The sequence below is a fragment of the Xenopus laevis genome, chromosome 2S, assembly GCF_017654675.1.
Source record: "Xenopus laevis strain J_2021 chromosome 2S, Xenopus_laevis_v10.1, whole genome shotgun sequence".
Taxonomy (NCBI): domain Eukaryota; kingdom Metazoa; phylum Chordata; class Amphibia; order Anura; family Pipidae; genus Xenopus; species Xenopus laevis.
In genome coordinates, this window is record NC_054374.1 from 68,252,032 (window position 1) to 68,324,120 (window position 72,089).

The 72,089-nt window shown below is 38.7% G+C and overlaps 4 protein-coding genes and 1 long non-coding RNA gene across 6 annotated transcripts in view; 3 read left to right on the forward strand and 2 right to left on the reverse strand.

The window, feature by feature from the left end:
• sesn2.S (sestrin 2 S homeolog) overlaps positions 1 to 6,956 on the forward strand; it is a 13,381-nt gene extending 6,425 nt beyond the window's left edge. The window contains exons 5-10 of one of the 2 annotated variants that reach the window (XM_041583925.1): positions 1 to 54; positions 643 to 784; positions 889 to 1,007; positions 2,916 to 3,106; positions 3,191 to 3,335; positions 5,343 to 6,046. The exon at positions 1 to 54 is cut by the window's left edge and continues 123 nt beyond it. In XM_041583925.1, coding sequence (XP_041439859.1) covers positions 1 to 54; positions 643 to 784; positions 889 to 1,007; positions 2,916 to 3,106; positions 3,191 to 3,335; positions 5,343 to 5,429 — 738 coding nt within the window. In that variant the 3' untranslated portion in view covers positions 5,430 to 6,046. Of the gene's footprint in view, positions 55 to 642; positions 785 to 888; positions 1,008 to 2,915; positions 3,107 to 3,190; positions 3,336 to 5,342 lie in introns of both variants that reach the window. The other variant, XM_041583924.1, reaches the window with a different exon arrangement.
• Positions 6,957 to 11,511: 4,555 nt separating this feature from the next.
• med18.S (mediator complex subunit 18 S homeolog) lies at positions 11,512 to 14,385 on the forward strand. The gene is made up of 3 exons (NM_001093464.1): positions 11,512 to 11,660; positions 12,565 to 12,652; positions 13,618 to 14,385. Exons 2-3 carry the CDS (start codon positions 12,580 to 12,582, stop codon positions 14,169 to 14,171), a joined length of 627 nt encoding a protein of 208 aa, NP_001086933.1. The 5' UTR covers positions 11,512 to 11,660; positions 12,565 to 12,579; the 3' UTR covers positions 14,172 to 14,385.
• An 8,712-nt stretch (positions 14,386 to 23,097) lies between these two features.
• Positions 23,098 to 25,486, reverse strand: LOC121400577. Its single transcript, XR_005965827.1, has 3 exons — positions 25,427 to 25,486; positions 24,952 to 25,316; positions 23,098 to 23,870 (listed from the first exon to the last, which is right to left on the reverse strand). It is a non-coding gene; the product is annotated as an uncharacterized LOC121400577 (long non-coding RNA).
• A 1,541-nt stretch (positions 25,487 to 27,027) lies between these two features.
• phactr4.S (phosphatase and actin regulator 4 S homeolog) lies at positions 27,028 to 58,966 on the forward strand (the record flags this gene model as incomplete). The annotated part of the gene is given in 13 exon segments (NM_001096508.1): positions 27,028 to 27,089; positions 32,291 to 32,353; positions 42,755 to 42,904; positions 43,057 to 43,137; positions 43,227 to 43,334; positions 44,199 to 44,741; positions 44,966 to 45,425; positions 45,591 to 45,820; positions 47,939 to 48,142; positions 49,289 to 49,350; positions 52,552 to 52,689; positions 57,717 to 57,793; positions 57,883 to 58,966. Coding segments are annotated over 12 exon segments (2,085 nt in total). The 3' UTR covers positions 57,899 to 58,966.
• A 10,645-nt stretch (positions 58,967 to 69,611) lies between these two features.
• On the reverse strand, positions 69,612 to 71,561 carry id3.S (inhibitor of DNA binding 3, HLH protein S homeolog). Its single transcript, NM_001086288.1, is given in 3 exon segments — positions 69,612 to 70,367; positions 70,813 to 70,884; positions 71,142 to 71,561. Coding segments are annotated over 2 exon segments (357 nt in total). The 5' UTR covers positions 71,445 to 71,561; the 3' UTR covers positions 69,612 to 70,367; positions 70,813 to 70,830.
• Positions 71,562 to 72,089: the final 528 nt, after the last annotated feature.

A 72,089-nucleotide genomic window follows, 5' to 3' on the forward strand; every position in this document is an offset into this window, starting at 1 on the left:
GAGGATAATAATGCTGTTCCACGCCCTCCCTCTCCAGACATCCCTCTTAATGAGGTGAGTAGAAAAAAGTAAAACCAAGTGTCAGATGTTCTCAGAAATGAATTTCCTAATAGATGGAAGTGGGCATGCAGCATTGGGGTGAATGCTAATGTGCTATCCATTACAACATTGGAAGCCATGGCAGGAGGTAATTTTCAGTCTGTGAGTTCCCTTCCCTTACCATTACTTTATACCATAAATGGAAACGCCCTATAATTTTTTAAAAGGGCCCCATCCTAATCATATAATGTACTCATCCATCAGCTCATCTGGTTTGGGGGTTCCTTGAACCATATCAGAACTTTAGTTTTCTACTGCATTCATATTTATAGGCTAAAGCCAATAACCTGTGTTTTACTAGTTACTATCACAGGGTTTATAAACCATTTTCATTGTTTGCAGTTTCTATTTATTTCCACTCAAGAATAGGTTAAGAATGTATATCATTTAATTACTATAATCAATTTTAGAATACCATTTCTCTGTATTACTGTCAATATTTCTAGCATGTATAAAGGGAAGGTTAGTTGATGCTGGGGCATTCTTGTATGTACCCTTAAATATGCAAGATATGTGTGAATGTGTGTATATTTTTGAATTTAGGGCTGCAGCAAATTGCAAGAGGCAGAGAGAGTCCTTGCTGAGATAAAGAAACTGGATGAGGAAGGAGAAGAGACCAGCCAAGAAGAAATGGAAACCAGGTTCGAGAGGGAGAAGAGAGAATGTGCAATGGTTCCAACCAATGGTTAGAAGTTACTGTAACTGTATTTTTGAGTATGCAGTTTATAGATGTTACTTTGATTACATGTATTTTAACTTTAATGCATGTTTCTATTTTCTGTATGGCAGGTGATAACAGTAAGGCAGTCTGCTTTCCTGGCATCCTGCACTTTCTGGAAGATCCAGGTTTTGGCTACATTGATTTTACTCGTCGGGGTGAGCAGGCTCCACCTACATTCCGTGCTCATGTAAGTATTATTGGAATAATAGGCTTCACTTGTTATGCTCAAAAACAGATCTTTAGCCTTCTGGGCACTAGCAGATTCACAGCCTAACAATATATGTTCACGCTGTTGCACGAAGGCTTGTTACCTTTGAATTTTCTCCTTCAGTTTGTGAGTATAAGGGCCATGGCACAAGGAGATGACAGAATGGACTTGTACTGATTCCTGTGCTGATGTTTGCTACACATGCTATTAGGGTCATCAAATTGTCAGTCTTGACAGTAGTCTGAAATATGGCAAACCTTATCCCTGCAGTATGAAGTACGTAAGAAAATAGATCAGAGCTGAGCAAATTGCCTAACCAAATAACAAGTATGGCCATTTGGCCATGTCTTCAGGCTTCTTAAAAAAAAAAAAAATTTATACCCACAATGTCCAATTGTCTGCCCAGACAACAATTGCAGATGTGCAAGTCCACATCTGGTCTGCACCATTTTTCCTGCCCACTGTATAGGTGTACAGGGTGCGGTTTACTTTCACTTTGCATATGGTGCACATTTTAGTAGATAATGCATTTTTACCCTGGAGTATGCAGGAACAATTATTCTTATACAGAAACCTGTTATCCAGAGAACTCTGGATTATGGGAAGGTCATCTCGCATAGTCCATTTTAAGCAGATAATTCTAATTTTTTAAACATTATTCTCCTTTTTTCTCCCTAATAAAATGTGTGCTTGATCATAACTAAGCTAACTAAAAGAGAATCCTATTTGGTTTATTTAATATTTAAATCATTTTTAGCACATTTAAAGTAAGAATATCCAAATTACAGAAAGATCCTGTCTAGGTTCTGTTATACAGAAAGCTCCAGATTACGGAAAGGCAATATCCCACTCCGTTTTTTTTAAATTATTTATTTTTTCTCTGTTATAATAAAACAGCACCTTGTACTTGATCTCCAACTAAGATATAATTAATCCTTATTAAAACTTATTGGAGGCAAAACAATCCTATTGGATTTAATTAATGTATAAATAATTTTTTTAGTAGACCTACGGTATGAAGATCCAAATTGCAGAAAGATTTGTTATCCAGAAACCCCAGGTCCTGAACATTATGGATAACAGGTCCCATACCTGTATCTGGAAAACAATATATCTCATGCATTCCAGAAAATGGATCCTATACCTGCAACTTTTTGTATGCATATCATATAGTCAGCAGCATTCCTAACATCATTGAGCCATGTGTAATTTCTTGTGCTTCTAGCCTGTGGTGGGTTTAAATTAAGTTGCTGCCCTAGACCTCCTGCCAGCCCTGCCCCCTCTCCTCCTGTGCATTTAGCACATACTCAGTTGTATTTACTTATGTACTAACTGGCTCAGAGAAGTGTAATGTTGCCGGATTGAAGGTTCAATAAAAGTGTTTGACCTGTTACTAGGGTAACCCTACCCGTTACTGACAGCATTGGCTACTGCAGACAATTCTGTACAGAGTATACAGCTTGTTTATATATGACCAGCCAATGCTTTTCTAACCTGTTGGTTGAAGTTCAGAAAAGAAAACCTTTAAAAAAAAATGAAAAACTTAAAAGTGAGTGGGTATCATAGAGAGTATCAGCCCAGGGTGAAATCCGCATATGTTTTGTGCTCTACAGTGGGTATTTTGGGATGCATATAATTTGAATCTGGTACTGGTACAGAAGCCCAAATATAAAGTGCAGCATTTGATGGACTTTAGTTATTTTAAAAAGAACCTTAAAAATGTTGGCAGCAAAACAATGAAATCTGACAATGGGTGTGAATGATGCACACTAGTCATTTAAAAACCCCATGTGCCATTAGCCTAAGTATATACTCCAGTCAGTGGTGCAGATGCAGCCCAGAAAGTAAATTTTTACTTTGCTTTATTCCCTTTTATTCTTTTATTAGGATTACACATGGGAAGATCATGGTTACTCGCTTCTACAGAGATTAAATCCAGAAGTTGGACAGCTGCTGGATGATAAATTCCAAGTGGCCTTCAATCTAACTTACCACACTTGTGCCACTCATAGTGGTGTGGACACATCCAAATTAAGACGTGCAATATGGAACTATATACAGTGCATTTATGGAATAAGGTAACTTGTGGTTTCAAAATAACCTGTATATATCCTTGAAAGGCTGGAATATTATTAAATCATGTCTCATGCCTTTCTTTTTAGGTACGATGACTATGATTATGGAGAGGTGAACCAACTGCTTGAGAGGAGTCTGAAAGTTTATATGAAGACGGTCACATGTCACCCAGAGCGGGTGACCCGACTGCTATATAATGACTTTTGGAGGCAGTTTAAACATTCAGAAAAGGTAAATCTAGTTAAACTTAGGCTTCTGCAAGTCTTAATTATTATTAATGTTTAGTCAGCCCAGTCTGAATATTTCAACAAAATGTTCTCCTTTCTTGTTATAGAACCTGTAAAGTTAATAATATAAGCCCTTCTTATTTGGTTGGCATAATTAATCACAGTTTCTCAGACATTCGTCTGGGGGGTCTCGGGAATGCTGTTATATAGCTACTACCATTGGGAGATCAGAGATTAGCAAAACCGGTTTCTTCACCACAGCTATAAACCACCACAGCCCAAAGTTTTAGTAGTGACCTCAGGAGGCAAGATCAGACATATGGTAGGCCTGCGCCTGAATTGATGATTGTCAGTGCATTGTAAATTATCCTAATTCTGATTGGTCCAATGTTGGATGCTTCAACCAGACTGCTAGAGATTAAGGATAAATTCATATGTTTTGTACATTGCTTTAGGAATTAGTTCACTACACAAAAAGGATAAGTGGTCCTAGACTTATTGTAAAATGTCATCTGGTCTTCTTGAGATTTTTAGACCCACAATTCTTCCTTTCTCTAATGAAAACATGAATTGCAAATTAATTAAGAGACAATAATTTCGTTCTGCTTTTAGAATCCACCAGTATTTCTATAAAACTAAACCCAATAAATGATGTAACTTTTACTATCTAGTACATGTTTACTAATCTAGTAAATGTTGCATTTGAGGCCATTTTAATAAAAAAAATTCTTGGTGATATTGTTTTTTATTCCTTTCACACTTTAGTATGGTTGAGTGTAAATTTTTTCAGTGTGAATAGGAGGGTGATGGTCTCACCAGCATCATAGAAATAGTAACACCAAAATAATGAAAGTATTATAAAAAGTTATAAAACAAATTATTTTCATTCCTTTGAAACACTTAAATTTTTTAGTGTTACTATTCTATCTAGGGTGTGCTGACAAGTCTTGTTTGGGTTCATGAATACGTTTACCTCCCAAAAAGAACAGTGGCAGCACCCACTCATGTAAATAAAATTGCTTTGCAGAAAAACACATTTCTATTAATAATAGGAAACATGACCATGTTACTAATGTTTATAATGGCAGTCTTTTTAACGCATCCCACACTAGTTTTTGCCAGTTCTGTATGTCATAAGCACGAATACCAATGGGGTATTTTCTCTTTTAATATCTATCATCACATTATCTTTGAATGCTAATTATAATTTTGCCATAAAAGTATCTGCCTGATGCTTTCATGTTACCTTTCTTACTCCTTTTTTCTCTATGAGGGGGCTGCCATTTTTGTGCAGCAGTAGTCCGTTAGCATTAGAAACCCTGACAAGTTGAGAAGGGACAGTCAGGTTGAAAAAACAGTCAGGTTTAGGAACTTCAAGTAACGATTACATACAAAGGCAGAACTATCAGCGAAAAACAATCAACATGACCTTTAGGTAACTTTTCATGTAGATTCATATTTTGAAAAGAAAATATTTAGTATCACTTTAAGTGAAATCCTATGATCTATACATTTGGGAGAAAACAAATTATATTTTTGCACTTCATTACAGTTGCAAAACATTTTACACATCTACCTGTATATATCAGTGCTTAAATGGTAGATGGGTGCAATATTTTTATTCTGGTTTCCCATGTAGGATTGGTGGAAACGTTATGTATATTCTCAGACTGGGAATTCAGGGCTTAGAAAGAAGAGAGTTTCCAGTGCAGCTCTGACATTACCGCCATTACCTAGTGGTAAATGTTATTTTTTTCCTCCTTAAACAATAACAGGTTAATAAATCACACCCATTGTCTTTAACTTTTTGGATGTTGGTTGTATTATTTGACACACAAATATTACCATAAAGCACCCCTGTACATAAGAATCTGTTTCAGTTGATTTTTTAGGAAAATAAAAGAGAATTCTAACCCCTGTTCTTACAAATTGGGTATATTATCCTTTTTTTAAAAACTGAGATTGTGGGTGCAAAATTGGATTTCATAATGTTTCTTTTCTCCTCCCTCAGGTTCACTTGAACTTTCTTCTGTTAGAAGCTCGACTGCAGGCTGCTTTGTTGTACTGTCTCAGAGCCATCACACGCTTTATGACGTGAGCTTCTAAGTGATATTGCGGACATATTAAGCAAGCAATTGGTAAATGGCCTTAGGACCAGAACTATCCAATAATTGCGGTCTCCAAAGCTTATTTGCACTAACTTGGCAAAGCAGTCTTCACTTATGAGAAGAGAGCTTCTTAGTCTGCTTTAAGTGGAGGGATTCCCTCATTTTCTCCATGTCTAAATGTAGCAAGCTTTGACATTTTGCAGGAAAGTCCTCACACTCCCTTGTGTTCACTAAGGAACTGTGGCCACTAAATGCACTGTTCACTAAATTGCTATACCTTTTGGAATGTTGTGCATTGTTTACATTTGGAATGATATGTTAAACATACATGGTATGATATGTTAAACATACATTGGCACTCAGCAATGCATACTTCTACACTACTTTATGCAGCATTGAAGATGCAATAATTACTTTAAACTGCTACACTGAAGCATTATCAGCACTAACTCCCTCAGTGTGGTCCAGTGCCTTTAATTTAGTCTCTTAAAGGAACAGTAACACAAAAAAATAAGTAATGAAAATATAATGTCCTGTTGCTCTGCTTCAGCAACAGTACTTTAGTTTATATAAACTTATATAAACAAGCTGCTGCGTAGCCATGTGGGCAGCCATTCAAAGCTGAAAAAAGACAAAAGGCACAGGATACTCCACAGATGATACCAAAATGCTCTATAGTATACAATGGGATTCTTCAGAACTTATGTTATCTACTGTATATCCTGTGCTTGAATGGTTGAATGGCTGCCCCCATGGTTGCACAGCAGCTTGTTTATATAAACTATAGTTGTGTTTCTGAAGCAAACACACCTGTTTTACCAGTTCAGGACAAAAGTACATAACATTATCATTCCTTTAAAACACTTCATTTTTTGGTGTTACTGTTCTTTTAAAAAGAAATTGTGTCTACACAGGGTGCTGCTTTAAATAATAGCACCATTTTATTCCAAAATCGTAAACCCTTTCACTTCTTAAAAAGTGTATATCTATATCTATATATATATCTATATATATATATATATATATATATATATATATATATATATATATATATTATTTCTACTTGAGGCTATTCGGGCTCCTGGAAGATTTGGGAATGAGCACATCAAAAGCTAGAAGGCCACACGTTGGACTGCAGTATTTCAACAGCAAATCTTTGTACACTCCCCTCCCCAGTAGTCTACCTCTTTCAAGGCACCTTTTTAACCACAGTGAGTTTTAGACTGTGAAGAACATTTTCTCAGGTTACTGCTCTTGTTGAATGTTTGTCTTGCAGGATTAGCAGATGGGTTTATCCAACCCCTATAAGTTATTTTTTGCATGTTTGTTTTCTTTCACAAATGTTGTTGAAACAATATATTTTGCCGTTTGTTAAACCTTGTGAAATAAAGATTTTGGTTATACATATGGTGAACTGGTTTGAGCTTAAAACACTTCAACTTAAAGGGGACCTGTCACCCTAATTCTTTACTGTCATGTTAGTCGAGCAAAATAAACTTTATTTATATTTATTTCAATTTTGTTTCCTTCAGTCTTGGAATTGCACAATCACAGCAAGCAGACAGGAGTCATTTTGTGGACATAGTTATCAATTTGTGTATCACGCCAAAATTTTGTGTATGCACCAGAATGGGGGACCTAATGCCCATGCACAGTGACCTACACAATTAAAGAGTATGTGGGGGAGGGGGAATGTGAGGAGTGCATTGACATCTAGGAATTTCTCAATGGAAAGTGAAAGTAATTGACTGCCCCATCTCAGACATAGAGATGTGCAGGTTATATTTGATTGACAGCTCGGAAATTGAACCCCCTTCTAAACGGTATGGATGTTTTAATGAAAAAAAGAATTTGGGTTCCATGTTTAATTTGCAAAGGACTTTGATTATACAGCTTTTTACGTGTAGGTGACAGGTCCACTTTAATGAAATTGTACAGGTATGGGATCTGTTGCTTTAAAACTTGTAGACACTTGTACCTTCAGTAGCTGTTTATAGCATCTTGTCTGGTCAGAGGATCCATAAATTTCATTATATGATGTCATTTTAATATTATCAGGCCCATAAACATGCGGTATGAGATAATAGCACACTTTATTTATAAAGGTTTAAAAGCGCTGGCATAAGAAAAATTCAGTCACCTGCTGTTCAAAATATAACCTTACAGGACATTAGAGTGACTAAATAATTTACAACAAAAATGCTGTACAAGATATTTTAATATAATAAAGATGGTTGGTTTGCAATGATTTACTAAACTCCATGAGATCATTTGTGGGGCCTATATATGAAGCTCTGAAGCAAAACAGCTTTGTAATACACCACACATCACTCATTGAATGCCAAATCCATCATAATTATAATGTTGTGTATTGGTTTTAAGCAATTGTGTAGTAAAATTCTGGGGCTAACTTGTAAAATTTGAATAAAACTGGAAATTGTCCATTGCCGCTTCTTAAAGGAGTATTTAACCCTGTAATGAAAAAACCCGTACCCCCCCACCCCACGTAGACCCCCCCCCCTAACTCCTCCTCCCAGCCTAAACATCTTTGTAAGACCAAGACTGTTCACATGCTCAGTGTGGACTGGGCTGCTTAAGGATCATCATAAATTAACAAAACAACACAAGTCAAATATCTGCCAGAAATCGATACAGCAAGACTGATTGATTAATTATCAGAGTATACAGACTGCACTGGGTCCTGTAATCTAATGTGGATTTTACAGTTTTTGTATTGTTTAAAGGGATGCTGTCATGGGAAAACAAGTTTTTTTCAAAACGCATCAGTTAATAGTGCTGCAAGCAGGGAAGGAATGTCCGCAGCGTAATTTACTGGGTCCTGTGTATTAGATTTATGGCTGGTCTGCGTGCTACCTTTACCGTTCGCAGCACTGAACGAGCTAAAGCAAGCTTAGGAATAACCACTGCAGACATTCCTTCTCCACTCGCAGCACTCACAGAAGTAAATTACGCTGCGGACATTCCTTCCCTGCTTGCAGCACAGAAGTAAGTCCTGCAGAGGTCTCTAAAATCCTCAGTACAGCAGCAAGAACTAGCTTCCGGTTCAGCAGTCTAGGCAGAGATGTGGAGCGCCGCACCTCAGATTTTGCAAAATCGCCCTTTCGGCATTCTACAGTGTACATCCAGAAGCAGAGATTTAATATGTTTTTTGGACAAAGCATTGAATATAATAAACTTTATGCACACCAGAGCTGTTATTGAAGCAGTTTAGAGTGGATTTGTCACAAACATTTTTAGTGTTACTGTTCCTTTAAATCTGGCTCCATGATCTTTGTCCCTGCAGCTGGAAACATTAAAGGGGATGTAAAGGCAAAAATAAAATCCAATACAAATCTCTACACAGTCGCCAACTGCTCTACAGGGAAACAAAGCTGCTGGGAGTATGGCTGGGGGCTCCCCCTGCTGTTCAAGTATGATTGTTTCCCTGCAGAGCAGTTAGGGACTGTCTGACAATTCCTACCCACAGCTGTAAATGAAGGGAGAATTTCACTGCATACAGTCAGGTTTCTTATAAAAACGGTACACATTTTTTTTATCTAAGTATATTGGAGATAGGTTTCTTTTTCATTACAGAAAGTAAAGGTGGGATTTTATTTTTTTGCCTTTACATGTCCTTTAAGCTAGTTCCTGTAACACTAATTCACACCACAATTTACTTGCAGTTTTTCCCAGCGACTTGAATAAGTTAAACCATGTGTGAGGTGATAGCATAAATGCAATACATAACTTAAATACTGTAATTTTCTTTTTAATGGATGATTGCAGTGTACATTGACAAATTTACAGAGTATGAATTTACTTTACTCCAATATTTATCCCATTTTTTTAGCTTTCCCTTTAAAGTGGCACTTGCCAGCCACAATTACACATCAATATGATATAAATATGATTCCCTGTGCAGAATAAACTAATGTTCCAAAATATTTTGCTTAGCTTTTCTTTTTTGTTTAAACAAAAAATAATATGAAAGTATAAATCGGGGTATAATCCTTCAAATCTACCTTGCTGACTATCTGAGATAAAGAACATTGTTACCAGTGGTGTAGCTATAAGAGAAGGCCATGGAGGAGAGGTGGCTTTTCAGGTCCTTTGTTTATCGTGTCATCCAATACCCTGACAGGACAGAAGGCATAAGATCTTAAGCAAAAAGTATGCACGGATAATATGACCATATAATCATTGCAGTCAATAGAAACTGGCTGTGGGAAGGGGTAATTGGAAAGGGGAGGAGAAAGACAGTCACCAAAGATTGCTACCAGAGGCTTACATACTTGGTAAATATAGTCCAAAAAAAAAAAAAAAGGTTCCAAGGTTTGGAAAGTTCACATTACTTTTACGGCTTACACTTCAAGTCCAAATCACAGTATCTAAAAACAAAGGCACAGTGACAAACAGAGAAATATATAGAGTAATATTGTTTAATAAATAACACCCCGTATGGTGTTTTATGAAGATTACTCAATACACCGCATGTGTATTAGACCCCTTCCAGTTACAACGCCACCATCAGAAAAAAGAAATGGGATTGGCTTCCCTTCATATAATCCTGGTTTTTTGCAGGTGGGTACTCACAAACATTTTCTGTTATAGCTTGCACATAGAAATATTATCCCAAGGTACAGCTTCCCCTCTGGTACTAGCTGTAAAGCGATAAATAACAGAACATGCTTTTATGTATAAGTCGAGCTTTCTTCAAAGTGCTGCAGCTCTTCTACTTTTAGTAACTATGCATGGGTTAAAGTTGGCACTTGTAATTTCCTATAGTTGGGAATCCATAGCTTTGCTGCATTAAAGGGGTTGTTCACCCTCCAAATACTGTTTTCAGTTGAGTTGATTTCAGATTGTTCACCAGAAATAAAGACTTTTTTCAGTTGCTTTCCATTTTTTATTGTTTTTCCAAAATTGAAGTTTAAAGTTAAATGTTTCTGTCTCTGGTGTTTCAGTCTGGCAGCTCAGTGATCCAGGAGCATCTGAACTGTTCTAATTTGCTGCCTTTAGTTGATACATTTTTCAGCAGTATCTGTGGAATATTAGCAACTATTGTATCAATTCTAACAGCTGCTTTTAATGAAACTGCTTTAATGAAATTCTGCTCAGCAGCAACAAAGATAAGAAATGTATCAACTAAATGTATCAATTTAAGGTCCCCCCATAGACGCATAGATTTCTCCTGCTGAACGACCGATTTTAGCGAAGTCCGACCAGTCCTTCGTAATTATCGTGTGGTTAGTGGGTTTTGAACGATCGCATGATTTTTCGGCCGACATCTGTCAGAAAATTGATCGGTCAGGTTAAAAAAATCTTTATCGGTCCCAGTGCAATCTATCTATGTCTGCAGGGACAAGAAGGCAGCTGCCCTTTGTTTTCCTGGCAATATCGCCTGAAATGGTCTTTTTAGTTTATGGACAATTAATACGATCGCTTCGAGATAATCGTGATCTCACGATGACGATCGGATCATTTAAAAATCTTTACATCTATGGCCAGCCTTAGAACAGTTACAGAGTTGGCGACCCCCACCCACCCTCCAGGAGCTGCTTTAGAAGGTGAAAAATGAAAGTTTACACTTCAATATTAGAAAAACGATCACAAAGCGAAAATAACTAATTGCAAACACTATTTGTTTCCAACTTACGCTGGGACACTGCTAGATCTGGTAGTTTTGCAAGGTTGCCAAATAAGTGGATCTTGGCCTGATTTGACCACCCATACTTGTCTAACATAAACCTGCTTGGTTGATATCGGGTCAATTTTCAGCCAGAAGTTGGATTATCAGGCCTTTCGGTGGCCTCCATATAAGGGTCCATAATCTTCTTACTTGGCCTGGACCAAGTAATACAGACACTGTGCCACTCTTATTGCGAGCCTCTCTTCTTGACACCACGCCCCCATGGCGCGTACGAGCGTGTTGCGTCACTGTCCCGTCTTCCTGCTTCTCCCAGCGCCAGGATCCCGCCTCCACCCAAAGCTCCGTCAGACGCACGCAGCTACGTAAATAGTACAATTGGACTCTACGTATTCAGGCAGCATCTTGCAGGACTGCGAGGGAAAGCCAGTGCGTGGAAGATCCCCTGTGCAGCAGAACTTTTTCTTTTTTTACTTTAATAGCCATCCCTTGATCCTGCGGGCCATGCTCTAATCTGATCCGATCGCATTCCGGTTCCGTTTATTTATTTGCCAATTTTTGTCAGGCAGTTTTTGTAAGTGTGTATATATTTCTTATTTATACCTTGTGTCTGTACTGAAAATGAATTATCAAATTGGACTGCTCTGCATATACAGTTAGCATTTTAGTATGGCCACACATAACATACCAGTCTTTATTGTATACCCTATTAATAACACTGGAATAAAGTAAGCTTTTGAGTAGCCTGGTGGCAACCCTGGACAGATCTGAAAGTAGGGAGACATCACTAGTCTATAAGACGTATTGGTAGCGGAGAAGTGACAGGTGTGAGCTAGACTTCATTTAATTAAGAGGCTTCTTCCAGGTAAACAATGACCGACTGCACCCCAAAAGAACTGTCCAGGGTTAAAGTACACTATACCTGGGAATTGCAGCGGCAGTGTGAAAGGATTGTTCTCTTTTTATTCATGTTAAACCTCCATATAAACCTGCATATTTTCCAGACTATATATATATATATATATATATATATATATATATATATATATATATATATATATATATATATATATATATATATATATATATAAAGGATGCACTGAATCCACTTTTTTGAATTCGGCCGAACCCCCGAACTCTATGAAAGATTTGGCCGAATACTGAACCAAACCCTAATTTACATATGCAAATTAGGGGTGGAAAGGGGTTGCATCCCTAATTCATGGGCAATAAATTAGGACATTACAGATAGATAGAGATCAAATGTAGAGATAATACAATGAATTAGGGTGGGTTGTAAATAGTCCAGGAGTCTGGATTCAGTCAGGTCACATAGCGTGACATGAAACCTGACCCTAAATTAAGGCCCTGTCTTACAATGTCTTACAATATAAGTGGAGATTCAACCTTGGCTTGATTACAGTTATAAATGTAGTATAAAGTGTATTTTTGGTTAATTTTTTGACTTTCTATTTTAGAAACAGAATTTTGCCATGGAGGCTCCTCCAGTCACCACAATGCCTGTATCTGGAGGCACTATTAACATGATGGAGTACTTGTTACAAGGTAACCACGGTCTAATAAACTGTGCTTTTACTATATTAATGGTAATACTGTGTCCCTTCTAACCGAAAAGCCTTCTGAGTGTAATCGTTTAATGTTCGTTCAGGCATCCATTTGCCTGTAACGAAACAAAAAATATAACAAGATTTTTAGACTTCCCTTTTACTCTTCTATTAAATATCAAAAGAATGATTCCTTTCAGCCCCCTAGTAAAGGCAGTCCTGGTGTGGCCCTAGCCATAAACCGTAACTAGAGGGGGTCAGGTCCTGGTGCGGGACGTGCAGCTGGGCTGGGCCCCCCCACCCCCCTCTGTACGTGATTTTGCAGCCGGAATCAGTGGTGTGCAAGCTGCCGTGGCGTCCTGAGGGGGTGTGGGCCCTGGTCCAATCACTCCACCGGTAGTTACGCCACTGGCCATAAAATCCGCCACTGGCCATAAAATCCCTTGATATTCAATTGTAAGCTCTTTGGCACAGCCTGCTGTGCCATAGTTATTGGTTGATTTATCAATTGGGCGTGTTTGATAATTTAATTATACCCCATTGATCAGTACTTTGTGCATCAGCAAATGAGAAAGTGAAGAAGAGTTGCAGCGCCTGTTCACTTCCTGCTTTTCTGATCATTTGGGTTGTTGGCCCAAACAATTAAGAAGGGGTGTCGAGACACATTTGGTTTTATTATAGGGGGAATTAATTTTGTTTACAATTATATTTATTGAAACAAAATTCTTTTTAAAAGTATTTACTTGTTTTTCTGTTTTTATACCTGTGTTGCATTTGTCCAGATCCCCAAATTTCATATAAATATAAGGTCAGTAACCCTGCCGAAGTCACATCAAACAACCACATTTTAATTGTTTGTGGCAAACATTGACATTAAATTATCACTTCTACTCTTGATTAACGTATTACAAAGATTTACCAGTAACTCTAGTCAAATGTTTCAAGTCTTTCATTTTAATTTTTCAGGTAGTATCCTTGACCAGGGTCTAGAAAGCCTCCTCCATCGTTTACGTGGTTTATGTGACAACATGGAACCTGAGACCTTTGCAGATCACGAGAGTGTCTACCTTCTCAAGGGTCAGCAGGCCAGCCCATTTGTGCTACGTGCACGTCGTCCTTTAGATCGGCCAGGCGCTCCTTGGCACCTTAGGTATTTGGGTCAGCCTGAAGCTGGAGACCGAAGCCGCCACACATTAGTGCGTAATTGTGTTGACATTGCCACCTCGGATGTTCTTCCTGAATTTCTGCAGGAGATGGGCTTCCGTATGGACCATGAGTTTGTGGCACGAGGCCACTTGTTCCGGAAAGGGGTTATGAAGGTGGCAGTGTACAAGGTGTTTCGTGTACTGGTGTCCGGAGCAGCAGAGGGAGCTGAACCCTTGTCACTTTCATATCTTGTAGAGCTCAGTGCAGTGGCACCAGCTGGTCAGGACAATATAGCTGATGAAGTCCGAGGGTTTGCTGAACAGCTCAGGCCACTCGTGCAGCTGGAGAAAATAGACCCTAAACGTGTCATGTGAAGGGGACATGTTAAAACCATTCACATATGTTTCTGGCAAAAACAGTTTACACTGCCATAATTGGTTTGGCTCATAAACAGGGATGGTATGACAGCTCTCTTAAAGAGACAAATGCCAAGTTCTGCTGTTTTCACTGTGACATATGACAGTATATTTTGCTATATTGTGCAGAACCAGAATAGAAAGCTCTTTTATTAAATGTTTTACATTTTTTCTCAAGTCTCGATTGTCTTCCTTCTGATATTATCATTTACAATGTATACATTTCAAACTAGTTGACTTCTATACAGTGCCTTGCAAAGGTATTTAGATCTTGAATGATTCTTCTAGTTTTTTTCTGAAAAATCCTACACTGAAATTGTGTTCTGCAATAGTTTAACACACAGAAACTCACTTATTGTTTAATATGACTTTGTTTTATGCTGGGGACAAAGAATGTTTTTGTATACATATTTAATCCTCTGGCTTTGTTATGTAGAGTTGCCTATTGCAACAAAAATGGTTTTGGGTATTGACTGTGAAATATATACAGGAGTGTTTTTTGCCTGTGTGTTTGTAAGTCCACATTTCTAGTTTTTTCTACAACATATCATTTTATTGTGTGTGTGTGTACAGCCGCTCCAGTACTATTTTGGCCTTATGTTTAGTATCATTGTCCAACTGAAAAGAAATATATAGGGTATGTTTTATGGAAGCAGGCATTGTCTATGGCTTCCATGATCTTTATATGTCATTCCTCATTGTGTGACTACTTGGGATCTTCATGGCTGCAGTCTTTGCAGCAACTTCCAGTCTGCTTAACTGAACTTAAGCGAGGACAAACACAGGCCAAATTATATGCAGAATGTGCTACAATGGGAAGGTCCTTTATTTCAATCAAATTGAGAATCTGCAGTATTTGAGAAACACAAGCATTGAGCAACAAACCTGAACAATTGGAAGCAAATCTGCGTGGCAGAATGGACCACAATATCTCCTGACTGGTTTGTCCTTTCAATCAAAAACACAGATCGACTGCTGCCTGGTTTTTAGGATATTTAAGCTCTATAGACCAGAAATCAATTAGAATACAATGACTAGGCAGTTCCAGGGCTGTCTCATTAATTGTTATTAATGTATATACTGTATGTTCTCAAATGCTGCATTTTTGCCGGAAGGTGAACATCCCCTCTCCATCAGAGTGCAACTGTGAAGCTGGCCAAAAGAACACTTTAGAAAAGCCACAGATTGAAAAAATCCCATGTATCTGTTCCTAGTGCCCTCAGCATTATCAAGTTGCCAGGAACACCTAAAGTATAGTATAAACGCTTCCATATATACTGTATATAATGAATTCATATATATTGATGCTTATAGATAACTTATGCATTCCCCATTTTTAGTAAGCATGGTTATGTTAGGCAAAGCTAAAGAAATTAAATATCCTCTGACTCCTCAATTTATGGTACCTTCAACTGAAATCTATAACTAAGCCATAGCTTTTTATTTTATCTATCTAAACTACAAACACTGAAAATGAGATTCTATCCACTCAGCTGTACAGCCGACGCCTCAGCTGTGGTTGCGGCTGTCAGTCCAGGGATGCCAGATTTGTGTATGCTTAAAGCGATACTGACACGTTCCTATAAAAATCATAGGGACGTGTCAGTATCAAGTAAATGCTGCATCCAGAATATTTCCCCTCAAAGCCCCCCGCAAACCCACGCTCACCTGACCCTCTAACACTGCTAAATGATCTTCTCTACCGTCTCAATGAAGCTGGGCTGGGGGTGGTGCGATCCTTTCATAGGCTGATTACGAATCAAAACAGGACTTCAGCTTATGGAAGGTTCACTCAACCCTGCCGGTCTGCTGCACACAGGTGTGCGGGGCTGGGGGCAGCTTTGCGGGGGAACTATTCCGTGCCGCATTTACTTCTTACTGACACGTTCCTATGATTTTTATAGGAACGTGTCAGTATGGCTTTAAGCAGCTGTCTTTTTTTTTTTTTATCAAGTATCGTTCTTTCCAGCAATACCATGACGTCCATGGCTTTTTGCAACTCCTAAAATGTTTGATCCTTTCAGTGTAAGGCATAAGTAGCCTTTTAGCTTGGAACAAAGCTTTGGTAATAGAGTTGTTCAGGTCTATTGCTAATTGGTTTTTGCCATCACAGTTTCCCCACCCCAGGAAGGCTTCTTTTTTTTTTTTTTTTTTAAACCCTCAGTAATTCCCCTCCAATATTGCTGCAGGCATGGACAGCTCCAAAGGGTATGCTCAAGTGTCTACTGCTGTGTCACACACCTTTGACACAGTTCAAGAATTTCATAGCATGTATCATCTGGACAGGGAAGTCCAGATGATACATGCTGTGTGGGGTATAGTTAGAGTAGGCTATGCCTATATTAGTGAGAGACATCTTGGAGTACTCAAGCCTCACTACCATTGTCAATTTCACAGCTATTTGGGAGTCTGTGGAGTGCACTCTGAAAGCTGCATATTTGCCGGTGCAGTTCTCTGCGTGCTGCAGGTTTGGTCCATTGCACCCCAGCCACAGAAACAGAGGGGGTGAGTGACCTGCCTGCCTATTAAAGTAAGGAAGTTGCCTTAAGTGAGAGGCTCAGCGCACGGGCACCCAAACCTGATAGAAAGCTCAGTTGGAGCATTTATTGTAAAGTGATTCTGATTGAAAAGAGAGTTCACAGAGGCAAAAATTCCCTGGTATGGGGCCTGGGGAGTGCCAGTGGTATAAAGCAGTTTAGGTGATATAAACATTTAAATCAGTTAAATCTTCCCTGCTAGGCCTACAGGTAGAGTCTCCCGTACCTCCATACCTTTAAATTTGTTCTGGGTCCATTTAATTAGTATGGTAATTTGGATTCCCAAGTAAATACATTCTGTTTGTAGAGGTTGTGACAGCAGTGTTGTCATGGCAATTCTTGTCCACAAGGAATAACACTGATTTGGCAATAACAGTTTTAAGGTCGGAGACCAAACCAAACAGCTGTGTAAATTCAACTAGTGCCTCAATGGGCCCCTGTCCCCCAGGTAAACCAGGGTGTCATCCCTGGTAAACACAACAGTTATTTAAAATAAGGGAAAATACTAAAAGTTTAAGATGCAGCTATTATCAAGCCCTGGGGGAAATGCTTTAGCTACTCAGCTTTGTGTCTTTGGAGTAATTTTGTGACAGCTTTCAAGGACTGCTTATTTCAGTTAGGTTGTTTTAAGCAGAAAAAAAACATATATAATACAAGCTAAACAATATATAAAAACATAATTACAGTGTTAACCACACTAACATTAAAAAAGTATTTATCTCACAATTTGCCCTATACTGTGAGACCCTAACACCTTGCCTTGAGTCCAAAAATATACCAGCACTAACGCTGAGAAACATGCCTTCGATTAAAATTTTAGTAATGATAATATACATATTGATAAAGGGACCTATTTGTGATTACTTACAAAAGTTTATTTTGTTATTGCCAAAATCCAGTGTGAGTATGGAAACTCATGGGGGATTCCTTAAATTCCATAAATAGGCCCCACAGTATTGTCTACCATTTGCAAATAACAGTAATATCCATTTCACTGAAGCTATTGTATAAGCTATACAAACAGTTTTGATAAATAGAGAAATTTGTATCTGTCATATGAATAAATGAATTAAATGGGGAAATCACGACATTATTGCTGCTATAAATCATTTTCTCTTGGGCCCATTTTACAAATCTGGTGCAAACTGGCCACGCTGCAGAAAGCCACAAGACACCAAACATTAACTATAGCCATCCTAACTTCTCTGTTATTAAAGTTAATAGGTGGTTGGTTGCTTTGGGTTACTGCACTGGGGAACATTTTTGTTTTGTATTGGAATCTGATGGGCCAAATGCACATCTTATATTCAGGGTAGTTCCTTTCTCTGTGGGTCAGCTCTCAAAATCCTTATATGTTTGCTATTTTTCTACATCTTAACTAACTGTTTTTAACGTATTTACAAAAGACTTTGTTGAATATAGTGTTGCAGCCACAGTAGAAAAGGCTGATCTGTTAAAATGTAGTGTGTGGGTTCACATGCCCCAGACCTATATCTTAAGGAGGGAATTTGTACAAAAAAAAAGAATAACAACACAATAGGCACAATCAGAACCCATGAAACTGGCGTGTGTGTATATGTAACACGTATTGTGTGATCTGTGAGTGCCTGGTGTGTTTTCAGGGTTACACTAAAACCCTGTATAAATGATCTTCAGCAACCTCCCATTGTTCATCAGCTTCCAAAGCACCTGTGTAGAAATATTTACTTTTTATCCCATTTGACAATTATCCTTATTACCCATCTTATAATATTATTTGTTCTTCATTTAAGCTTGTTTATATATTTTACCTATATAGTAACTTGCCTAAACAATCAGCTGACTGTTGTCCTGACCATAGCTCTCCTCAATAATGTTAAAATGTGTATTAAATTGTTAGTTGCAAAATCCTTAATTTTTTTCACGATTATGTTAAAGGCTTAACAACTTATAGACATTTAGAGCACTCTCATTTGTATGGATAGGTATAAATTACCTAACAAACAGGTAGCCATCCGTGTAGTCGAGAAGACTTCAAGAAAACTCCTAGTCCTGCCCCCTATTGGAAATCTTGTAAGTCAGTACAATATGGAGATCTAGACAGCTATGGGAATTGATATTCACAGTGGCTAATATACTTACTTCTTAAAGGAAAACTATACCCCCAAAATGAATACTTAAGCAACAGATAGTTTATATCAAATTGAATGACATATTAAAGAATCTTACCAAACTGGAATATATATTTACATAAATATTGCCATTTTACATCTCTTGCCTTGAACCACCATTTTGTGACTCTATTTGTGCTGCCTCAGAGATCACCTGACCAGAAATACTACAACACTAACTGTAACAGGAAGAAGTGAGGAAGCAAAAGGCAGAACTCTGTCTGTTAATTGGCTCATGTGACCTTACATGTGGTTTGTATGTGTGCACAGTGAATCTTACGATCTCAGGGGGCGGCCCTTATTTTTTAAAATGGCAATTTTCTATTTATGATTACCCAATGGCACATACTACTAAAAAAGTATATTATTATGATAATGGTTCATTTACATGAAGCAGGATTTTAAATATGAGCTGTTTTACTCAGTATCTTTTAATAGAGACCTACATTGTTTGGGGGGTATAGTTTTCCTTTAAGCAAAGGTATGTTTATGCCTATAGTTCCAGAACACCTGTTTTTTATAAATTATTTTTTTCCCCAAGAAATTACCAGTTCCTGTTTTAATGGCTCGTCTTCAGGTTCAGGGCATTCTCCAAAGTAATAATTTGAATAACTGTCAGTTTAAGACATTTTTGCAGTGCCATTTTTACCTAGTATTTCTATAGTCATCAGATACCAAAGGTCAGTAGCTGAATTCTCAATGGCACTGTCACAAAGTTTCCTTTTCTAAACTATACAACGAATTGAAACTATATTTGGAGAGAAGTGGTTGAACTACAGAGGTGTAGTATTTGATACAGTTACAAAACAAGGTTCTTTTCTTTCTTTCTCTCTTTTTCATCACAATTAACTGATACCGTGTGTGACTGTAGAGTACCCATTTATTATCGTAAGAGTTAACTTTTCTTTCTAATAAGGTTCTCCATTTATAGCAGACATCCTTCAAACTGAATTTTAAGAACCAGTGACAATATTGTATTACAAACTGGAATTAAAATGAATTTAAAGTGGCAGTATACCCCGTTATTTAACGAGTACAACAAATTGGGCTTGTTTTAAACATGTTTTAATCACAAAAAGCTTTATTTCCTGAGCTAAACAGGGAAGATGGAAGCTAGGCCATGTTTGGTCCTTGCAAGGTAGATAATTAAATTTCCAGTATACAACACAGACGCTTCCCCCTTTCATTTCATGATTAAAAGAATAAGGAAGGAGTATTCAGAACTAGCCTTATCCATTGCACTTATCTTGAACAAGGGGTCATATTACCTCTTGAATTTAAATTTGAAGTGATACACTAAAAAACTACTATACAAAATATAGATCATCCATTACTACGTGGCCTGCTTTTGTGTTTCTGGAATTTCCTGACTGATAGAATTTTTACCACTGAGATAATTATGGGTAATATCTTTTATGATTAAGTATTTTGAGAACATGAAAAGTGGTAGGCTGTTTCTGCTACTTGTACTTCAATAACCATCATTGAATTTTTACAAGTTTGCCTGGAGGACTGCTCTGTGAGTGCCTGTTCTACTATCCATACAGTAACTTCTAACACGAGTATAATACTACAGCATAAATATGGTGGCCTCTTAATAGAGGAACATATGAAGATAAAGGAGCTATCAACACGTTTTGAACATGTCATATCCATTATTAAAAAAAAGAGATTTTGGCTCAACTGTGACTCTGCCTAAAGAAGACTGTCTTCCAAAAGGCAGATTTAAAAATTCCATCGGATTGAGGGCCGCATCAATTCGTTGACACAGTCCTGGACTGCCTGTATTCTCGGTGCTGTGAATAGAGGGGAGAGATTCATTCAATTGGCGTGATCTCCAAATGTACAGGTCTCTGCACGTATAGCCAACTTTAGTCAGAGTGAAACCAAAAGATCAGTTGTAACACTGAAGGAGCAGAGGAGATATACAACTGCTATAGAAGAAACTATCAATAAAATAATCCAAACCCAAATACTTGAGTGGTGAGAAAAGAGCCAAGGCTGACAAAAATTAAGCATGTTTACAAATGTGTAATTATCTGGTCCGATAAGATCAAAATGTTACTTTTTGTAATTAAGTTAACTTGTGCGATAAGACTAAAATATACATGTTTGGAAAACATAAATTAGACCATAGTTATCTTTGAGGGGGATGCAAGGCATGGCACCCTGTGGGGCCCTACAGGATAGCAGACAAATGCTGATGTAAAGACACTCCATTCTGCCCCTATGATTTAATTTTTTATGCATGGGACTTAAACTGAGGGGTAGTTAGGCAAGTTGGTCAGGATACTGTCAAAGAGATGGTGGACAGGAGGAAAGAAAACCTGTGCTGATCTATATTACATATAATCCAACATGCATACTTACTGCATTCCATTACTGAGCCACCTATATCCCAAGAAAAAGAAATATGATTTTTTATCTAATCCCTTTTCACATTGTCCAATATGAAATATATTTGGGATATTGATAGAACTAAGCCTAGATTCCTATGACCTTTTACTAATAGGTCACTAGTCCCTCATATTTGCTTATATTAGGCAATGGCCTATTCTCATATACTTAAAAGACAATTGTTCCTCCACCATTAAACTCTTTGTCATTACTCACTACTACTTAAATAATTTACAAAATCCTTCTTTTAGGCCAGTGACACACAGGGTGATTTTTAAAAACCTGATTGCGGTAACTAATTGCCTTATATTGATAGTGTTGCCGATTTGTACATTCCTGTAGTAAATATTTTACGGCTAGTCGCGGCTACACACTTAAAAGCAAGATCCAGTTGTGACTTGGAGTAACAGCGGCTCAGGAATCGCAGTGTTTTGTACATGTGACGACTTGTATTTCTTTGGATGGGAGGGAACCTTTGGTGATTAGTCACCGCAATCAGGATCTTTAAAACTCACAGCAACTAATCACCCTTTGTGTCATTGCCCTTAACTTACAAAGTCCCTCATTTGGCACACTTATTTCTGAATTCTGCCTTTACCTTTTGAAGTAATAATTTCTAATGTTGTTTTCTCCCTCACAGCTACATAATGTCCATGTTTCATGTACTGCTGTCATTTTGAAGGGTATTCATGGCATGCATTTCCCTTTCCAGGAAGCCAATGCTACATAGTTTCACCCTAAATCATTTCTAAAATCTCTAGAATCAAACTTGTTGGGAGCCAAACTTTGAGTTCCATGATGAATTCAACCTTCCCAGCAAATTGCTGATTTAGAAAAAAATTTTCACAGTCATGAATTAACATGCTGACCACAAATTGTGCTTAGTACTGTGCCTGTGGGACATGAAAGAAGTATGTAATCTTCTGTATTCTCCAAGTGCTTGTGAGGGTTTCCCCTGTATAATATACTTTTTTCTCACACTCCAAAAACTTACAGCCAGTTTAACCTGATAAATGATAGGGACCTTAGCCTATAAGCTCCACTGGGACAGGGATTTATGTCATTGACATATAATAATCCCTTTAAAGCACTGCAGAATGTACCTATGACTGTATGTGATATATTCTAAGTTTTCCCAATCACTACACCCCAGAGATTTGACTGCTGGGAATAGTAGAAGACATTTCTAAGACATAACTAGTAGTGATTAGTGATGAGCATAATTTTTCACAGTGTTTCACTGCAAAAATGACGCCCATAGACACCAATGGGTGAAAAAAATATTTTTGCTGAAGCGAAACAGGTCAGATTCGCCCATCACTAGTAGTGATGTGCAGGTCAACAAAACATTAACTCGCACATGACCCTAATTCATCCTTTTGCTACCTGCAGACTGCACCCGACCCTAACCCGGCTAGTGTCCCTATACAGAATATAGGCCCACACCTACACAGCTGTGATGTTACAGAGGGGGTAGAATGCTCATATTTAAAAGGCAAAGGCTTGATTCGGAATTGGGGCAGCGTGGGGTCACGGGTGGGATGGGCATTAGCTCTACCCCTCTATTAACTCACATACCAAATTTGAGAAGATACGCCCCCCCCTAGATACAAATCGTATCGATTTAATTGATCAATTCAGTGGGCCCAAAGCCCCCTCCCCAACTCTTTGTTTTCCTCTGCATGCTTACTGTCATGTTAGTAGGTAAGACTACCAGTTCATTCTGTAGAGCTTTACTCATTTGTCGCTATACTCTATACTGTATGACATACCTAAACTGAATAAATAAGCCTTTAAAAAAAGAATCTTAAATATTTATTCTCTACCCCTATAGTCAGGAAGCCATCCCTAAGCAACAGACTGGGAGGAAACTCCACCTTTTACTAGTTGTGGAAGGCAAATAATATAACAGAGGCAGCAAGTATGTAAGAAAAAACACGAGCAATCAGTACATTGACCAGATTTGCCTGACACTAGAAATTTTAGTTGTAGGGTAATAGCTCTGCAGCTGTGTGGAGTCAGTAGGTTCTTAAGAGAAAGAAATTGGTTACTTAATCACAGGCCTGGACTGGCAATCTGTGAGTTCTGGGGCTGCTGCAAGATGTCATTATTTCATGGGCTGGTGGGGGTCTGTTTGGGCCTCTGACTTTTTAAATGCCAGGGCTTATTATGAATCCTAGTCCAGACCTGCTTAATCATGGGAAATATATGCAGGGGTGATTCTGTTATGAGGCAAAGTTAGAAGCTTGTTTTTGAGTGTAAGGAGTCAAGAATATGTAAGTTTTAGATGGTTGTATAGATGTAGGTTTACTATATGTTCAATAAATGTGCTATTGTCAGATTTTTTGTAAAACTTGAGTGGTCAGGCTTTCAGCAAGCAAACACTGTTCCTCTTCCATCCTCCTCAGTTTAGAGGCAATATTAAAAGCAAATGCATGATGTAAATCAGTAGTTCTTGCCTGGTTGTAATATTTTCCTTTTTTTGCCTTTGCGCCAAGGTGGGGTGTGTTTGAAACATCGGCATTAGTGCTTATCTGTTGTGGGGAATCCAAAGCACATGTGGTGAGGATTGTCTGAAACAAAAAATATAACAATGTTTGAATGTAGGTCAGTTACAGCAATATTTGGGGTAAACATTTACAAGGGGTGGGTAGCAGTCCAGTGCATCTCTAGAACAAAATATGTCCCTGCATATAAGAAGGAGATTTCCTGATCCACTCATTGGTACTGTGACCAGGTCATGTGTAAGTGGAGGTAGCACATGACTCACCCTCTCTGATCTTCACCAAGTACCAGGGGTAGCTTACAGGGCAACCTGGAGCAGAAGGCCCACGTTCTATGCTGTGAGCCCTAAGGTGACCAAGGACTCTAGAAAAGTAGGGGAGCAGGGACCCCATAAAAACGTAAAGGTAGTGAGATGCAGCTCTGTCATAGTACACTCCTGACTGGAGATTTTTCTAGACTGCTAGCCTAGAAAAATCACTATAGCGAAACCTCAATTTTACATCCCTTGATTTTTTGTGCTCCCACCTATATATCATGCAAAATGCACTTCCCTGATTTTAAATTTTCATGGTACAAATCTACAATTTCATCATTGTCCCTCTGGAAAGAAGGCAACATAATTATCAATCCCAGTAATCTTTTTACTGGCTCAAAACCAATTAGGAAGGTCAGTGGTTACTCATGCCACTCCTCCAATGTGGTTGTAACCCCAAAGGGGTTTAAGCAATTATAGAGCATTAGTCTAAGAGCCCACTTCGGATGGTACATCCATGCAAAATGTATCATCCTATGCATACATGTATCATCCAGAAATGACTCAATCACTCATTCTTAATCAACCTCTAATCAATATTTCATCAATTGAAAGTGCAGTGTCATAGTTTAAAACAAATTCATAAATATGCAAGGTACACTGTTATAAATATATACCCATAGTAATCCCAAAAAGTTTTCATAGTGCAATAAATATTCATATTAGCATAAAAACATTTTCTTCAGCCATAATAATCATAACTTATATGATATCACTTATATTCTGGAAAGAAGTCAAACACTTTCCCACGTAATACAAGCCACATGGGAATAGAATGCAATAAATCACGTGGTCTAAAGTACAAGTCAAACGATATTGAATTTTAAATCTCTTACCAGTGTGAGGATGGGGAAATGTTCCACTAGTAATTAAACATCCACAGGTCTTACATCCCCCACATCAAAAACATCCTGGTTTACTCACTGGTAACCAAGTGTCAGCATTCCCATTCTGTAGAGTCACCATCAGTAGATCTTTCAATGACCGGCCTCGACGATAGGCACCTATAGGGGGTGGCATCACAGTGGACAGCAGACTAGAGTCCAATTGTAAAAATGGCCAATGTTTTTTAATAGTAGTATTTACCTGCTGACTCGCTGGCATATAGTTAGTAACGAACACCATACTTTCAAGTTGATTGGTTTACCGTTTCCTTATCCGTTGTTGTGCTCCACAAGTTCTATGGGCCTTTTCCATCTAACTGTTGATTAAATCACAGGAATATAAATAGCCTGCTGTTTTGCTTTAGCCATAACAGTATTAATCTTGAACACTCTAATAACACTCAAATAAAAAGCGAATTTTCTTCACCTCAATACAGTGAGTGCTGATCCTTCTTACTCTCTCTCTCTCTCTATATACAGGGCCGCCATCAGGGGGGGGGACAAGTGTCCCGGGCATGAAGGGGGGCTTGGCAGTGCTGCACTTTTGAAAGAGCCGGGCCCCCCTTGAGAGCGACGAAGCCATGCGCCCATTTTTGAAGTCCCGAACAGCCGAAATGCAGAAGTACCGAAAAGCCGAAGGACCCGAAGCCACGAAAACAGCCGAACTCCGAAAGCGGCGAAATGACCCGAAGCTAAGAAAACATCCGAAATTGAAGTCTTGAAGCGGAGAAAAGACCTGAAGTCATGAAAACAGCCGAAATTAAAGTCCTGAAGCGGCGAAAAGACCCGAAATTGGCTCCTGCTTGCTTGCTATAATTATAAACTCCCAGACTGATAGAAACAAGATTCATATCATTTATACAGTTTAATTAAAGTTAATTTTGCTTAAATAACGTGATAAAATAGAAATTGGAATCATTTTTTTGGGTGATGGGTCCCCTTTAACTGTATATATGTATGACCCATATAGCAGTAGATACTTGTTTTACAACAAATTGGTTTATTTACTCAGCTCAGCTGTTTTCACAGTTCTAAGATTAGAACATTACTTTCTGGGAAGGCTTTGTGCTAAAGGAAGGAACTAATAACTAGTCGCTCAGAATAATGTTTCGTTTTAAGGAATCTCCCAACAGAGTAACTGCGTGGGAGTATTAGATTTTTCTAATGATCAGAAAGCATTTTTTACATTCCAGTCATCCTGTGTATAAATTGCAATATATAAGAATGTGCACATTTTCACTACTTCCACAAGTAACCCCAAAGAGCATAATAATTAGGGTTGCCACCTGGCTGGTCAAAATGATGGCTGATCCCAATGTTATTAATAGGGAAAAAAGATAAGTATATAGGAAGGGTGGCAACTCTAATAATAATAATAATGTTCCAACACAGGTCTGTCAATATTAGACAAGTCCAGGTTAGGACTGAGAGTCGAAATAAGACCTGGCATTTCCACTGCAAAGAGACCCAAACAGCCCAATAAATAGTGACAGTCTGTGGCATCTTACAGCAACCACTCTAGCATTTGCCAGAAGCCACTTATTTCCAATCACAGCCTGGACAAGTCCTCACTTTCTGCATCATGAACTACAACTACCAGAAAACCGCAAGAATGCCAGAGTTAAGCAAACATTTATATGGCTTTGCCCTAAACCTATAAGGCGAGGTCACTGTTATCGTAAGGCACTATTTGGAGAGAAAAAGAGCCTACACCCTTTCCCTAGAGGCTACATTTTGTCTTCTCAGCGGTGCCACTGCCACACCCTTTCGTAAGGAAACTTGAAACAATTCCGCCAGCGATCGAGGTACAGCTTCGGTACCATTTACACTCTCTATCAGGGGCGGTGCCCACCGTTAACTGTATTAGTTCAAGTTGTTTGGGTTTGCGAGCACTACATTTCCCACAAGGCTTTGCGCGCGTTCCTTGTTGGGGCTCGGATTCAAGCCACGCCACTCCAGGTAGGACTTCCGGTGATGTCAGAAGGGGACAGAGAGTGAACCCCGGGACAGAGAGAGCAAGAAGGCAGTGAAGACGGGGAAGGGCAGTAGCAAGACGTATAGGAGCAGCCAGACATCCCTGGAAACTTCAGGTGAGTTAGTGGCACTGAATACAGGAACTGGCTGACTCGTACCCTTTCAATAACTTCCTCCCCAATCCATTCCCACCTTGTCTCTTATCTCTTCATCCGTTCTTCCTCCATTTCTATCCCCTTCACCCACTTCCCTGTATATTATAAGCTCATCCTTTCATTCACCCCTTTCTCCTCCCTTTCCTAGAACTTTCACTTTTAGAATGTAAAACAGGTTCCCTAACTGTTAATGTTACAGCAACTTGCTGAACTGTACATGCTGTCCACTTTATTATGTTATTTCCTGCACTGCTGCAAAACCATTGGCACTAGTGTTCCTATTGATGTATTACATGAATCTTTTCTGTATGAACTACAATACTGGACATTCCTGCTAGCAAGTATGTTTCTGCATTTGAACTAGGGATGCACTGAATCTCAAATTTGCTTTGGAATTTTCTGTTAACTCCCCCCCCCCCTGCAGCTTAGGCTCCTGGCTATTTTCCTATTGATCAATTGATCAAAAGAACGGACTAGTCTAGCACAACTTCCTTGCCCAAATGGTGTGACTCCGAATTGTCTCAGGAGACAGATATGGATGTCCCCTTTCCACAGCCCCCTGATGGGATATCCAATCAAGAGTCTCTTTGTGAGCCTGAGACCAAATGTTTCCAGTATTAACCCCCATAATGCCAGTGCAATGCTCTGGCATGACACACACTTTCATAATTTTTTTTACAGACTTGCTTTATCTCTGTAATAATTTGACTACTTTGTACTTAGTAGTATCATTCTCTTCATTGTGATCCCCAACATGGACCATGTGCAGTTGAAGCCAGGTCTGGATTGGCTTCAATGGAGCATGATCTTGTGACAAAGATTGCCGTAAATCGTGCCTTTAGTGTGGTGGCACACGTTACGATTCGGGGGAGAATAGTCGCCCAGCGGGATGACATACGAATCACTTCAGTTTTCCAAAGTTGCCTCGTAAGGGAACTTCGAGCGACTTCGGAAAACGAACACTACGTATGCCATCCCGCCGGTGATTCAAATTCTTCCCAGCATTTAGAGAGATTAGTATAGGAGCAGCCAGACATCCCTGGAAAGAGAGATTAGTCGCCCCAAAGAGGAGGTTTGTCGCTGGGCGACTAATCTCCCCTGAATCATAGCGCAGAAAATGTGTTTGGCGAGTCTTTGGTGGTACAGTTTGGAAGATGGGTGAAAGGCCTATGGCAGGGGTCCCCAAACATTTTTTATCCGTGAGCCACATTCAAAAATAAAAAGCGTTGGGGAGCAACACAGGCATGGAAAAACTTCCTGGGGTGCCAAAAAAGGGATGTAATTGGCTATTGTTGGCCCCTATGTGGACAGGCAGACTATAGGAGGCTCTGATTGGTAGTGCACCTGCTTTTTATGCAACCAAAACTTGCCTCCAAGCCTGGAATTCAAAAATAGGCACCTGCTTTGAGGCCACTGGGAGCAACATCCAAGGGGTTGGTGAGCAACATGTTGCTCAAGAGCTACTGGTTGGGGATCACTGGCCTATGGAGTGCACTTGAGGTTGTCAGCAAGCTTTCATTCTCCTGTAAGGTGTAGTGCTCCAAATAACAAAAAATGTCTCAAATCTGGAAATCCTCCTAAGCATTTTGGATTTGGTACATATAAGGATGCATGTCAGCTCAATGTGTGATCTTCCTGTTTGTTCTGTCCATATTCATATAGTGCAGCATTTTTCTATCAGAACATGTTTACTTCTATCAATACAGTGCATCTTTAGACACTTGATGGAGTAATGCATAGTAACTGTCAGTGAAGTAAATAATGTGAATCAGCTATCAAATTTGTATGAGTTTCACAACTTGCACATAAAGAAAGTTGGGATAATGGAGTTTAAGTGGAGTTTTTTTTTTTTGGAGGGGGGTGTTATATTCAGGCATTGTCAAAGGTATCCTATACTTTTATGTGCTATTCCTCTGGTTTTTACTTGCCATGTTATCACTCTTCTTCATACTACAAGTTATTTTTCTGTACTTGTGTTGTTTTTCTGTACTGTTGCATTGATTTTCTGTCCGTTTGACTGTCAACCTTTGGCGTATTGCTTTATGTATATTTAAATTTAGTATTAAATACACATCAAATGTTCACTGTCAGCACTGCACACTTTGTTTCAATAGTCAGAATCAGGAGTGCGAAAGAGACATATACTACTTAAGGATGGGATTACATATTCAAATAATTGTAAACCCATTTAAATCGGACCCTCAGACTGTCCCTTTCTGCACCCTTGGTTCCTACTCTTGAAACAATGTAGAAGACTGCCCTCCTCCTGTCAAGACAGGTTTGTTAATCAACTGGCTTGTGATATATTGTTTCAAAATTCTGGCCTCACCATTGCAGAAAACAGCAAGGGAAAAGCAAATGCTGCTTTAAATGGCAAACCAATAGCAATTACATTGAATTTGGTTTTCTTTTATTAGGCGTGTTTTAGGTTAACATTCTCCTAAACACAGTTTTTTTAAGCTTTAATATACTAAAGGTTGGAGGGGAAAATGCGTTTATCTGACTGATTTGATTCCATTGCAAAAATCCATTATTGTAGTCAGTGGAGCAAACAAGCAGACTTGAGCAGAAGGAGTAAAATGTGCTTACTTTACTCTATTTAACTGTAGGTGGAACATGTGAGTTATGCATGGCTTGCTTTTTTTATCTGTGTTGTATTAGTGTCATTTGTTTATGTGACATTTATGGGCATGGTGGCTTCTCCCACTTCCTTTCAATAAGTGGTAAGTTATAAGGTAGGAGGAAGTTCCTCCTGAATTCTTATTGCTTTGCAATTGTTTTTCAGACTGCCCTGGGGATCACCTGATGATTTATTTAGATTTCTTATATTGGAGGGAATTTTGACTCTAGCACATAATTTATGAAGCCCACATGATCAGTAGAGGTGTGCATAAGGCAGGCATTCTTTTTGTGCATGTGGAGCACTCCGATGTTGGTGAGTGAGCGCTAGGTAAATATTAAGAGTACAAGTGTATGGCAGGTGTATGTGTTGTTTTTTTTCCTCCTTACTTTGCTGTATGTAGCCTGAAAAAATAAGAAAAACTCATATATTTCTGATGTTTTTACTTTTCCTAATTTGTTAGAGTGTTTTATACATAACTGTGTAGAGTATAATGCTGTCTTCTGCAGAAAGTTCAATATTGGCACTGTGGTGCTGTTTCTAGAATTGCTGTCCTTTGTTTTTTTGTGTATGGAGTTTATTTATGGCAAGGACCTTTTTATCTTTCACATTTCTTACTTTATTTTGCCAAAGGAACTGACTTTGGTCACCCCTTAGATTGTAACAAGACTTAGGTTATATAAAATAACATTAGAAATTCATTCAGAATGTCTGTGACAGCAAATAAGTGTTAAACCCAAATTTCACTCTAATTGACCATCATGCAAAGCTTCAAGTGTATCTAGGACAATGACCTCCCCAAATCTGACCCTAACTGGTCTTCAGGCTCAGTACCCCTTGGCACTTCTGCAGGCCCACAGTTTTGGGGCCACTGCTCAGTGCTCAAAAAAAGCCTCTAATATACAATAGGATCCTGCATCAGATTAGGAATTGGTGGAATACCCACAAAGAAGTCAGATTTAGGATGTAAAATCCTTGATTCTCTGACCAAGTGGGTGGGTACCTTGACTGGGTAATCAACAAAAGAAAAAGGTTGAAGAAATGTCTCTCATGCAATAAGTTAAACATTTAAAAAAAAAAAAAACGGCTAACAGGTATCATTTATGAGATTCATTTCCTGGACTATGATGTATGGTCACCTGGCGCGTTTCTGGCACTTTGTCAGAGGTCTGTCTCTGTAACATTGCTTGAGAGACACTTCTTCAACCCTTTTCTTTTGTTTTTTTATCTTTCTTATTAGGGGCTTGCCCCACCACACTCCCTCTCAAGAGGTTTTTCTTTTTTTTAAACCTGTTCAATTGCCTTGTGGAGTGACTTCACTTCTGGTGACAACACTTCTGGTTTATGCCAATCCTGGGTTGGGTTGAATTTAACGACTTGCAGGTAGGGACAGGTAGTAGTTCTGGGGAAGGGGTAGTGCGGGTAGGCTGGATGGGATCAGGTTGTGAGTCAGTGTGTCTGTGTTGGACACAGTTTGGCCCAACTGAACCCTTGCAGGACTCTAACATATAGCTCATTGACTTACCCACATTGAAACCAATAGTACTGCTTGGAAGAGCTTATGTTGTAGTCACGTTCCAGCTTTGAGTTAATTTAAATGTATGACTTATACAGAACTTGTGATAAGTATTCAAAAGGGGCAAGCCACATCCTTATTGTTTCTTTAGTGAATGTATTAGTGATGTGCAGTCTGGCCCGATATCCGCAGGCTTACCCGTGGGACGGATGAGTTTGTGCCAACCTCGCTGCTCCTCTTTCGGCGGGTTCTGGTGGACCTTTTCTGCCTACTATCCCCCCTGACCTTAGATTGCCGGCTTCCGACTTCTGGCTTCCTGTTTTATAGACTCGCATCTGCTCGCCTTTTTTGTGACGTCTTCAGTGGCGTGGGTCTATTAACGGAATGGGAAGTCGGGTGCGTGCCGGATTTGGGTTGAGAAAAACTCGACCAGCACATCACCAACACATGTGCATGTGCAAACATACCCACACACATTATCTACATACCTACCTTCCTATGTATCTATATATAAACACTCATAGAATATATTTTGCACTTCACGCTTTCTTACTAACTGCTAACATTTTATCCTAAGTGTTTCTTTGCTAATCTGCCTACTGCACCTGTCCAGACATGATTTTACGTTCCTAAATTCTTGGCCTTGCTTTCAATTTTAAACACTGAAGTCATCTGTGCTGCCTTCCCCATTTGATGATTCTTATAGCAAGCCTTTGATTTGATCTCACATTAAACAGGTCCATTAACCTGTACAGAGAACTGATCTACCCACCTTAGCAGGGGTAGGAGACTTATTTGTGTCTGTTTTCTATAATGGTTTGTGTGGTCTAGTGATGAATGGTGCAAATCAGAAGTCTCTATGGATAATAGTCAGGGCAAGGCAACCCAGACCATGTAAGAGGTTTTGCTGTAATGCAGGGCTAGATCTGGCAGTGAGCTTGTCACATTGCTGTTATGAATCATTCATTGTTTCTTTGGCTGCAGTTCTCTGCTTCCTATCACTGACCTGTGTTTTTATCTCAACAGGTCTGCCAAAGAATTTCACAGATTCCCCCTCCCCAAGAGCCTCTGCCATGGAGGACCGGAGCGGTGAGTTCTTGAGTGGGACTAAGTGGTTCACGCAGCCTGGATATATATGTTGGGCATTTTCACCTCACAACTCAATGTGTGAGAAAACGGCTTTTTCTGTGAAGTAGATTGTCAGAGTTTATTTCAATTAGAATATTCTGCATTTTTTTACTTTACTTTTCCTAAAGATTTTGGCTTGACCTGCTGGAACTATAGCTTTTTTCAGATCCTTTTATATTTATGTATTTATATGTATCTTTCTATATCTATCCTTATTTATCTAAAGGTATGGGCTTTCTTATCCAGAAATCCATTATCCAGAAACCTCAGAATTACAAGAAGGTCATCTCCATCATCAAATAATTTTCATTTTTCTAAAAAGTTTTTTTTTTTTCTATAATAGTAAAACTGTGCCTTGTGATTGATTCATACTAAGCAACAATTCTTACACTGTAAGCTCTAGGGGGCAGGGCTTCATTCCCACTGTGTCTCCTACCACATAGCACTGTGTATATTTATTGTATTTACTGCATACTTATATATTTTATTCAAGTACAGCACTGCGGCTCCTTAACATCGCTTTACACATAAAGTTATCCACACATACATACATATTGGTGACAAAACAATCCGATTGGGTAAAATTAATATTTAAATGTTTTTCTTAGCAGATTTAATTATGGTGATCCAGATTACAGAAAGATTCCTTATCTGTAAAATCCCCATGTCGGGAGCCTTCTGGATAATAAGTCCTACACCATCAGTCACTTTTTTTTCAGTGTTCACTTTTTATGTAGCCACTGTTCACAGGTATGGGACATATTATCCAGAATGCTTGGGGCCTGGGGTTTTCTGGATATTTGATCTTTCTGTAATTTTTCATACCTTAAGTCTAGTAGGAAAGCATATAAACATTAAATAAATCCAATGGGCTGGTTTTGCTTGCAATAAGGATTAATTATCTTTGTTTGGATCAAGTACAAGGTACTGTTTTTTTATTACAGAGAAAAAGGAAATTATTTTTAAAAATTTGGATTATTTGATTATAATGGAGTCTATGGGAGCCAGCCTTCACTTATTTGAGATTTCTGGATAACGGGTTTCCGGATAACTGATCTCATACCTGTACCAGCAAAACCACCACCATTATAGTATCTTGGTGATCTGTTTCTGGAATGCTATCTCCTTTAGTTCTCTTATTTGTGTGTATGAATATTCTTGCTGTAAATGACATGGTCAGTCTGGTTGTGACACAATAAAGGAACCACTATACACTTGACTAGAGAAGACATTCTGCTTTATGCCCAAGGATTGAGCTGAGCATATTGTAGTTTTATTAACTAAGGTGGAAATTGAGTTCGCACAAAGCTCAAATGGATAGGATAATTGTTGTGTATGAGAGGGTACCTTAGTCCCTATGTACATGATAATACCTGCCGATATTTGGAAATAGTATGATCTATTTGCGATTATACTATTCATGTACAACTTTCATATGCTTTTCATGTACAAAAATTTAATTTGATCAATGAGTTCCATTGTGCATTAATTTAATAAGGATGTTGTATAGGTTTGTTCTCTTTAATGTACAAAGCTATGGTGATGCTTTAATTGTTTGTTGTACTTAAAGGCATAAGGATAATTTAAGTACAGAACTGGCGGCAGCATGTTCAGCAGCTCTGTATTATCTATTGTAAGGGTAAGGACACACTGGACGATTTGTCGCCAACGTTTTTAAAAAGCAAATCGCGGCGACATATCGCTCGTTTTGTCTCTGAACAAAACCAAATGAAAGACGCCAGCTCCTGTGCCCACAGCACGTTTGTGAATCGCCTGTAGCTCCAAAACGCACTGAGACCCTTTTCCGAGCAATTTATCAGAAATAGCATGTACTTAGAAAAGCACTGAAATCTCCTAGACACGCACACATACAGATAAGTAGCAGCAATTGTATTCAAATTACAATGCGAACGCAATGACACAAGAACGCAAGCACGTAAATACGCCAGGTTACAGCGGGAAGCACAAACCGTTTCCGGTTTGGGTGGAGCACGTACTGCACAGAGTAATGGGATACAAATCGCTCTGTGCCAATAGTCGCTGTGAATCGTCTGTTCAAAAAAGACGATCGTCTTGTCGCCGCGATTTACTTTTTAAAAACGTTGGCGACAAATCGTCCAGTGTGTCCTTACCCTAAAGCTTCTAGAGTCCAGTGTACATCTGCCATTGTCCTGCCTGCAGATCTGTTTAATAGCTGTAGCTTAAATGCATTCTGTCATCATTGATGTAGTTATTAACAAATTGCAATCTGTACATTGCAAGTAATTCATTCTACCATTTAAAAATGTAACTCTTTCAATAAGTGCATTTTAAAGGGGTTGTTCACCTTCCAAACACTTTTTTTAGTTGAGTTGTTTTCAACTGCTTTCCATCTTTTATTTTTTACCATTAACTCAAAATTTAAGTTTAAAGTTTAATGCTGGTGTCTCTAGTGTTTCAGTGTGACAGCTCAGTGACCCAGAAGCATTCTGAACTGTTAAAATTTGCTTCATTCAGTTGATACATTTCTCAGCAGTATCTTTGGGATATTAGCAAATTTTGTATCAATCCGAACAGCTGCCTTTAATGAAACGCTGGGATTCTGCTCAACCGGGACAAGGATGACAAATGGATCAACTAAATGGATCAATTTAGAATAGCTTAAAAGTCGGTGACCCCCCCCCCCCTCCGAGCTGCTTTAGAAGGTGATTATGAAAGTAAGTGTCTATTGCTAACACCTTCAGCACACAGACAGCAGTATAGGCCAAGTGGCAGATCATTTCACTAATGTGCCCAAATATTACTGCTACGGTTACTCGATTCCTGTAATGTTAATGGTTCAAAGAATGTCGGGCTGAATGGTCAGCCCCTCTTCTTCCTTATCCAACAGAGGGCAGTATAACAACACAGAGATCCTGCTAAAGCAGTTACGTTTAGTCAACTTTTTTCCCACTTTGCAGTTGATATTTAGCTTTGATTGTCTAAACTGGGCTAGTCCACTTTTAGTGTACCTCTCCAGGCAACGTTCTTTTACATTTTCTAACGCTACTACTACTGTATCCAACCCTCAAATGTAGTATCTCACATTATGTGTGGGAAAGTATGGACAGACCTGCTCTAACCTATTATTTGGGACATTGGGCTTTTCCTGACGCTTTAACAGATGTGTTTTAAGTAGCCCAGAAATTGCAAGATTTGGCCGAATACCAAACCAAAAGGGAATCCTAATTTGCATATGTAAATTAGGGGAGGGAAAGGAAAAAGTGTGGGAAAATATTTTACTTCTTTGTTTTGTGACGAAAAGTCACGTGATTACCCTTTCCGCCCCTAATATGCATATGCAAATTATGATCCTGATTCGGTTTGGCCATGCACAAGGATTTGGCTGAATCCTGCTGAAAAGGCTGAATCCTGGCCAAACCCCATTCCTTTAAAACACTTCTTTTTTGGTGTTACTTTTACTTTAAGACTGAGTGTCAGGGACTGTAACTGTAACTCTGTGCACTTGGATTGCTGCCTCCCATTTAAGCCAAAAGCCTGGTTTAAAAATGCAAATATCTTAGGAGCTGGTGAAAAATAGAAAATGAATGTACATTGCAAAAGTGTTGATTAAGTTTATATCAATTCATTTATGTGGCTTTGATGCCTTAACAATGTTTTGTAAGCATTATGCCCCAGCACCATCAGTCAGTATTTTGATATTCTTAAATAATTACGGTTCCTTCTACTATGTATTTGTATAGCAGCTGGCAGGCTGTTTTAAAGATAACTTAGTTACAGCAGTCTCAAAAACAGGATCGCTGTAGGAACAGGGAGGTTATAAAAACAAAAGAATTGCTCATTCCATGAGAACATAGGCTTATGTGAAAAAAAGGGAGGGACAGGGGCTGAATCACTGGGACTGAGTCACTTGTAACCAGCTGTCTGCCAGAGGGAGTTTTATTGGGAGAGGTTTGATTGGTATTCTATAGAGTGATTTGTATAAAGTGGCAACTGCTGATCTTACAGATAGTTACATAGGAAGACAGGCAGAGCATGAGGGCAAAAAAAATTGAAGAGATGGAAAATTAGTCTGAGCAATCACTTGGATATAATGGAGTTATTTGTATAGATTTTAAAAGCAATCCCCAATCTGTTGCAGTAGAAAGCATGGCACTGTCCTAAATGTCACTGTACCCTGAGTACAGATTTAGAGCCGGGATAGTTATGTTTAAAAAGCCCTTTCTTCTGTTTATGCCATATAATCAGTTGGAGCTGTGTACCTCCCTCAAGCTGATGAACCTCTGTTCTTTCTCTCTATATTTCTCTGTTGACAGAAGTAATAATTATGTCAAGGATCCTGTTAATCCTGTTTGAGGCAGGCAGGGTGTGTAGAAAGGGTTAAGAGGGTGGCAGTAGTATTAAATTCCCAGTGTATGCGTGGTGTGTGTCGCTTGACTGCTTTGTTCAGTATAAATACACCTCCATCCTTTTGCCTCCCTAAAGTGTGTACATCCACACAAGTCAGTGGTCCTTAAATCATCTCGGTTCACATCTGTGGGTGCCAATGGGGCGTGCATTTTTTTCCAGGCCTGCGATCTCAGGTTCACGGGGTGAGTATACTTAGGGGGGGGGGTTGGCCTCACTTTATTTGTGCTTTTTGAGCCTGGGTTACATGAGGTGGGGTGTATGTTAACTTTTAGTACTGCTGTATATTAGCTATGAATAATGAGGAGTCTGTTGCATTCAATACTATGCATTTAGTTATAAGTAAAGCACATAATACAGCCTTTGCCCTAGAGCAAACAATTTGTTATTCATTGTCGCACATTTTATGTTTTTGTAAAATGTCTCTCTCATGTGAACTTCAGTGGGCTATGTCTGTTTTGTTGTAATGCTGAGGCTGTATATCCTTGGTATACAGCTGAGACATGTAACCTGTAACTATTGAGCTGTTCATGAACTATTGCAGTTTTTGCTAGCTAATGATATTAACAGCAGCAATGTGTATAAAGCTTTTGTTCATCAAACAGCTACTATTGCTGTGACTGAGGCTGAGTGGCGTCTGACTTTTGCAGTTAGGTGTAGAGCATCTGTCGTTGCTCTTTCTGTTTTGTGGAGCTGATTTCTGAGCGGTTCACAAAGTCTATGACAGCTACCATGAGGACTGGATCAGTGACTTGGAGGGGCGGGGGGGGGGGCTGCCAGACTTTACAGAGGCAATTCTATTTATCCTCAAAATGGAGCACCACTGTTAAGTGGAGGACCGTTGCACATATTTAAAGGGGTTAAGTTTTAGTGGTTGACTTTTAGTATGTTATAGAATGGCTAATTCTAAGCATCTTTTCATTTGGCGTTCTTTTTTTCTTTTTCATAGTTTTGCACTATTAGCCTTCTTCTGACTCTGTCCAGATTTCAAATGGGTGTCACTGACCCCATCTAAAAAACAAATGCTCTGTAAGGCTATAAATGTCTTGTTATGGCTACTTATTTACTCATCTTTCTAATCAGGCCCTTATTCATATTCCAGTCTCTTATTCAAATCAATGCATGGTTGCTAGGGTAATTTGGACCCCTCCAACCAGATTTCTGAAACAGTAAACTGGAGAACTGCTGAATGACTCAAAAAACACAGATAATAAAAAATGAAAACCAGTTGCAAATTGTCTTAGAATATCCCTCTTTACGTCATATTAAAATTCAATTTAAAGGTGAACAACCCTTTTAATAGAATCTGCCTCCCTCGCAATAGTTTCTTCGTATTCGGCCTGCTTCATTGAATAAATCAAAAGTCACAGGTTGCTGTTGTACTGCTAACAACAACACAGCATAAGTTGTAAATTGTGACAGAGACAGAAAAGCCATACCATTTACTTGTTACATATACGTTCGTTACTGGCTTATATACTGCTGAATATACTGTATTTCCAGTAAGCATTGTCTGCTCATGTACATGCATACAAGGGTTTAACACAAGTGCATTAAACAAACTTCGGAGAGCACAACAGTTTTGTATGCACACACACACAATTGCAATCCAGTAATTTCTGAGAAGTAGTGCAGCACAATATTAAAGTTTTTTGGCATAAAACATTTTACTAGTGTTAAAACAGAGATTACATTTGAAATAGCAGCACAAATAGGTTCATCTCATAAGAACATTTTGTAACTGAAATCAGGAAAGCAAAAAAATTCAATGCACACCTACTGAATTGTCATGTTAAATGTCTAATGTACATTCATATTTCATGGCTTCGCATTAACCAAAGCATTACCCAAAGCAGGCTGAAGCATTTATCTAAGTTAATTGTTGATCATGCATGAATGTTTATATCATGGCATGGTTATAAATAGTGTCAACACTTTAAAAAGTGGAAGCATTTCTCCCTGTGGAAAGCTTACTTATATGCATTTGGATATGTATGTGTTGAAGTTCATACTGAAAGTTTCAAAGACTTATATGCATTTATTAATGCAGCATACTTGCATCTATTGAAATAGATTTTTTATCAAGCATCAAATACAGAATGTTGCCATTAATAAAACTCTTAAATGCTTCTGTACCAAAATGCAATTCTGAAGTGGGTAAACCTGCAGCCAACACTTTCAGTTTTCAAGCTATACTCATTCAATCTCCATTGAATTACTAGTCTGCTTTTATCCATGCTGAAAATGTTTCCATGCAGCATTTCCCTTAGTGCCTAATTAAATGACTATGAAAGTATTTACCTTTCTGGAGGTCATCATTTATTGTCACAGAACATTGATCATCGTGAATTTCAGTATGTTTTTTTACACTTCTCATGATAAATGCTCTCCTCATGTCCAAGCAAATTTGAATGGATTACAATGAACCCCACAGTCACACACAAAATAACCCTTTAATAAACTTAAATCATCAGTGGTACAGCCGATGCTTTTCCAAAGTCAAATATTTACTTAAATGGAGATCACCCATGTGTAGTTAAAGGGGTTCACCTTCCAAACACTTTTTTTTCTGTTTAGTTGTTTACAGATTGTTCTCTATAAACAAAGATTTTTTTTTAAAATTTTTTTCCATCTTTTATGTTTAACTGTTTTCCCAAAATTTAAGTTTACAGCTTCATGATCCTGTCTTTAGTCTGGCAGCTCAGTGATTCAGGATAGAGTCCCGCAACTGGTCAGGTACCCCCGGGTTACCCGCAAAAAAAAAAGCGGGCACCATGCGGAATGAGGGGAGGATTTTCAGGTGCGGGTATAGATGCAGGTCGGGTTGCGGATCTCCTCTAAGGGGCAGATTTATCAAGGGTCAAATTTCAAAGTAAAAAATACTTCGAAATTCAACCATCGAATTAAAATACTTCGAATATCGAATTTGAACTTTTTTCATTGAATTTGGGTATTCTGCGGTCAAAGTAAAATCGTTCGAATGATTAAATCCTTCAAATCGAACGATTCGAACGATTTTAATGTACGATCGAACGATTTTACTTCAACTTCAAAAAGCTTCGAAAAATGCTCTAGAAGGTCCCCATAGGCTAACATAGCACTTCGGTAGGTTTAATTTGGCGAAATATTGAAGTCAACGTTTTTTTAAAGACAGTACTTCGATTATCGACTGGTCGAATATTCGAAGTATTTTACTTCGAATCAAAGTCGTAATATCCTATTCGATGGTTGAAGTATCCAAAAAATTACTTTGAATTTCAAATTTTTTACTTCGATAATTCCCTCGAATTCACTTCGACCCTTGAAAAATCTTGTGCAATATTGTCTATATTTTACTCCTTTTAAAGTTTTATAAAACGTGTTTCTGCCCGCCCACTTTTAATGATGCCACTTCCGGTTTGCAGCAGCATCACTTCCTGTTTGATGGTGGTCAGCTAGTTGCGGATAAGGCAGTTCTGGGTTGGGTAGCAGATCAAAGTGGGTAAATATGCGGGTTGCGGTTTGGGTCGCGGACTGCGTGTTTGGGTCGGGTCCAGGTCTTAGAAATTGGTTCCGCACAGGACTCTAATTCAGGAGCATCTGAACTGTTACATTTTGCTACATTTAGTTGATACAATTACTTGATACATTTCTCAGCAGTATCTTGTGGAATGTAAGCAACTATTGTATCAGTCTAACAGCTGCTTTTAATCAAACTCAAGGATTCTGCACAGCAGCACTAAAGATAACAAATGTATCAACTACATTTATCAATTTAAAACAGTTGAAGTCGACTACCCTCCCTTCCAGAGCTGCTTTAGAAGGTAAAAAATAAAACTTTATACTTCAATATTAGAGAAACAGTCACAAATAGAAAATAGAAAGTAATTGGAAAAATTCTTTATGATGAACAATCAGAAATCCACTCCATTGAAAAAAGTTTTGAAGGTGAAGAACCCCTTTAAGGGGTCTCATTGATTGTGTATCTGGAAGTTCCAGTTTCTGTATCATAGCATAACCTACACTTTGAAGAATAAAGAACACTTCAAGCAACTGCGAAACCGATATTTAAAAAAAAAAACACAAGAAAATTTCCAAGACACCGGTTATCCCCTGGAGTACAGATAAATCAGTCACTGTGAAATGGACCGAGCACAGCACCGTTGTAATCCTTCCAAGAATAGGCTGCCCACATAGTAACAGTTTTACAGATCTACAGTGGTACTTGAAAGTTTCTGGCCCCCAAAAAAGTTAAAAAAAAAAATGGTGACAAGGGTCCCCTATAAGTTAAAAAAAACAAACAAAACATTGGCACCAGGGCTTCGACTTCATTTCTTTTAGTGACTTCGGGTCTTTTTTCCACTTCAGGACTTTTTTTTGACTGTATTTGGTTTTTTCACCACTTCCTGGCTTCAATTTCGACTGGTTTCGTGACTTTGGGTCTTTTTGCCGCTTCAGGACTTCAACTTCGGCTGTTTTTGTGACTTCGGGTCTTTTTGCCGCTTCAGGACTTCAACTTCAGCTGTTTTCGTGACTTCGGGTCTTTTCGACAGTTCGGGGCTTCAACTTCGGCTGTGTTCGTGACTTCGGGTCTTTTCGCGGCTTCGGGACTTCGGCTGTTCGGCACTTATACATTTTGACTGTTCGGGATTTCAGGAGAGGTGGCACAGCTTTAGCGCTGTCAAAGGGGGCCCGGCTATTTCGAAAAGTGCTGCACAGCCGCGCCCCCCTTCAGGCCCGGTACAACAGTACCCCCTGTGCACCCCTGATGGCCCTGCACCAACCCCTTGGATATGGCTCTCAGTGGTCCCAAAGCAGGTGCTTATTGTTGAATTCCAGGCTTGGAGGCCGTCTGTACTCACAGTCCCTTTTTGGAATCCATAGGGACTTATTCATGCTTGTGTTGCTCCCCAACTCTTTTTACATTTGAATGTAGCTCATGGATAAAAAAGGTTCGGGACCCCTCCTCTAGGCCATTAAACAGTGAAAAACTGGCATTGTAAGTGGGCACTTTTTGATTTTCCCCTAGAATTGTAACTATGTGCACAGCAACACAAAACTGTTTAGTAGAGTGATGTGTATTCTGGAATGCTATTGATTTGGGGGTTCTCTGATAAATAGTATGTCATTTGGATCAACATGCCGTAAGGCTACGAAAAACATTAGTAAAAAAAAAAAGTAGTACAATCAAGTACAAGGTACTTTTTGCTTACTTTTTCAGAGAAAACCCAAATCACTTAAGCTGGCCATAGACGCAAAGATCTGATCGTACGAATCGAGGATTCGTACGATTTTCGAACCATGTGTGGAGAGTCCCGACATTTTTCGTCCGGCGGAGATCGGTCGTTTGGTCGATCGGACAGGTTAGAAAATTTCTGTCAGCTGCCGATTAATATCTCTGCGTGTATTGCCGATCGTACGATTTTCAGTGGGAGACTGTCACTAGCTCTGGTTGGACATAGATATTGTACTATTGCTGTCAGGGGCAGAACATTGCTGATCTGTTCTTTAACTAATCTGACTGGTAAGACTTTGATCTGAATGGTTAGTGGCGGGTCGGGAGATGGGAAAGTCCGATCGTACGATGATTCGTACGATCGTATCTTTGCATCTATGGCCAGCTTACAACAGTAAGAATTGCTTTGCAAAAACCTTTCAAGATTGTGTGTGCACACATGGACTGATTGTAGGCATTGGGGAAACACTTAAACTTGCATTCAACCGGAAGTGACCTGTGTTTATATTTTATGTGTTTTGACTGCTACCTGTTCTTTGAGAATATCCCATTTATTGCAGGCATATTACATATACCAGTGATACAATAGTGCCATTTACTGCATATAAACAAAAACTGTGCCAGGCTAAACATATTATTTCCATACATCTTAGATTGTTAGACTTGCCTTTGTAAATACAGTGGCAGTGACCACTTCCTTTGATTAGTTGTTTTTTTGATTCAGTACAAAGTCTTTATGGTTTTTTTTTGTTTCATAACAGAGGAGGGGGGGGACCACTCAGAAATGCCTTCTGCTCCTTCAACACCCCCCAGCAAGAGGAAGAGCAAGTTTGCTGGCTTTGGGAAATTTTTTAAACCCTGGAAATGGAGAAAGCGAAAAAGCAGTGATTCCTTCCGAGAGACATCAGAGGGTAATTGCAAACCTGAATGCTAAAATATTTGCAAAAAGTAAACAAACATAGAAATAAAAAGCATCACCCCCATGATCCCTTCAATGCTTCCAACAGCAATGCTTTTCCTTTATTCTGTCTCTAATTTCATCTATTTTTTTTTTTCCTTTTAGTTCTAGAGAGGAAAATCTCTACAAGAAAGCCTCGTGAAGAGCTGATAAAGAGAGGATTACTCGTGGAGGTCCCTGAGGAAGGTGAATAATAGTTTTCTGCATCTCTGTTGGAACGTCAGTGTGCTGCTTATTACAAGTAATAACTATATACATCGTTCTTTTCCCTACAGATGGTAGTATACCATCAGAATCACCCCCACTGAGGAATGGTCACATGAGCGTAGAACCTGCTAACCCACCAGAGGACAGTGGAGGGTTAAAAAGAAAGACAAGACCAGGTTAGATACTGCTTATCAACTGCTGTCCATAACATGTAATAGTTAGTTCTAAAAAAAAAAAAAAACCTTTTTCCTTCGTATCAAATCTGTTCATGCTACAAAACTTTGTGTAGTACATTGCTTTGTCAGTAGTGATAAATATGTAAAAGAAAGATATAATTTATATTCTTTTTAGCTCTGAGTATTATTTTACTGAGATTTAAATCCATTTAAATACTTATAAAGCAACCCTAACGTTTTAATATTTATAAATGAAGGACGTAGTAAAAACACTAGGGATACTGAAACCAGCCCTCTTCACATTCTTACTAGTAAGAACTACAATATTTTAGAACAGTTTGCCTCTGGAGCATACCTAAAGTGTTCAGTGGTTAATGGCGCACATCTCATTTCCTCCACTGACACAAACTCTGTTGCCTGCCGTCTACTTCATTGGTAATGGGTGTATTTCAGTTTAGAAAGCATAACAAAAATCACACAAAGAATATTTTTTACAACTGCTTAATAGCATTGTGGTAGAAAAAGTCACATTTTCTACTAAATACAAGCACTGATTCTGTTTTTAATTAGGCTGTATTTCCTTGAATATATTGAACTCCAATATTAGTAGATGTTTGTGACTGACAAAAGTCTGTCCAATGTTCAATCTCTAAGCTGTCAAAAGAAACAAATTTGTACAGACAAAAATCAGACATTTCATTATTTCAATTACAATTATTAAAGTGAAAATTGTGTGTGGGGGGGTAAAAACTGTTATGTTCCAAGCCCTGTATATATTTATGTAGAAAAAGTTGAATATATTTAGTTATATAAGACAGTTCATAGTCTAAATGGATTCTTACCTTTTACCTTTCTTTTTCCAAGACTCAACAGGCCCCCGTCCAAAATCTGGAGAGACCACTGTGCAGCCCTGTGCTACCGCTGAAGTTGCCCCTTTGGAACCTCATGCAACTGCAGAAGTGTCCCCTGTACAGCCGCAAGCTAGTGCAGAAGTGACCCCTGTCCAGCCCCTCCCTGTCTCTGAAGTGGCCCCAATGCAGCCCCTCCCTGTCAATGAAGTGGCCCCAATGCAGCCCCTCCCTGTCAATGAAGTGGCCCCAAAGCAGCCCCACCATGTCTCTGAAGTGGCTTCTGTGGTTTCCCGTCCAACTTCTGAGGTTGCCCCAGTGCAGAAAGTATCCAGAGATTTCTCAAAGCAACCCCTTTTACCCCCAAAGAGACCACTATCCATCTCTACTTCAGTTACTCAGGAATCTGCAGTTGCAGGACAAAAATCTGATTCTAGCAACAGACTGCAAAGCTCTGCCCCTGTGCCCACACCAAGGACCATTCACCCTCCTGCATCTTCTAAACAACCACCTGTCCCTCCTCCTAAACCTCAGAACCGTAACAGCAATCCGTTAATGGGTAAGTTTATTCATGGAAAATGTAACTTCATTCAACTTTGTATCCAAGATATGATTGTAAGTTCTCAAGTTTGTCGGTGCTTCTGTGTACTGCATCATATAAGAAGGCCTGGAGTTAAAGTAGAACAGTTGAATTACACTTTTCCTACTAAGAAATGCTTTGAAGAAATGACTGTTTAAATGCATTACATAGCTTATTACTATTAATAGATGTGTTTCTTTCAGCTGAATTGAGCTTGGCACTTGCTGGGAGCCCATTATCACCCGCTGGCTCTCGTCCTTCCCCACCTCTTCCTCCAAAGCGTGCAATGCCCCCTTCGACAGATGCTGTAACCAACAAAGAAAATGCTCTTGGCCCTGCTTCTCTTCCTCCTACACCAGCAAATGAAATCATCACACCGTCTCCTCCTTCCCCACCTGCCTCCTCTCACATTCCTGTATCAAATCCCCCAGTCCCCCCTCTTACGCTTGCACCACCCTACACAGAGGTGGAGAAAGAGCAATCTGCATCTCCTATACCCCTTCACATTCGCATTCAACAGGCACTGAACAGCCCCCAACCTCTGCCTTTGCTGGATAGTAGTCAACGAGCACAGTCTCTGCTTTTTATGCAGAATGACATGGGGCCTTCTGAAGAAGGAACACGAGTGAGGTCTCTTCCTGTCACTATCGAGCTACTCAAAGTGTGAGCATTGCTTTATCTGTAAAATAATTTTTCATTCTTATCTTGTCGTAGAATTTCACCGGTTGTTTCTCCCTCTATTTACTGTTCCTTTTTTAATTCATACCTGCAGTTATTTCCTGGATGCAATTTCTGAAACTGCTGTGTGTGTGTGTGTCTCTTTTTCAGACCTGATGATGAAGATGATGAAAGCCTAGAAGATGAAAGCTTGTCTCCTGAATCTTCTGAAAGTCATACATCAAAGGTTTACATTGGGGATGTGCCTTCAGTGACAGTAATACCAAGTTATTTACCAACATGTGTGCAGGAGGAGGAAGAAGGGGGAGTCAGTGACACTGATTCAGAGGGACCAGTCCTCTACAGAGACGATGAGGAGGAGGAGGAGGAAGAGGAAACAAGTGAGTGAAAAGGAATATTATGTATTGGTTGTTATAAGTTGTGATGAAAATACATTATATGAACATAATTTCTTCCTGCCTCAGAGATGCCTACTGTTTCTCCGTTTACCATAGTTACTGATGTTTGCATTCATATGTTAGAATTTGTTATAACAACAATTTGCACTACTTAACAAAATGCCATAAAAAAAAAATCATAAAACTATTTGTTGAAAATGAAATATACAGTATAAACGATACAAAAGTAACAGTACAATTAGTAGTTACATGGAGAAAAGAAGTCCAAGCAAAAGTACCAAAGGATAGTATAACAAGCTTATGACAGTTTAGCAGCTAATAGGGTGATCATAATTAGAATACAAAATGATTTTAGCTGTTCTGCTCTTCCACTGCTCTATCATAAACTTATGTTCTCCTTCTTGTTACGTTTTACTAACTAGTAATGATACATATTAACATATGCATTGACACATTCACTTGTTAATGTACTTTAATTTTGTTTCCCCAATGATGGAGAGCCATATCTGCACATGTGCAATCTATCTTGTGTATATGTATTTTTAGGAGAGAAAACTGATATGACTGCCAAATTAAGGGATTCTGTCATGATTTTTATGGTACAGGTATTGGACCTGTAATCCAGAATGCTCAGGACCTGGGTGTCTTCCAGATAATGGATCTTTCCGCAATTTGGATCTTTAGAACTTTTGTCTACTAAAAAATTATGTAAACATTAAATAAACACAATAGGCTGCTGTTGCTTCCAATAAGGATTAATTATATCTTAGTTTGCATCAAGTACAAGGTGCTGATGTATTATTACAAAATCATTTTAACAAATTTGGATTATTTGGATAAAATGGAGTATATAGGAGACAGTCTTTCCATAATTTGGAGCTTTCTGGATAATGGGGTTCTGGATAACTGATCCCCTTCATGTGTAGTTTTAAAGAAACATCAAAAATTAAAAGTAACATCAAAAATTAAAAGTATAACACATTATTCAAATATACTGCAGTGTTGCCCTGCACTGGTAAAACTGCTGTTTTTGCTTCAGAAACACTACTATTGTTTATATAAATAAGCTGTTGTGTAGCAATGGGGGCAGCCATTCAAAGAAGAAAAGTCTCAAGTTACACAAAATAGCAGATACGCTCTGTACAACATAATGGTATTATCTGTTATCCACTATTTAACCTGTGCCATATAGCCTTTTTTCAATTTCCGCCATTGCTACTCATCAGCCTGTTAATATAGTATAGTAGTATAATATAGTAATGTTTATGAAGCAAAAAGATCCGTTTTACCAGTGCAGGGAAACATTACTTGATATTTTCATTACTTAAAAGCAGTTTAAATTTTTTTGCTGTTACTGTTCCTTTAATACTAAATTACACTGTGTGCATTACAAATAATTCATTGTACCATTTAAAATTTCTTCAACCAATAAATGTATATTTTTTTAACTTGTAATATTGGTGTGTATGCAGCCATTTCAGGTCTTTGTGCCTGGTTATATGCTTTCAGAGAGAGACAGTGCTTCATACTGGAACTGCTTTCAGATAAGCTATTGTTTCTCCTACTCAATGCAACTGCAGGAGTTGTGACTTGGATTTTTACTATTGAGTGCTGTTCTACCACTAGGTTCGGTATTGGGAGCATTTTAGCAGTGCAGATGTCAGGGAGCTGTTATCTGGTTACTTTCCCATTGTTCTGTCTTCCAATCCCCTTGTTACCTGAAGTGTTGGCTTCTTTCCTGTTCCTTTCTCATTGTGAGAAGCTGAACTAAGGCCTTTTCACGGAATTAAAATGCATGTTACATAGTGCTGATGCACTGCAGAGACCACTAGGCCCATACTACAGATCTATGTACTTGCATTGTATGCCTTAGCCAGTGACCTGCATGAGTAAAAAACAGGGCTTCCAAAAATTATTTGCTCTCAAACTTTAAAGGCTCTCTAGAGATACATAAGGTCACATTAATATGTTTCAAAATTCTACTAGCTGTAGATGAGAGAACACATTTTTTGGCAGAATAATATATTTTACATTTGAGGACAAGAGAGAGTTTGAGTATAAGTTGCCTACAAATAGGTTTATCTTTCCACTTGCTTGTAGGTGCTTTAGCCAATAAGGTGAAGAGGAAAGACACACTAGCAATGAAGCTAAGTGGACGGATGGCTTCCGAAGATTCTAATTCTGAGTTTCCTCAGAGAAGCCGGGAAGAATGGAACCAGATCCGGCAGGACATCGGCACGCAGCTGAACAGAAGATTGAGTCAGAGACCTACTGCTGAGGAACTGGAGCAGAGGAACATCCTACGTAAGAAAATATAGGGCCACATCTTGGCCTAGGCCTGGCTTAGTTAATTAGCACATGGCTGCTTTGTTGGCTTGTGTTTTCCCCTTTACATTTATTAGTGATGAATTCTTAAATCGAATAACTACAGGTCATGCATTGGTCGTGGACAAGCATAGTGGGTTGTTATGTCTATAGTTATGCCAATATAATTCAATTTGCCTTCTTCTTCTGACTCTTTCCAGTTTTCAATTGGGGGTCACTGATGAATAGTCTTTATATAAGCCGTTTATACTGTTTAAAAGACTGGGAAGAAACAAAAAGGCTAAGTCTCCGCGTACTGGGCACACTCCAATGCATGACCATGCAGCTTTTTGTTAAGTGGAATCCAGCTGATACTTACATTCACACACTGTTTCCAGTCATAAAATAGATATTTGAGCTTTGTTAGTCTCAAATCCACCAGTCACCGCTAGGGACTGGTAGGTTCCATTCAAGTTGCTTGGCTACAATCGGACACCTCTCTTCTGGAAGAAAGAATGCCTAGTATGCCATGGGCCTTAAGGACATTATAAGTCTATTCTTTTGTTTATTTTCTTATTGCACATGTCCTTCCTCCACTGGCATTTTTCCACAAGTTAGGAAATGACAGTGGACATCTAATTCTGCTTCCTGTGATTTACTTTACTTGAATCCACCTATTATTCTGCACACCACAAAATATATCGTTGGTGTGCAGTATCGGGCTGCACTTAAGTAAAGTGAATGGCTGGATGCACAGGTAGTATCCGGTAGGCCCTGGTGGTTTTTTCACCAGTGGGTAATATGTCACATGTGCCCTTATCTTTAGGCATCAGGCTTCAGATATAAGGATGCAATGGGAATTAAGAACACTGATTTCTAGTGTCACTGACTAAGTTTCCATTTTCCAGCCAATTAATACTGTACTAAGCACTCTCCATGGAGGATATAATTTTTGCCATAAATGTATACCAGTATAGGTATTGCCTATTACCATAAAATCATATTTTCCCCCTAATATCAGGGTTCATAAAAGGTACAGTGGACTGAGTGCTGCCGTGTCATAGACCATGAGTATTGCCAGGTATCCAGGCAGATGTAGTTCTGTTTACACTGGTGAAAATAAAAGCATATGTTGTTTTTTCATAGAAAAAAATGAAGCCGACCGTCTGGCGGAGAAAAAGGAGATTAAGAGACGCCTAACGCGCAAGGTATCATGTTTTTTTAATTGCAATTTAGCTGCTGTATCTAATGGAAATACACCCTGAAAATATTATGATTTGTACTGTTGCTATGCTTTTTTTTTTTTTTTTTTTTTTTGTTAAGATTCAACATCATGTTCAATAATATGATTCAAACTTTCCATCACTTATATAGAAGATACATCAGATGCTTTCACTAATAGCACTCCTTTTTTCTTTGCCTATCCATCACATGTACTAGAGTCTTTCAGGGGCCAGGTACGTGCTGGTAGTACTAAAGGATTTTTTTTTTAAAACCCCCCCATTTTTCGACTTTTTTTCGACGTTTCTGATGATATCGGTTCCACAATGCAGCAACATCACTTTCAGTTTGGACACACACATGACCATGTATTTTACCATTCTGCTGTAGCCAAGGAAATTACATAATTTAAAGTACTAGTGACTTAGCTTGCACATGTAAGAACATGAACAAGTCTCCCTTCTTAGAATAACATATGTTAATATACTTATTAATCAACAGCTTGTGTAAAACCTTAAAAAATACCATTCATTTTAATACCATGCGTATATGCAATATTTAGATGGCTACATTCATAATTTCCCAGTTGACTTCTTTGGCGGTAAACTACAAGATAATCTGCTCTCATTAAATTGAATCAAGCGCAAAGCTTTTCACACCTATTTTGCTTAGTTGTTTATATTCCAAATCAATCTCCATTGATAAACAAAAAGTAGATGGATGTAAGAGTAGGGGTAAAGATCTGTGGAAGGCCTAGTGGAGCCCTAAAAGACATGTGATTTCAGTACATATTTGCAATAGGGCTTATGGGGGCCCTAAAATGTTTTTTTTTCTGTGGGGCCCAGTAACTTCTAGTTATGCCATTGAAAATACGCATCCCATAAATCTATAAAAATATAAGAACAACAGCAACAATAAAAAAAAAATTTTGTATGTGTCAAGTACTTTTATCAGGGCGAAAAGCACCACTAAAAAAAAAAAACAGTCCACTCTAGTGGCATGATTTAAAAAACAAAATGATAAAATGCATACATTAGTGAAAAAAGAACTTCCATTAAAATAGATTTGAATACTCCCTTTATTTGTCTTTTGTGTCATCAGCTGCAGTGCTTCAAAGTAAAGCAGGTGGCTCCATTTTTAGCCCATTGGATGCTGCAAATCTTTGTGGGGTTACATTGTGCCCCTGCTACTGTAAATAAGTTCTGTGCTGCTGCAATTTGGTATTCAATGCATGGTGTATTCACGGAATACTGCAGGAATGTTTCCTAACAAGGGATCTAAGTTGCAAATGTGACCTTGGTGGGAATCTGGGATCCATGATAAAACACGGTTAAACCCCTGAAAGAATATAGGCCATAAAGCATGTCCAGACTGCTGTCTTTTGACAGCTGACGAGTAGCAGGAAGTACAAAACAAACCATATCCTTGAGACAAAGACTCTCTAACTGTTTTGTGCTGCTGTTTTATATATATTTAAAAATCCTAGCCTTGCGTGTGTTTTTGCCACAGTAAGGGATAGTTACAGAATTGTGTGTCATTGTTTTGTATTAGTAACCATTTAATGCCAGTAGATTAATGTATTGATTTATTGATTAACTGTGTGAGAGAGATCTTTCTTTCTTGTCACCTGATCTTAATGCATACTAAGGTGTTACAATGATCCTACATTATGGATCAGCACCTGTGAGCCTGATGGTATGCGGAGTTAGAAGAGCTTGAATTACACAACGGGGTTGATTTTAAAAAATCTTGTTTTCAAACATGAGGCTGTTTATTTGCAAACCTTTTGGCCATTGTCTGTCTGTTGCAGCTAGAGCTGCTGTCTTGGTTTATAAACTGTCAGTATTGGCAGAAGCAAGAGTGCACCAAGCATATTTGTAGCTACATAAAATAGCTTTTGGGAAGCTTTCATTAGTTTTTGTACTTTTGTTTTATTGAAGAGGCAGTATTAAGCTGTAATACTTTTGTTTGTAGACTCTGCCAAGTTATTACTGCTTTGAAAAAATAACATTTTTGTGTACTCGTTTGAACCCCTCACATGATTGTCAGTGTGGAATAAATTCTTCAGATAATCATTTCTACAGACCTATTTGTGTGTTTTGATTTGTCAAACGACCACATTTTTTTTTTTCACTGTAAAATGAATGAGGCTGCAGCATGTGTTCTGGCAAAAGATAAGACAATTGGATGAGTGGCATGTAAGAAGCCATGAACAGATGTGTGTCGTTAAAGAATACATGAAGATATGAGTAGTTCCAGTCCGAACTTATCTCATTATTTTCTGAAAAATAGTCCCTTCAAATCCATACGAGTTTTTCTCCTTATTTATCAATACTTTTTCCTGAAACTTCTTTGCTGGAAAAAAATTGTGGAAAAAAACAAACTATGCAAATTTTCCGCATTTTCCACCTGAAAAATCTGATTTTTTTTCCTGAAAACCACAAAACCTTTGCATTATTGCATGAAACCCAGCGCAGATCAAGATATCTTCAGGACTTCTCCCATCCTCTGGGTATAATAAAATATCGAAAAATTTGGGGGGTTTTTCCCCTCTAAAAATTTGGATTTCATAGTAAAAAAAAAAAACACAATTTTTTGGGGGTTTTGGTGTTCGGAGTTTAATAAATAACCCTCTTAGTGTTTCCATCAAACCCACATATTAGGTCTGGAGTACAGTGTTTGTATAAGGGTAATGTGAGAGCCATTGCTTTATGTAAGCAATTTCTGCTGCCAATACTGTAAGTATAGGAAGATTCTGGGTAAGATGCTGTCTTATGGAATCAATAGCATGCTGGTGTTTGAATACATTGGTTTACTTTCATTGCTCTGTAGAATGCTCTTAATAATCCATGAATAGGCTCATCATTTTTTTTAATATTGACTTTGTTGTATTATGGAATATATTCAGTTTATTTAGCTAAGATTGTAATTTTTATACATGCAAAACAGCAAGGTGGTTAACCAGGCCACAAAAGTGCCTTTCAGTACCTGGGAAATTTAATAGCTCTGCTTGCTGATGTCAAACTTCTAGATTGCTATTTATTTGTTTAAGTGGCAGTTGCCTGGATTGTTGGTGCATTCAAGTGTTAAGCATTTGTTGCTCTGTTACAAAGCCTAAATGTCAGACTTTATAGATAACACCTTTTCCAATTCATCCATTTTTATATTTTTGTGTTCTTGTATTTCAGCTTAGCCAAAGGCCAACAGTTGCAGAGCTGGTGGAAAGAAAGATACTTCGGTTTAATGAGTATGTGGAGGCGACTGATGCTCATGACTATGATAGAAGAGCAGACAAACCGTGGACAAGGCTAACCCCTGCCGATAAGGTGACTTAAACATATTTCTTGATAGAAAGAGCTCACAGCTTGAAAACATAAGGCATGTAGAAGACTCTCTCATACCCTCACTCCACACACAGTGACCACTTATTGTAGTTTTAATTTTAGTTTTGTTTTTAATTCAATTGTTTCTGTATATCATTTTCAACCCTAACTTACTTTAGAAGCGTGAGGGTATACCAATCTTAAGCCTAATGGCACGCAAGATTTGCTCATGAAGCCTGTGATTGACTTGAACATAACTCCCTGTTACCACTCAAGTGGGTTTTTGCACTAAAATGCTCAAGGACACATTTTTGGACCAAAATCCTACAGTATATGTAGTAACAGTAGGTTATTATTCAAGTTAATAGCAGGCTGCGTGGACAATGACAGGCGTTTCCACCAGCAGAGAAAAGGTTTAATGTGCCATAAGCGTTGGGCAACAACATTACTAATCCATTACTAATCCACCCTAAGCAACTTGCATTATGTCTGATCTACTTTTAGCGCTGCTATAACTTCATGTTAGCATAACTGCGTGGCATTATCAGTATTCTGTTAGGCTGATGGCACACCAGGAGATTAGTCGCTTGTGAATAATCTCCTCTTCTGCAGGCGATAAATCTCCCGTAAATGCTTTCCTACTGGTGATAAAGTGAATCACCTTGTGAGGCAACTTCAGAAAGTTTAACCACTGGTGGAAAAGCATTTATGGGAGATTTGTTGCCCACAGAAGAGATTTATTATGGGCAACTAATCTCTTGTTGTGCCATCGAAAATGTAACTTAAAGGCAACTACAGCCCCTTCCAGGCTCCATTCCTACCTGTTTTTTTTACATTCTGAATTGGTGCAAAGAGTCCCTGCCCGTTCCCCCAAACTCTGTTCCCTTGGTAGGCTATTGTAGCACAATAGGGTAGGGGTCTTGTTTGGCAGCACCATTCCCTGTCTGTACTGTTTATATTGCTGACCAGGAGCATGTGTGATGGGCCAAGAACACAGATTGCATGCACCAGTATATTGATCATAGTACTTGAAGTTGGGAACAGATATGTTGTGGCCAAACATTTCTGGCTCCAAATCAGCTGTGTTGTTCTGAATTTGGCTAAACAAAGCCTACAGACTGTTACATTCAGGAAGGTGTGGATAACCTAATTGCGAAGTCCTTAAACCACTTATTATGTAGACGTGGTTGTGACCAGGGCTGCCTTTGAGGTCTGGTCCTCTCTGCTAAAATGCCATAGGCTTGATTTTGGGCACAATGGCTATATGTTTATCACATCTAAAGTCCAGATCCGTGATTGCCAAATTTAAATATAATGTGCTATACTATGGGGCAGATTTATCAAGGGTCGAATATCGGGGGTTAATAAACTCTCAAAGTAAAATCCTTCAAATATCGAATTCGAAGGATTTTTAGCGCAAATACTTTGATCGAACGATCGAATAAAAATCATTCGATCGAACGATAAAACTTAGAAAAGTGTTGTGGAAAGTCCCCATAGGCTAACATTGCAGCTCGGTAGGTTTAAAGTGGCGAAGTATGAAGTCAAAGTATATTTTAAAGAGACAGTACTTCGACTATCGAATGGTCGAATAGTCGAACGATTCGAATCGTTCGAAAACATTTGATTTGATCGAATTCAATCAAATTTGACCCATTTGATTGGTCGAAGTACCCGAAGTACTTCGAAATTCAAATTTTTATTCATTCGAATTCTTCACTCGAGCTTAGTAAATCTGCCCCTACATGCTGGGTGTGCTTCAAAAGCTCAGATATAGTTTACATACACTAGGGAAAATAAGTATTGACATGTCAACGTTTTTCTCAGTAAATCTATTTCTGATGGGGCATGAAATTGACACCACATGTCAGTAACAACCCAAGTAATCCACATGTACAAAGAACTCAAAATAAATAAATCCATACATTAGGTTAAAGGGCACCAATCATAACTAAAATCATTTACTAAGTAAATACACTATGTGAAAGTTCAAGAAATCAGATTTTTAAAACAGAATTGTTTGTATAATGTAAATCATCAGCTCACTATACCTTCTGCAAGATCTCCCCTATCTCCATCATCATCATCATAATTTATTTATATAGCGCTGTCAAGATACGCAGTGCTTTACTGCAGTTCTAGCTGAGGCAGGCATCTTGGATTTCACTAGCTCCTCCTACCTATATCTTCCCAGCCAACTGCAGTGCTGAAATCTCTCACATGCTTAGTTGAAATTCCTTGGTTGCTTATCAACCCTTCTAAGCTATTTTTAAATCAGCCAAACGTCTGTGTTAGCTGCTGTTCAGTAGTGCTGCCATCTGCTGGAAGTTAGTGTGTGCCCTTCATTTGCATAATCGCATCACCAGCAGGGGACAAGATAGGGAAATCTCCTGATACTTCTAGTGGAGGAGTTTACTAAAACAAGGCATTCTGGGTAGAATACTCAAGGTAGTGCTACAATCTGAGTATGCTCCGGAAATTTGCATGTTATAGTCTGTTATAGTCTCAGTATAGACTCACTCAGTGAAAGAACCCATTTGACAAAAATCCATTTTTTTCAAAAAACGATATATGTAGTTTAATTAAACGTGTTTAGCTTGTACTGGTCAGATTGTTAATATGTGTTTGATTTGGGCTGTGATAGGTGCCCTTTAAGTGTAGTAAAGTGGAATGACACAGGGAATAAATATTGAAGAAATGAAGAAAAGGAGGTGCAAAAAGACATGGAGAGCCAAGAAACCTGCTGAAATTTCAGTATTTAGAAAGCAATGCTGTCCTCTATCGGTGCAAATTAATATCAGCTGGTTTAGTCCTAGTTGGTGGCCTATAAAAAGTTTTTTCATCAATACCAAGGTATCACACAAGAAGCATCTCATGATGGGTAAAAGCACAGTGCTCTCTCGACCTTCACAACCTTATTGTTGCAAAACATACTGATGGCATTGGTTACAGACGTATTTCTAAGCTTCTGTTCCAGTGAGCACTGTTGAGGCTATAATCTGCAAAGAAGTTAATTTCACCCTAAACCGACCACAGCCAGGTGCTCCTTGCAATATTTCTGACAGAGGATTCAAAATAATAATCAGAAGAGTTGTCCAAGAGCCAAGGTTCACTCGGCCCAAAAACACCATACTAACAGTGAAGTTTGTAGGTGGGAACATCATGGTGTGGGGCTGTTATTTAGCATATGGTACTGGCAGACTTTATATAATTATAGGAAGGATGAATGGAGAAATGTAACGGGACATTCTTGATAGGAATCTGCTGCCATCTACCAGGATGCTGAAGTGAGTGTGGACATTTCAGCAAGACAGTGATCCAAACACACAGCCAAGGAAACTCTAGGTTTCAGAGAAAGAAAATTAAGCTGCTGGAATGGCCCAGCTTGAATCCAATTGAAAATCTATGGAAGGAACTGAAGATCAGAGTTCATAGAAGAGGCCCCTAAGACCTTCAAGATTTGAAGACCGTTTATGTGGAAGAATGGGCCAAAATCACATCTGAGCAATGCATGTGACTAGTTTCTTCATACAGTCTTGAAGCTGTCGTTACCAACAAAGGCTTTTCTACTTAGTATTAAATAAGTTCAATGCTTATTCCCTGTGTCATTCCACTTTACTATACATAACCTAATTTATGGACTTATTTGTTTTGAGTTCTTTGTATGTGTGGATTACTTGTGGTGTTACCGACATCTGGTGTAAATTTCATGTCAATAACCCCATTAGAATATATTTACTGAGAAAAATGTTGACGTGTTCAATACAACAATTCCCATAGGGAGGAAGCACACCAAACATATGATTTTGCCTTTTAGGACATTTATTCAGCAGTGTTGGCACAAGCTTTCGGGGTCAACCCCTTCCTCAGGTGCAATAAAAATCAAGTGAACATCATTGCATTAAATACCTTTAACACCATGTGAGCTATCATGTGATACAATTAACTGTTTAGTGCTCGATCCCATTCCTCTTTAAATAATGGTTTATACATATCCCAAAATTCATGAAGGAAAGAAGAATCCTTTTAGGAAAATTCATTGCCTGCAATATAACAATAAATACTATAAATAACTCACGTGTTCAATACTTCTTTTCCCTGCTGTAAATATGCTCTTTAAGTTTCCATCAGGGCTTTGTTACACTCCAGTAGGGCCCACTTGCATAGAATAAAATACTTTTTATTAAGTGGAGATAAGCAGGAGTCATTTGTCTGCTATGTCTCTATGATTGCTGTAATACAGTAGGGATGATGAAACACTTGGTTTCACTGTGCATGCTTCTGTTTGCTGCATAGCAAGTTTGCCGCACTGATATGGGCTTAATAGGACTTTTAAAGTGAATAAATATTGGACAGATTAGAAAGATAAAGTTATATACACAGGCCAAAATGCATTAGTCGATCCCTGAGACTAGAATCAGAACAGCAGAAAGTGAAGAGGGATATAGGCACCTAGTCACATCCATATCATATAGTGCTGCCATAGTGCATAGGTAGATCAGATTTTCAGACCTGGCCAACTGTCAGACCAAAAGAAGGTTTCCTGTGTCTCTGACCAGCTTTAGCTAGATACTAGTGGCCTGAAGTATTAATGCTAAGACTTGTATAATTCAGTAAAAAGGTTGAAAGTTAATTTTATATGGGGTTAGTATATCTGACTAAGCATGGTAGGAACATTCTGCTCTAGTATCTATTGTTAATTCATAAAGTCATGAAATGTCACTTCAACTTTTTAAATAAACCTAAGCAAAAAGGTGTGTGTCTGTCCGTCTGTGAATACTGCCCTTTGTTGTCTGGTGTTTTGTGAGTGACATATATCACAGAGAACAAGAACCTTTGTGACCATAAAAGGCATGGATTTGTGAAAATCCAATTGTATATATATTAGGGAAAAATATATGTCCTGTTATCTGGAGAAAGTAAAACTATTCTTAGCTGCATCTAGTATGATGTGGCCTTTTCCTTCTGTGTTTATTCAGTTGCATCTTCTTTCCTTTACCCACTGTAAGCCTCGCTGTTCTATCTTCCAGGCTGCAATCCGTAAGGAACTGAATGAGTTCAAGAGCACAGAGATGGCTGTTCATGCGGAGAGCAAGCATTTCACACGGTGAGCCGTCCTGCAATGTCTCCCACTGTGCAGGTATGCCTCATTGTGTCTAAAAGCAAACCTAATCTCTGCATTCTTTCCATTTCTAGGTTCCATCGACCTTAGTCTGCTGCATTGGGAGGGGAGCAGAGGAGTATTAGAGCAAAAAGCACTTACATACTCCTCAAGCTGTGCCAACACCAAGCCTGCCCTCCTACTGACTTACCTCATTTCTGCATTCTGAATCTTACATGCCTGGGGGAGTATCTTGATTAGAACTGCAGGAGACGCCATTACTTGTTGCCTTTATTCCCTCTGTGTACATTGGACTGTAAAGTTGTAAAACTGGAAGAATCATTCCCTTTTACTTGTGGGCATCAGTTAACCATTTTTCCATGTAATATGGATATCACATTCCTCCTCTTGTTGTCTGTGGTTTCCCATGGTGCCTTATTGTTGATATTCTGAGGGTTAGGGCTGGTCCTCCCTCCTTTCTTTTTAAGTCTCACTACATTTTGAAATGTCACAGGGACCCAGAAGGCACTTCTTCCATGTGACAGGCTTTCCATTGCCTCCATTTCTAGGGCTTCCCATTTTTTAGGATTGTCTCAGGGAAAAAAAGGCTTGCAAACATGTATTTTAAATCATGCTGAGTTGGTTAATTCTACAGTTGGCTGCTTACAGAACACGTACCCAAGCCCATCAGATTGTCTTGTAAATATCTAGCTTTGGGTAGGTCTAGCGACCCAAATATTACAAAATTAACTGATAATGATTTAATCTAAGAATAGGGCTTCCACTATTGACGCATTGTACTACAGATTCATCTGTGTTTGTACACTGTGTAGCATACTCCATATATGCCAGAATTAGGCCATCAATGGTGGGAGGCATTCATGCAGTTGGTTCCTAATAAGTTAAACCTTTATATGTTTCTTGCATATAATGGAGGCAATGAAGGTAAAACACTAAGCCTTAATCATAACTTTAATGTGCTTTATTAACCTGTTCACTGAGATGGAATGAATGAGATATTATTCATCTATATAAATGCAGGTCTCCTCCTGACATCATCAAGTGACTCACGCAACTGGAAAATTCTGCCCAAATTTGTACATTTGAACCGAGTCTGTATATGTGTGACTAGATCTGAATTTTAATCCATAAAATAAAAAATGATTATTTTAGTGATAATGTTGATATTTCTTTCTTGTAAAATATAGTGACCGAGTTCTTGCTATCTCACATGCAGTCAGTAGCTCCAACAGTTACTCTATGACAACTGCCATGTGACATCTGTATTTATAAACACACCGGTGTATGAATTTTTAATGCAAAGGTTTAGTGTTCCTTTAAGGAATTACTCCTTGCATGCAAAGAATTCGCCAGTGCCTCTTGCTGCTTCCTCTTGGCAGCTATTCAGTCCCTGAGCTTCACGTTGGGGCACATCAATTAAAGGTTGAATTTCAAATTCATGTGTTTTTTAAACTCTATAAAATTTGAATATACTCGAAATTCGATTGGTGGCTTATGTGATAAAAAAAAAATAGAATATCTTAAACTCGCACGAATTTTACAGACAAAAACTCAAACCGAATTCAACCACACTTGATTCGAGTTTTTTATCCGAAAAAAAAAACCTCGAATGTCACGAAGGCTACTAACATGTCCAATTGTCTCCCATTGACTTAAACATGAACTTGCCAGGTTTTAGGTGGCGAATAGTCGAATTTGAGTTCTTAAAGGGCCAGAGTGTGATGAATCTCTAAATTCGAATTAAAAGATAAAATAAAAAAATTTAACCCTTAATAAATCGGCCCCCTAATGTTGAATCAAAAGGGCAGATACATTGTTAGGGTGTGGTGTAAAAGCTGCAGCTCAGGGGAAACAACTGAATGGTGCCATGATATTGTTGCTGTGGTTGAACTCTAGGCAATGAGCCCTAAATGAACCAGTACTGAACAGAAGCCGATCAAATATAAAAGAAAATTTGCTGTATAAAAAGAGCCAAAACGATAAGGATATGCAGTAATGGACTCTTCAAACCACAGCTCTAGTAACCGTGATTCTCAACCTGAGGCCCTAGCGCAGTGGAGGCCCAAAGATCAAATAGGGGATAAAATCCAAGGGCCATTTGTGCATTCAGGGAACCATAGGAAAGTGAAAGTATTTATACATTTTAGCATTGCTTACATACAGTAAAGGGACCTAAACCCCAAGTCGGAATACCCCTTTATCAGAACTGCTACTGGCAGAATGGCAGTATTGATAGGACGATTCTCTTCCTCAAATGAAACTTTTCCCTGAAGTATAAGAACTTTTCCCTGCACAGTTCTTATACTTCTCTGCAAGCTGCTGGCTGTCTGTATCTGCTCATGTTGCCAATAATAAAACATTGCCATGCTACACATTAAAACATATACAAATACAATCTTAGTACCATGTGTACTGTATGTGAGATACAAATTTCAAAAAGTGCTCACTAGCACAACAGGAGGAAATTGATATGCTCGACCAATATGATAGCAGTCCCATGGAATAGCCTAGCACATCGGATGTGTGTTGTGGGTGGGGTTTATATATACCCCACCCTGTTGGATTAAGGTCCAGGGATTGGGTTGACCACTCCATAACGTCAATCTTGTTGGTTTGGAACCAAGATGTTGCCCATGGTGTATTTGGGGTTGTTGTCTTGTTGAGCATTTCCTCTTTGGTATAAGGCAACTTGAACTATTCAAGTATTTTGATGTATTGAAACTGATCCATGATCCCTGGTATGAGATAAATAGGCCCAACACCACAGTGTGAGAAACATCCCAATATCATGATGCTTGTGCCACCATGCTTCACTGTCTTCAGTGTACTTTGACTTGAATTTGGAATGACCCATTTTACTCAGATTTTCAGAGAGAAATGCACTATAACCAGCATGCAAATTATTTGCTGCCTTCCTTCCTTAAATAAGGGCCATAACTGACACCTGTTTTTTCACAGAATGAATGACTTCACTCCACTCTGTTGTTATTTGGAACAAGCTATTATTATTTTGAACACTGCTTTTATTTGGAACAAGCCTCAATTGATTTAATTACACAGAATCAGCAGCATGTCATAACTGTTGGGTCTGTTGGTTTTCTATCACTCTGCTACACCTACTAGTAAATGATTTGACATGTATAAATATAATTTCTACCTAAAACAGTGATTGCTCAGGTTAGTGAAGTTGGACTGCTATTATTCTGAGCACAACTGTATGTAGAGAAAGAATGGGATCAGCAGACTGTGGCAAAGACATGGGTGGCCTTTCTATATACCTCTCTTGCTGGGAAAGTATAGGTATGGGATCTGTAATTCAGAATCTAGGTTTTCCAGACGAGGGGTATTTCTGTAATCTGGATCTCCACACTGTAAGATTTAAAAATCATCTTTTTTATTATTACAGAGAAAAAGGTCATTAATTAGAATTATTTGCTTAAAATGGACTCTATGGGATATGGTATTCCAATAATCCCGAGATTTCTCCATAATGTATTTTCTGATAAGAAATATAGGAATAAAATCTAGTGAATAAACCAAAGTTTCACGAAAAGCATAAATCTTAATGTATCATTAGGATAAGCTTACCGCTTTCCCAGTTGGGTCGGGGTGCACATGCCCCAGACCTTTAGCATAGGGGAGTAATTCACAGCAAACCGCATTAGGCAGGCACCAATCTGGAACATCCAACGAAAATAGATTCCAAGAGCCAAAAATTGTATATTAAAAATATGATACTTTATTTTATATCACATCTAAAAATTAACGCCTTGCCGTTATTTTTTTTAGATGTAATGTAAAATAAAGTATCATATTTTTAATATACAATTTTTGGCTCTTGGAATCTATTTTCGTTGGATGTTCCAGATTGGTGCCTGCCTAATGCAGTTTGCTATAAAATCTAGGGAGCTTTAAAATAGGCTAGTCTTGTAAACATCTGGATTTCTTCTTCTCTATAGAAAGAAGAGAACTTAACTTGGCAATTTGCCCTAATGTGTCTCATATTACATTGAATGACAGAACATGATCTCGCTGTCTCCATGGTTTGATATCTTGAGATAGACTCCTGTGTCCTGTGTAGGGGTGTGGTAAAATGACTTCCCTATCAACTAACATTATGTGCCCCAGGGTTGGAATCCTGTTCCAATGAGATTGTGTTTACCTGGAGTAAAAGGTGGTAGAGGCTTGATTAGGTAACTCCCATAAGAGAGTGGTTTAGTTCAGTTGTTCAGATCCCCGTCACAGAGGATGTGAGTCCAGAACCAGGAATGGTAACCCTGATAAGGGATCCAGTCAGGAACAGGGCCTCACACTACAAGTGAGTTTACTGTATATCCAGAACTTGGCTAGAACAGAGCAGTGAAAAGATCCACCAAAGGATGTTTTCCTATTGGAATAATTAATCTAATAATCGATAATTGTTACCAGTGCATTGGTTCAAAGGTGTTTTTCACATTCCAACACTTTTTTTTCAGTTCAGTTGGTTTCAGACAGTTCACCAGAAATAAAGACTTCTATTTTCTATTTGTGGCTATTTTTCTAATGTTGAAGTTTAAAGTTGCATTTCTCACCTTTTTATGTTAGTTCTAAACGTAAAATACATTTAGTTGATATATTCCTAATGTTTGTCCCTGCTGATTTTAATCCCTTAGTTTCATTAAAGGCAGCTGTTAGAATTGATACAATAGTTCGTATTTATTCCACAGATACTGCTGAGAAATGTATCCACTAATTTTATCAACTAAATGTAGCAAATTGTAACAGTTCAGATGTTCCTGGATCACTGAGCTGCCAGACTGAAATACTAGAGACACCAGCATTAAACTTTAAACTTCAATCTGCACTCAACCCATTATAGATATTGTATAAACATTTTGTACTTTAAAGGACAAGGAATGTTAAACTAAAGAAGTAGACTAGAAATGTTGTACATTGTGTTTTGGGCTTCTGTACCAGCCAAGACGACCACAGCCCTTTAGCAGGGAAGATCTGTGGCTCCAAAGATGCCCCAGTAGCTCCCCATCTTCTTTTCTGCTGATTCACTGCACATGCTTCGTGCTGCTGTCACTTACTGAGCTTAGGGACCGACGCAAAATATACAGTACACATAGAATATAAATTTCATAATTTAAGGCTGATTAGTAATTAATACAGATAATTACTACATGACAGCACACAAACTTGTGCAATTGGCATCATAATTTAAAAATCAGCCTTCTAGCATCAGCTTTTATTACAGACTAACCTCAGTTTCTGCTTGATAATTTGCAACAACCCCTAAGCTTAGCTTCTCAACAGCTGCTCAGAGCCCACTGAGCAAGATGGTGACCCCCTGTGACAAGTTTGAAGTCTTGGATCATTGCTGCTACTGAGAAGCTGAAACTTTAGGCAGGTGCAATAAGATCAGTTTATAAAATGTCATTTTTAGGTCTATTCATTTTTAGGGTTTAGTTCTCCTTTAAGCTACTAAAAAATGCCTTACCCTTTAAACAAAGTAGGCATTGTTTGTCCATATATTGCAATATATTTAAGCTGGCCAACTACATCAAAGTCATCCCCGGTGTGGCCAGTTCCTACATTCAACTTGCATCTGATTCATTAAGAATTATATTGCTTCATTATACATTTTATAAATTGAGTTTTATCCGCAACTTACTTGTAAAACTCCCAAACTTGATTACCCTTTTATTGGCCACCAGGGGAATCACCTGACTTTAGTTTGAAATATATAAAACCTATGTAATAAATAAAACCTATGTTTAAATAAAAAATATTTTCATACATTTATCCTTCTTTTCTTGCATTTATCAAAGAGTGAAAAGATGCACAAAAACAGTGTTTCCCATAGACTTGCATTGTGTTACATTATTGGGAAACTGTTCATGGCTTCCCCCTTCAGATGCCAAATATTTGGTCCATAGGATAGAATGCTGCAGGGCCCTTTTTGGTGAAAGAAAAACAATTTAGCCTTTGGCACAGTGGGGCCCTATCTGCAAGGAGCTTTTAGGTTCCCCCCTTGTCTGCATTGGTTTCCTCCAGGTACTCTAGTTTCCACATATACTCCAAAAACATAGCATAGGGAAGTTAACTGGATCCTGATAAAACAGACTATAGTGTCAGGGCTGTATTTAGGTCCAGTACCCCTTATGCACCAGATCTATCAGTTCCCCCAACATACAGAAGTGATGTCACACACCAAACATCACTTCTGGTTTTTACTTCGATTGCCCCAGTACCACCCCCAGCTCTGATGCTGGGAAGTTTTCTTCAGCAGCTGGGCCTGTAAAAATGATGGCTGATCCCAATGTTATTAATAGGGAAAAAAGATAAATATATAGGAAGGCCAGTATTCTTCTCCAGAAAAGGTGGCAAACCTAATCACAAGCCCCTGGGTGCCTATTTATATATATGGCCCTGAATAGTGTGTTGTGTGATAGCAACCGTGGATTGTAAACTCTGATGTGAATGATGATGAATGATCTATAATCTCTGTACAGAAACAGGTTTGCACCATAAAATTAAAGGGAATAAGAATAAATCTAGTTGTCTTTATCCACTGCACTAGTAAGATTTCTGTAGTGTATTTCCACAACAGCAACACTAGATGGCATTAGACCACAGTGACTCAATGAAACCACCAGATGGTGCTATAACACATTCCTTGATCAGTCAGTGCTGCCAGCATCTGTAGATATATAGTGAGCCAAACCTGTTTTCCTACACGTTCACAGGCCAGGTTCCACCAAAAACATGAAGTCATGCATGGTCTAATGAGCTCCACTTGGCCAGTGCTGGTAGCAGAGCTTACAGAGAAGAGCTGCAGCCCCAGTGTACATTAACAAAGTATATCACTGCAAGGGAACTATGTACTGTTTAGATTGTTAGAAGGGCCCTCTCCAGCATTTGTAACAAGGTTTTAAATGACAGATTGTCAGCTCTGTGGGGCAGGATAGTATTATCAGTGATGCTGTTTTGCTGTGAATTCCCCTTTGTGTGGTATTTTTGTGCCATTCATGTGCTGGATAGATAACTGGCTGTATAGAAATACAGATACAGACCTGATGCTGTCCATAGTCCATTATAGTTGTATAGAAATAGCTTTAAAGAATATATATATAAAATCAAATAACTATGAAATCACTCATGACATATAAGAAAAGATGATTTGTTCAATTGGCAAGTACATCAGTGTGTTTTTATTCACATGGTACTGTTGCATATATACAATGTAGGTGGTCTGCACTCCAAATATCCATATTTCTCAAAGTGCTTTATTCTATAAATGACACCAACGTTGAGAAAGGCCCCAATCAGGAGCCGAAACGTTGGTGTAATAAAGCACTCTGAGAAATATGGATATTTGGAGAGCGGACCACCTACACTGTATGTATTTAACTATACTGGATAGGGCCGAAACGTCAGACTGAAGTTCTGTAAATAAAGACCAATTTTATTCATATATAAGTCCTGAGAGTGCGGATTCTTTTGGAGGTATTGTGGAAATGTTGTCGTTTCTGCACCCAGGATACTTACTAACTTTGTCGTGAGTGCTGGTAGCCCCGTGGAATATATATATAGGAATATAGGAATATAGGAATATATATATATATATATATATATATATATATATATATATATATATATATATCTCATAGAATACCTGCACTCTGTCGTTTTAACTTGCGGGGTGCAAGGTCAAGCTTAATTCATACAGTCTATGTGGAATGAAATTCCGGGACCAGCACTACCCTTTGTGTAATTTTATTTCACAAACATCTCATACAATTCCGACGTTTCGGTCCTCTATTGGGACCTTTTTCAAGGATATAATGTTATGTGCAAACTGTGCTTAAATACTTAGTGCTAAAAGGCACCAAAAAATGATGTCATGGTGCTAATGTGTTACAACCAGAATACACCTCATTTACATATAGTTCATTAAGATTTTACGGATTAAAAAGTTAAAAATTGTAAAGTGTTAATACATGGTGCTATAATAAATAATTTAAATATACAGTACTTGATGCCAATATCACCACCTGGTGTGTCCCTTCAAACATCCCAAATCATCTTTAAACATATTCTTAAAATTCCATATGTAATTCATCCTGCAAAACATAATAAAAATATGTTGTTACAATCTAACAAAGTTTCTTTCTATACAATGTATCTGTTGTGTTTGTTACTTAACTAGATACTGTTACTTGATAGATTTCCTAAATAAAGCAGATCATTCCAATAAGAAAACTCATCAGTTCGGAAGGTAATGCATCGTTTGGTATAAAACATGTATACCCACAATCACAAGCTTCCCCTAGAGCCCAGCATAGTAGGAAAACGACCTATCATGGAGTTAGTGGCAGACATAGAGATGGAGCTTTTGGCACTCTCTTCATAAACATGCACCTGTGCCTCAAGAACGACACTTAGCTTGCAAACTCTGTGGGGAAAGGGACTTGCTTTGTCAGATAATTGTGTGTGCAATATAGACTACAATAGGATGTGATAAAGGATTATTGTACTGCTTAAAATATAAAGCAGGTTATGCAGGTCACTGAACCCCCAAAGTGATCTCTAAAATCCTCAAATTATGTAGCAGCCAGCAAATCGACCAGGAGTCATGTCAGGGGCTTGATAGATAGATAGATAGATAGATAGATAGATAGATAGATAGATAGATAGATTAGATAGATAGATAGATAGATAGATAGATAGATAGATAGATGATAAATAGATGATAGATAGATAGATAGATAGATAGATAGATAGATAGATAGATAGATAGATAGATAGATAGATAATAGGGAGAGAGAGAGAGAGAGATTATAGATAGATAAAAGATAGATAGATGATAGATAGATAGATGATAGATAGAGAGAGAGAGAGAGAGAGAGAGAGAGAGAGAGAGACAGACAGACAGACAGACAGACAGACAGACAGATAGATAGATAGATAGATAGATAGATGATAGATAGAGAGGGAGAGAGAGAGAGAGAGAGAGAGGATAGATAGATAGATAGATAGATAGATAGATAGATAGATAGATAGATAGATAGATAGATAGATAGATAGATAGATAGATAGATAGATAGATAGAGTGTTGTACATGTGAGGGCCAGGCACAGGCAGAGGGAGAGCAGAGCTATGGGCCGAGTGCGAGAGATCAGATAAGAGGGATTCCCAGTACAAGGGAAACATCTGTGCTTTATACAATCCAGAGCCTGCGGGTTATTTAGAGCCCCAGCCGAGCTTCTCTATGTAAGAGTGTAAGAGCGGGTTTGTATGGAAAGGACACGGCAAAGGGTGAAATTGTTCTGTAAATCACATGCGTCCAGATGGGGTCCTGATGTTAGTCCTGGGGGGGGGCTCATTGTCGGATGGGTGCAGCGCTGTACCCTGTAGAGCTGAGCACGCGGGTGGGGGTTGTATTTAGGAAATGAGCGAGTGGAGGAGCCAGTGAATAGATGCAAATGGAGACAGATGAGGGGGAGAGAGGGGAGGGCAGTCAGACTGCCTGGCGCCAGGAGACACCTGCGGATTGGGAAACAATGACAGGGCCAGGTGAGGAATTCCTAACATCCCCCCGGCCTCCCCTTACTAATCACAGCTGATTCCAGCTGCACCGACCCCCCCTCCCTTCTCCTGCTTTCTCCTCTCCACAAAAGCCCAGGGAATCCTATTATCTCTAACAACCCCTGCAACTGTTATATGCCAACTAATAGGATCACGGGCCCTGGGAATACAGTGCCAGGAATAGTGTTTAACCCTTCAGCCCCCCCCCACACACACACTATCAATCACTCAATTAGCAGTTTGCATACAATAATATCAATATACATAGGACTTTCACTCTATTACGCTCCATTCATGTAATGGGAACCCATAGATAAATGGGCGCACACCAGCTAATAAATGGGCACCACTTGAAGATCAGGCCCCCTTCACATTATACCTATTTTCTGAAATGGGGGTAATGGTCAGCCTTTCACCTAAAATGAACTTATAGTGTGGGGGGCAAGGGGCTCAGAGTCTGTGTGCATTACAGTTACAGTAGATGACAGTTACAGTACATAACAGTAAACACAGTGCAGCCCTGATGGGAAGCTCTGGGTTATTCCCAACTCCCAGCACATTCCAGCCGTGTCTCAGGATTAATCGAGAGATTGTGTGTGGATTTCACATGTTTAGGATAAAATATTCTCAAGGAAAGAAAAAAAAACGGAATTTGAAGTTTAGATCCATCTTCCCACAGAATATGCTTAATCCCCTCCCAGCAGAAATATTGGAGGGTCAGGCACAGCCTTATTTCTCCCAGGAGCCTTGTGTATTAAAGAAATACATGGGCCATTAAAATGCCATTGCCCTGTGTCCTAATCCCTAATTCCCCTTTCGACCCATTTCATTCCATAAAACAGAGCCCTATGGCAATAACCCATTAGCATGTTCTTAAACTTATCTCCATTTATTCAGTAGGCGCCAACATAGTCCAAACATCCAGCCGCTCACCTTATCATTTGCAATGGGGGACACAGCAAGCATAGTGCCAGACTCACCGCCAAGAACAATATTTGCTGTGAATAGCATTAACTCGAGCAAACAAAGGTGATGTGTATCTATAAATGGGGACTCACATCTATTGCTACATTTGGGCTAAATTGTTCTGTGCACACATTGGTAATAGTGTGATCTAAAGTTATCTAAACAAGTTCCATACAATGTTGCCTCTGTGACATAATGATGTATAATGAAGAATGATGTATAATGATATAATGATGTGGCTGTGATACAGTATAAAGTGTTGAGTGAGTTTAGAGGCTTTTTAGGCAGTACCACCTTATGGGGGGCAATGATGGTATCTAGGGGTGTAAACTACTTATGGATATAGGTCCTGGCCTAACAGTGGGTCTGTAATTGTAGTTGGCTCTCTCAGGGTATACTTGATCATTTTACCCAGTAGCATTAACATAATGCTTCTAATTAATCAGGGGTGTAACTACAGAGGAAGCAGACAATGTGGCTGCAGGGTGGCCCAGGAAGTATGGGGGGCCCTGTGAAGTCCTAATTAATGAGCCATTTTAATATGTATTGGTAAACAGGACAACATCTGCACATTTGGGGGGGGTATTAATTTGCTGTGGGGCCGAATTACATCTAGTTATACCACTGTAATTAATGCCACAAATAAGTGTTAAAATGTGGTGGGCACAGGATTATTATCTATTAGTATTAGATGAACAGGGATAACCTACTGTGGGTGCAGTTATACCTATTACACTACCACTGTATACGATACCCAGGAGAACATCTTTCTTTAAGTTTAAATCAGTGCCATTTAGTTTTATTCCAATGTCTTAGTTTAGTTACCCTTTAAGTCTTCACATGTAAAATACACAATATATGTATTAATCCACCAATATATTGTATATTTGTTGGCCAACCATTTAATAACCAACAATCTGGGGCAGACAGGTCTACTATTAGCTAAACAAACACTGAGTGCAACCTCACTAGACCAAATGGTGGAATAAATGTTATTATATATATATATATATATACCCATATAAAGAAGCCAGACCACTGGCAGAGTGCTTTTATGTTTGCAATGACATTTTGTGGTGACTAAATCCTAGTATTCTACAAAGGGGGCACAGTTTGTGCATTTCATATGACTTAAATACATTGTTAAGACCCAATTATAACTAATGACATCACTTAGCCTTGTTTATTGAAATATATTGTACAGGATATTCATGGCTAGTATTCATTTAGTCTGAAAATAACAACTCAATATTATTTCTTTTAAAAATAATGTAATTTTATTTACACATAAACAAAAATAACAACTTTTATAAAAAGTTTTCAGGTTTTTTTTCTTCAATCAGAAACTATGCAGTTCCAACTCAATCTTCTCTACTTTAGAGAGTGGGATACTCTGGGGTCAGTACCACAGATTAAGGCTTTCACGTTCGAACATAGCTAGATACATGAAAGGCTATTTTATACAAAAATATATATATATACAGCTCTTAGTTAACAAAGAGTAAAAAAATGGGTTAAAGCAAAGTAATTTCAGTCATGGAAACTCAGCTAGGACTTAAGAAATATAGAAAATGGTTAAAATGGAATTGGTTTGGTAGGAGTTATTTTTGGTCTCTAGAAGGAATGTCACTGTTACAGTAAGTTATGTTACAGTTGCCTGTTACAATAAGGCACCGGCTTAGAAATAATCAAGCCTTTTAAAAAAATCATGAAAATAAAAGGAAGGTAGATATTTGATAACAATCACTGGAATTAAAGTAGGAAGTCTCATCATGGGATTTCATAAAAAGGTGATTCCCAGGTAAATGAATTAGTAAATGAAATAATGTCCATAAATTGTTGTTTTAAAACTTAAATTTGAAGAATGAAAAGTTCAGCGGCAAAGTGATGATCAGAACTGGCGAGATGTTGTAGGTCTGTCTGGGTCCCAAAGGGTTAAATAGTCTTGCAATCTGAATTCTTCTGCTTCATGGAAATGGGAAGGTTTAGTCCTCTCCCTCTCTCTCAAAGTTTCCCACACCTGCAAAGAAAGAAATGTGCATGTATATTAATGGCAGTCACAGGAGGGAGGGGGAGCAGACTGCCTGGCGCCCGGGAGGAAATCAACCCTGCCTGTGGGCCTGATAACATCTTTCAACTGCTAATTGAGAGTGTGAGAGAAACCAAAGAGTCACTAGCCGAGCCCCACACGTGACGACAGACTTGCTGCCTACCAACTGCTTTAAACTACAACTCCCAGCATTCTACAATAGCCTGGAAATGTATTAAAATTGTGGTTTAAAGCACACGGGGCGACAATTAATTTTCTGTATCATTTAAAACATGGCCCAATGTTAAAAGCTTTTGTTTTAGAAGAAAGCTCATATTTACATGCCTGATACTGGAGTATTAAATCAACCTGAGTATTAGTATTTCCTACATCCAGGTTATATCAGATATACCAAACAGCAGAGACTGATACTTACCAGAGAGGTTAAAAGAGGTCAGTGGCAGACTCTGGCATCCCCTTGTGTTGCCAATTCTGAGAAATCAGATTTCTGTAAATGGAAAACAAAGTGATTAAGAAACTTATCACACAACCTACATGCAGAGAGACATTCACATTTAGCCTGGATGGGACACTGAGCCTTCGGGGGATGTGTAAAATCAAATCTGGTTAGGATCTACATAAGAATGAGATGATGGGGGTTGAAGCACAAGGAAAACTAAGGGACAACTAGTCAAACTAGTAACACTACTATCAAAGGGAGAAGGTGCACAGAAGAGGTGGAGGGGATGGGGAGACGGTACATACCTGCAGGTTAAGGATGCTGTTTTGTTGCTGATCTTCCCCCAGGACTATCTGCAGGTCAAAGATGTAGTCGATGACATGTTGCAGGATCTCAACTTGGCTGAGCTTGCTCCCCTGGGGGATCCCTGGTACCAACTCTTTCAGCTTGGAGTAGCAGCCGTTCATATCATACAGGAGTCCCATGGTCTCATCGATACCTGCTCCCTTGAGGCTACTGCCCCTGGCAATGCTCAGACTCTGCTCGGACAAACAGCAGACAGCCTGGTAGCAGCTTGACATGGACCTCACTGGGCTGATGGCTTTCATGGTGGTGATGTCGGAGAAGATTGCTGGAGCGGGATTAAAAATCTATCTGGATCTTTACAATGAAGCGAATGGAGAAAGTCTTGTCGTCGTCCTATATCCACAGCTGTGCGAGTAACTGTCAAACCTTCCTCCCTGCAGCTTTTTTATAGTCACAACTCACCCCCCTCGTCCCCCATGCAAATGAGACCTCCCTCTGCTTCCCACCCTCCGCCTCATAATATTGTCATAACAGCTGGTTGGACACTTTCAAGCAGCTTCTCCCAAGGGCTGCGGACTGTGTCATTAATGCGAGGGGGGGCTCGTTTACCAAACTTTTCTATGGGCAAACACTTACTATTTTAATGGGAAATATGTTTATATCGCAATGCAACTTTATTTCATAAACACGTGACATATGTAGTTTTTTTTCTGAGGAGAGTAATTGATCTGTTTCTGCCACATAAACACGAGGGACTGCTACAGTCTTAATTGATTATTATTACATTGTATGTACAATAGTACACTTATATAATTTCGTAATGAATGACTTAACGTGAGGAGCCGATATTTATGTGCGCGGGTAAATCATTTTTCAGCCCCTCAGAGAAGCGGCTCCAAAATGGAACCAATGAGCCCTCAGCGCTTTATCTGTTTATCCTAAGTACA

Excerpts from the sequence above, each read along its gene's own strand:
- med18.S (NM_001093464.1), top strand. The coding sequence starts at position 12,580 with ATGGAGGCTCCTCCAGTCACCACAATGCCTGTATCTGGAGGCACTATT. Across the intron at positions 12,653-13,617 it reads GATGGAGTACTTGTTACAAG|GTAGTATCCTTGACCAGGGT; the intron begins GTAACCACGGTC and ends TTAATTTTTCAG.